At 39.5% G+C, this 72,089-nt stretch overlaps 2 pseudogenes; both read right to left on the bottom strand.

Moving 5' to 3' along the window:
• Positions 1-27,393: 27,393 nt before the first annotated feature.
• Positions 27,394-41,868, bottom strand: LOC118586932 (annotated as a pseudogene).
• A 1,169-nt stretch (positions 41,869-43,037) lies between these two features.
• On the bottom strand, positions 43,038-43,479 carry LOC118586735 (annotated as a pseudogene).
• Positions 43,480-72,089: the final 28,610 nt, after the last annotated feature.

Below are 72,089 nucleotides of genomic sequence, written 5' to 3' on the forward strand. Positions count from 1 at the left end.
CACACACAAGGAACATACAGGAAATGTGGGACAACATGAAAAAAAAAAAACATCTTCAATTGCAAGTATAGATGAGAAAGAGGGGGTCCAAATCAATAATACATACCAGTTATTCAACAATATCGTAGAAGAAAACTTGTGCAAACTATAGAAAGAAACACCCATATAGATCCAAAAAGCACACCGAACACCAAACAGACAAGACCAGAAAAGAAATCCTCCCAGTGTGTGGTGGTTTGAAAGAAAATGACCCCCAAAGGGAGTAGCACTGTTAGGAGGTATGGCTTTGTTGGAGTACGTGTGGCCTTGTTGGAGGAAGTGTGTCACTGAGGGGGTGGGCTTTAAGGTCTCCTATGCTCAAGCTACTCCCAGTGAGACATTGCTTTCTGATCAAGATGTAGCCAGCACTGTATCTGACTGCATGCCACCATACTCTCCACCATGATGATAATGGACTGAACCTCTGAACTGTAAGCTGCCACCTCAATTAAATGGTTTCCTTTATAAGAGTTGCTGTGGCCATGGTGTCTCTTCACAGCAATGGAAACTCTAACTATGGTACAGCATATCATAGTGAAAACACTAAGTGTATTAAAAGATATAAGAGAAAGAGAGAGAAAAGGAATACAAGTCATATATAAAAGAAAACCCATCAGAATAACAGGTAGTTTCTCAGAGAAAAGTAAGAAAGGTAGTAGAGCCTAGAACACTGCATGCCAAGTTCTAAAAGACTATGACAAGCCAGCCTAGACTAACATAAACAGTAAAACTATCCATCAAAATTTAAGAAGAAAAAGAAAAGCAAACAAACAAACCAACTGTCCAATAATGTAAATTGAGACAAATTATTTAACATACCAAACAGGAAGAGAATACGGGAATTGATATGTGAGACAAGAGAGAAATTACCATAGCAGAAAGCCTTTGGAAATAAATGAGAAGCCGTAATTATTAACACAAAGGCCCTTGCTCCCTTTGTGTTCCAGCCCTGACTTCCCTCAGTGATGGACTGTTACCTGGAAGTGTAAGCAGAAATACATTCTTTCCTTTCCAAGTTGCTTTGGTCATGATGTTCCACCACAACAATAGAAGCCCTAACTAAGACATGGATTGAGTGTGCAATAGAGAGGGGAATAGCAGGGTACAGGTAATCTGATCAAGGAAATAAGAAAAGGAGGAAGGGTTCTAATAATACAGTAAGGATATCTGAAAAAGTCATAAGGCGTCATACAATTAACTATCTACCAAAAAATAAACCCTATAATATATGTGGAACTATATATAAATATATATCTATAGGTTAAATGAGTTTTTTAATTAGAATAACAATGCTCCCTCCAAGAGCCAAAGACAACTAATAAAAATCCCAGCACCTGGCACGAGAAGTCTTCTTTTGAGTGGTTGCTCAAAGTTGTTCAAGAAACTCTCCAAACACTATTACCATTGCCCTTGGTTGGACCCCGGAGTTCATGGAAGCTAAATTCCTATTGCAGGGACACTGTGCACTAAAGATACACTTTCCAAAGGTCCCTGAGCCGGAGTTAACCTAAATACTTGCTCCTTGAAGACTAGCTTCCATATTACCAGAAGGCATCATGAAAGCTTCCAAAGGAGGAAAGCAACTACTTGTTGCATTCATATATAATATTACTTATATATATGATTTTAAGACTAATTATCTAGTATTAGATAGTAGTTGTATGTCCTTCCCTGGGAGACACAATTCTCTTGCTTTCACCATTCCATAATTGCTCATAGCTCTTTGTGTAATTTTGAGACCTCATGTTCTTTTCTCCATCCACTTTGGCATGTTGATTGGTATTGTCCTTGTTTAGGTTTGTTTTGGCCAGTCATGATGGTAAGACTTTACAGGTGTAGCCTCTGACATTCCTAAGAGACCCAATGAGCTCACTGATCCTTTGGCTCTTAAAGTCCTACCTACTGTATAAAATACCAGAAATGATTTATTTATTCTAGTGATAGATGCTTGTATTATTTCAAGATTTAGACTATTATAGTCAATTACGCTATGAATATTATTACCTACATTTCTTGGTGCATGTGATTTTTTAGGTGTTATACATTCAAATAACATTTTTCAATGACCATGAATTTCTAAGAGAGCAAGGAGAAGTCTATGGGAGGGTTTGCTAGAAGGAGAGAATTGGGAAATGATATAACTATAATCTTTAAAACAAAAGAAATGATTTTTTTAAAGTGATAAAGATTTGTACTTTAAGCCATAGATGAGTTATCAGTAAGTTTAAGCTTAGAAAACATGGAAGTGTGAATGAGAATTCCTGGAAAGATGGTGTGTCTGCAAAGATTAGACTGATTAGAATTTCAATGATTGTGGGAAAGTGGGAATATTGCAGGTCCAGAGCTTTAGTCAATTTATTTTGGACTATCTTTGATCCCCTAGCCATTTTTTCCACTCCTGTTAGTAACAATCTGTGGTTTACAGATAATAATCAAATGGACCACATTAACTTAACAAAAGCTTAGTTGCCACCAAAGGTCTAAGAGTACACAGTTCTCCTTGTTTTGATATTTCTTGCCTACCTGATATACCCATTAGTATCTATGAAAACTGTCTTGATTTATGGCTTTCCTTGTTCTATTACAATAAAAATGTTCATGATATTGCTACTTCATTGAAACGTGTTATTTGGAGAAACCTAAATCCATGATCCTGGACCAGGGTTACTCATAGTTAAGTCCAGAATAAGCCATCTCTTTTATTCCATTGAGGTGAGAGCTGTTGAGGTGAAAGTTGTCAACGAGATTCTAAGATTACAAATATTCTATTAAAGAACAGTCCCTTCCTGAAACAATGTGGTGTCTTGTGGAAACACAGGCAAAGTGAAGAGAACAGTAGGTGTAAAGTGTAATCAGACAACTCTTCAGCTCAGGATATGTGATTGGTCATTGCTGGTTTTCCTGTTCTTTCATGACTGCTGCCATGCGCCATCACAAACATTCTAGAGAAATTCCAAAAGACTTTACTGAGAGAACTGTATTCTAACACCCAATCAAAACATCTTAAACTTGTAAGAGAACACAAGTCTGTAACTAGAATATAGGAATACAGATATCCTAATTAAATGGCACATCCTTCTTTGGGACAAATAAGGCTTCTATCCAACAAAAGTTCGAGGCAATGCACTTTTAGAGAGTGGGCTGCAAGACAATCAGTATTTTTTTCTTTAAGGCCATCAGCTTCCTGTCCTCATGGACACTTCTGCAAGAATGAGGAGAAACAGTTCATAGCAAAGAAGGGACATCAGGACACCCAAACCGTCTGGCATGATAAGGTTTTTCATGAGACAGCTAAGAAGGTAACTGGCCTAATTAACTGGAAAAATGCTGTGACTTTAGAAGTATACTTGAAACATGAGAAAATGATCAGTCTACCAGAGGAAGACAGCTGAAGGAAGACATACAGCTAACGTACATCTTCTGCACCTAAGGCTCACGGATTATTGTGTGGAATAGGGAGCAGAGAGATTATAAGAGCCAAAGGAAAAGGAAGTTTGCTATTAGAGTGTGGTTCCTAGAAATGTCAGAGAAGCTATAACCATGAAGGCTCATTAACATGGCTGCCTGAACAATGATGATCCTAGTGTATCTGCTAACATGGGGAAAGGATAGCTCACGGGGTCTCAACCCTACACAAATAACTATGGGTAACTGTGGAATTCTTAGAGTGAAAAAAAAATGGCTTTCCCCAGGGAAGAGACCTCCTAATTCATTATCCAATATCAGGTGGTAAGCTCTGAAATCATACATGTATAAGCAACATATTAAATGTATATTGTTACATATACATATATGTGAAACAATTAAAGAAAAAGAGGCCATGAATTTGAGAAAATGCATGAGATGGGTTGGAGGATAAAAGGGAAGGGGGAAAATAAAAGAATTATAATTTTAAAAACTAAAAACCATATATTTTAAAAGAGAGTGGCTTGTTCACTATGAAACTGCTCAGCAAGAACATGCCCTAATTTCCAATGGCTTCATACATGCCACATAAAAATAATTGATTTCTAGATCTGTGTCACTGATATCTCAGAAAGGTACAATCAAATTAAAATACTCTTGTCCATTCCTGATTCCTAATTCTTGCTTACTTGAGAAGGAAAGAAGCACAAGAGTAAAAACTAGCCTGGCAGGTAGTGGTACACACCTTTAATCCCAGCACTTAGGAGGCAGAGGCAGACAGGTCTCCATGAGTTCAAGGCCAGTCTGGTCTACACAGTGTGTTGCAGGACAGCCAGGGATGTCTAAAAAAAAATAAAACAAAACAAAAAGATAAAAATATTTTTAAAAGGCAGAAGTAAGTGAAAGCTCTGGTAATGCCTTCTTCATACATACAAACCCTGAGGTAGAGTTACAACCACTATTGTGCAGATGGAAGAATACAAACCAAGTTGTTCAAATGATCTTGGTCAAACTGTACCAGTCTGGACTCAGGATTTCAAAGGAAGTTGTGGTATTCCCAGGGGAGCAATAAAAGAAAAGTGACCTCTCATAGTTTTTATTAATATTGGTTTTATTTAATGTGTTATCTAGATTTTTCTTATGTATTGATATTGCCATTGTAATTATGAATGTTTTTATATTTACATATAAAAATTTCTAATACTAACCAGAATGATTCATTTGTTAAATAAAAATTCCCCACAGCAAAGCAACAAGCTGTCATGAGAGAGGCAATTCCTCAATGGAGGTTCATTCTTCAGTTGACTCTGGCTTGTGCCAAATTGATCAGGATACCATGAGACCGAGGAATGATCAGGAAATGCTGTCTCTCTGGACTGATCATTGTCTAGCCACTAGACCCTAGTACCGAATGGCTATTTAATATTTAAGAATATATAAAAAGTAACTGAATGGAAACAAAAATTAATAGAATGTATGCATGTGTCCTAACCAAAACAAACAAAAACCCAACAACTATATAATAAAAAGACAGATACATAGTGCTAGAACAGAACATAGGACATAACCAAAGTTTATTTTAATGATTATGTAAAAAAGTTCCACAACTGGATTGAGAAGAAACCTATCCTACAGAAGAAACCAAGATGCAGCAGCTATCCAACATAGGTTTCCAAGCTTTCTGAAATGTTCAGATTTGGAAACAGCATGGATGCACACACAGAATAATGTAGGCTTGTCAAGCCTCTCATCTGAAAATAAAAGACAACCTTGAAGTAAAATATCATACTCTACAGAACATTGTATTATATCCATAGTCAATGCATTTTTTTAAATTGGGTTGATGTTTCTTCAAATATATAGCTATTTAGAAAGAAAAAATTCAAAGTTTAATGATGTTCCTCAAATGTTCTTACTTTATCCTTCATTAACTTGACTGAAATCTTGAACTAATTCATGTTTAAGCCTATGACATTAGTTAGCATTTACTTAAGTACTTTTATCTCAACAGAAGCTTTTTAAGTTTGAAAGAATTACTCCAGGCAAATAAGTCAAAGTTAGTATTATGCATGGTTTCATGTATTGAAAGCGGGGCCTTGCTAAATTACTCTGGCTGGGTTCACATCACAAACCTTCCAACATGGTCTCCCAAACAGCTGTGATCAGATCATTGTAACAAACTTGTTTCACGGTGAGTATTATTTTTAGGTGAGTAGTAACTAAGAGTTAGATTTTATATTTTCTAAATGAAAATCCTACATTTTAAATTGTTGGGAAACATGTAAAGACTCCAAATTTCAAGTGGTATTTGAATTATATTTGTTGAATACAGTTTGTTAAAATGTATTTGTCTTATAACTCACATGCTATTAATTACATCATTATGGAGTTTATAGAGAAATAAGTCAATTTTCTTAAAGGTAAATGATTTATTCTCCAAGTGAATTCAATTTTTTACAAACACAAATACATATGTGTGTGTGTGTGTGTGTGTAGTAGTAGTAGTAGTAGTAGTAGTAGTAGTAGTAGTAGTAGTTGAATGTGAGTTGTTCTTCATAGCCCCATGTTACTGAACACATGGTTTGCAGATGGTGGTACTGTTTTAGAAGATTATGGAGCTTTTAGGAAGTTAATCCAGCCTTGCTGGAAGAAGTGAGCCACTATGCCAGGCCACAGCAATTTGTAGGCCAGCCCTACTTCCTGCTTATGCCTGCTTCCTGACTGGAGATACAATAGGCCTTCTGTTCCTGTTGTGATGCCTTCCCTGCCTGGTGACATGTCTTTTCTACCATCATGGAAAGGTGCCCTCAACTCATAGACCAAAGTAAGTTTTTTGTCCCTTAAACTGCTTCTTGTTCCAGAAACAAGAAAAAAATGCCTAATAAAATAGAAGAACAAATAACAGTAAGCTGTAGTAAACATAATTTATAAGATTCATAAGTCATAGCCAGAGGGTGCACAATTTTTAATCACAGCACTCAGGAGGCAAAGATAGGCAGATATCTGAGTTTGAGGCCAGCCTGATCTACAACACAAGTTGCAGGACAACTAGGGCTACACAAAGAAACTGTCCCTCTGTCTCAAAAAAAAAAAAAAAAAAAAATCATTGGAAAATCACATACAAATATTCCATGCAGATTTCATGAATTTTAATTTAAATTTGATTTTGAATAATTTTTATTTTAATTAGAAAACACATTTATAATAAAGAATTTTAGTGTCACTTCAGCAATGTTAAGTATATTCAATTTGATTTTTTTCTTTTGAGTTTTATTGATTCTTTGTGGATTTCACTGCATGCATCCTGATTCCACTTGTCTCCCCATCCCCTCACATCTGCCCTCTGCCCATGCAAACTCCCCACTAAAACAAAACAATATTTAAAAGGAAAGGCAAAAAACAAACAAACCAAACAGCAACAAAGAGAGAGAGGAAAGGGGGAGAGAGAGAGAGAGAGGCGGGGGAGGGGGTTGTGGAAGATGTAGTAAGGTTTGTTGAGTTAAGGCTGGAGAGATGGCGCAGTCGTTAAAGAAAGGCTAGGCTCACAAAATTGTTTTTGTAGCAGTCTCCAAACCTTTTTCATTTTGTAAAATTGAAACTCTATATTCATTAAACAACTTATTTCTACTTCTTGCCCCTGGAAACCGTACTTTCTGGTTCTGAATTGGCTATTTTACCTACTTCACATATAAATATTCTATCACATGTGATATCACAGCTGACTTACTCATTCACCCAGTCTTGAGTATCTAATGTGTTTCCACTTTGGGCTATTATTAACTCTGAATACGTATTATAACTCAAAGTTTCTCCTGTTGCTGTTTTGCTTTTGTAAAAACCATGAAAATGGAGTTCATGGCTTATTACATCAGATTTTATTATAAATATGCAGTTGGATATAGAGCTTGTACTATGATGCCTGCTGTATGTTTCCATTCAGTACTGAGTGTTTCTACTTATGTGTAGAGGATGTTACTACAATGCTAAGGCATTATATCTAACTCCAAACAATTTATGACTAAATCTAAATTTGCTATGAACTATAAGATGATGGAATTTTGGAAAGTGATTTGATCTTGAGTGCTCTTATCTCACCATGGATTACTCCTCAATGTGTTCAAAACTGAATGGATTGTGAGGGGATGTTGGGAACTGTGGAAGGTAGGGCCTAGTTGGAAGAAGTGTGTCTCTGGCTACATGCCACTGAGAGACATATGTGCTCATTAGATTTAATCCTCAACTTGATAGAACTCAGGATCACTCAGCAAGAGAGTTCCTGTGGAGGAACTGTCTAGATCAAGATTGCCTATGGAAATGTCTGTGGGAGATTGATTTGGTTGTTAATTGACATAGGAAGACCCAACCCATTGTGGGAAGCACTGTTGCCAAGGCTAGGCTCTGAAATGTGAAAGAGTAAAGAAATCTAGGAGCAAGCAAGTAGGCAGCATGTTACTCTCTGCTCTTGGCTGTGACTATTGGTTGTCTCAAACTCTTTCTCTATGATTTCCCTGGAATGATGGAATGTAACCTAGAACTGAAAGCCAAATAAGCCTGTCCCTCCCCTAATTTTCTTCTAGTCAGGATGTGGGGTTTTGGTTGTTTGTTTGTTTGTTTGTTTTTCAAGACAGAGTTTCTCTGTGCAGCTTTGCACCTTTCCTGGAACTCACTCTGTAGCCCAGGCTGGCCTTGAACTCACAAAGATCTGCCTGCCTCTGCCTCCCAAGTGCTGGGATTAAAGGTGTGCACAACCACCATCTGGTTTAGGCAGGATGTTTTATCACAGCAACAGAGATAAAATGAGAGCACAGTTAGTATCCTGTCCCCAATATCGTCCCCGCCCTACCTGCTTGGGGTTTTGTTTGGTTTTGTCTGCTGGCCATCACTGAATAACCTACCTCTTCTCTCTCGTGTTCCTGTCACCATGGTGTTCTGCCTCATCTCAAAACCAAAGCAATGGAGACAGACAAATGAAGACTAAGACCTCTAGCACTGTGAGCCAAAATAACCTTTCATTCCTTAAGTCTTGTTCTCTATACTGTGTCTGAACACTGCAGCGCTTTCTAGCACATTAGTCAAGGCAAGTGAATAACAGAGCACATAGTGAAAATAACATTGTATGATTTTTACAGTTACTGCATAACAATTATAGGCTTATTAATTCTGTATTGTGACAGCAACTGACACATAATGGTGAGATATATTTACAATCACGTACACAAAACATTTATTATCAAACATTAGCATTTGTCCCAACTTTGTGAACTTGGTAAACATCTTCACGACAGCGCATGTTATCTCTTCCATCTTCCATGATGTTGTGTATAAATCTCTTCTATGATCTAACAAACAAAAATGGTCTTTCCTTTTGCTTCCCTACTTGAGCCTATATATTGCTACACACTACCATCCATCCACATTTTGTGTCTTACTGCTTTTATTTCTAGGAATTTAAAATTCTCTTTTCCTTTATGTTTTTCAAGAGCAGAGTTTGTACCTTCGATTATCTTTCTGTTACTCACTAAAAGACTTAAAGGAAGCATTTGCTAAGTTAAATTTATACTTCAAATTATTTCATGCTTTGTAATATGTGTAGCAGATTCTTTACAACTGTCTTAATTATTATTCATGCATACATAGGTAAATATAGCTGGGCAGCAGTGGCGCATACCTTTAATCCCAGCACTTGGAAGAGGCAGAGCCAGGCAGATCTCTATGAGTTCAAGGCCAGCCTGGTCTAGAAAGTGAGAGAGATCCAGGACAGGCACCAAAACTACATGAAGAAACCCTGTCTCACAAAACCAAATAGATAGATAGATAGATAGATAGATAGATAGATAGATAGATAGATAGATACATAGATACATAGATACATAGATACATAGATAGATAAATAGATAGATGGATGGATGGATGGATGGATGGATGGATGGATAGATAGATAGATAGATAGATAGATAGATAGATAGATAGATAGATAGATAGATGATAGATATAAGAGGCTTTACAATATTGATAGTTTATTTGATGAGTCTTAAGATTTAAAACTTACCTCTTTTTAAAACATGCCTGCTATTTGTTAAAGATAAAAATGTGTATGAATCTAAGATTTTCTGGAGAGGACAACCAAAGCAGTATTCAGAAATAAATTGGATGCCAATGTTAACGTAAGTGCAACTGATATCTCTAACAGCCACAGGGAGCTATTATCTCACACAGTGAGAGTTGGAAGAGTATCAGAGTTTATCTGGCCACATGGTTTTACAATTTTATTTTTGTTTCCTCAATAGTCAGATATAAATTTTGCGCTATCCACATGAATTACTTCAGTTTCCAAATAAACCATACTACATACCACCTTTGGTAATTTTCACCTCTGTCTTTCTATGTATAATCTTCCTGGCAGCTGGCATAGTGAATCTCTACATACTTTTCAGAGTAGTTCCAATGTGCTTCAATAAAGCCTGCATCATTTCTTCTTCTAACAGCAGTAGAAAGGAAGACTCCCAGCATGCTGACTTCTCTGTAGACATGTGGTCCTACACTTACAGTAATGCTCTGTTTTCCTTATTTTCACTTGGATATTTTAGTATTTTACGTTTCTTAAGTGCTGAAGCTATACTTCACTCATAATTTATTTTCAGCCTCTCCTATACCAAGCAAACAATAAAATGTTAATATAAATAGCATATAAATGGTTGCATAAAGAATGTGAAAGCCGTCTTAACCTAAACTGTCTCGAGAAACATCAAAAAGTTTTAAAAGAAATCAGACACACAGTTGTAATCTCAGCATTTTGGAGGTGAAGGTAGGAAGAACACCATTTTTTTTATTCATTTTACATTAACAATCACAGATCCCCCTCTTCCCTCCTCTTGCCCCTCCAGCCTCCCCCTCCCCAAACCATCCCCCATTCCCTCCTATAAGAAAGTTAGGCCTCCCATGAGGAATCAACAGAGCCTGGTACATTCAGTAGAGACAAGTCCAAGCCCCTCCCCCTGTCTCCAGGCTGTGCGAGGCATCCCACCATAGGTAATGAGCTCCAAAAACCCAGCTCAGGAACCAGGGATGGATCCTGATCCTACCGCCAGGGGGCCCCTTAAGCAATTCAAGCTACACAATTGTCTCACTTATGCAGAGGGCCTAGTTCAGTCCCATGGAGGTTCCACAGCTGTTGGTCTAAAGTTCATGAGTTCCCATTAGTTGGTTTGATTGTCTCTGTAGGTTTCCCCATCATGAAAGATCACCATTTTGCAGCCAATTTTGTCTACGAGGGAGACGCTGTCTATAAATATAAATAAATAAATAAATAAATAAATAAATAAATAAATAAATAAAGTTGATGTGTGTGTATTTAAGGATACTCATAGTAAATATGAAATATCTTTCTGTGTCTTGCTATTATTTATATCATCTCTGCATTATCTGTTTCTAAGTAATTATATATTTTGTTTTCTTAACAACCCCAAATATTAATATCCAAAAATAAAAGGCTGGATACAATAGACAGTTAGTTAATCTGGCTATATGGCATGTGATGATTCATCTTGCTTGTCAACATGACAGGGCATTGAATCCTAAGGAAACAGATCTCCAGGTGTGTCTATGAGGATGCTTACAGAAGGGCTTGACTTAGGTGGGTGACAATATTCTATGGGTGATGTCCCAGATGGACTAAAAAGGAGGAAGCAAGTAAAGCAGCAGCATTTTTCTGTTTCTACTTCCGAACCACAGATGCCAATGGAACCATGCAGCCACCTCATGCTGCTTGTGCGTGGCTTCCTGTCCCTGATGGACTGCACCCTCGAGCCATTGTTTAAGGTGATTTTGTCAAGTGTTTGTTCACAGTAACAAGAAAAGCCACGAATACATAGCAGTTAATTTTTCTGAGAAATATATTTCCATGAGAAATATCTGCAAAGCTATTATTGCATAAACCACAAACACTTTTATCATTATTAGTACCACTTAGTTAACAATCATAGTACATTAGAACATTAAAGACACCTGTTCTTTTAGATATGATGAACTTTCAACAGACAATAAGAAGACACCAAAAATTGTATTGGAAACTGGATCCAATATTTGAAAGACTGAATCATTTCCTGGGCTGTAGTCACTTTCGCCCACTACAGTGGGGTCAATATGAAGGGTGCGGAGTGAATGGAGGAATGGTAAATGCAATGAGAGGTCAGGTTGAAGGAATTATTCTGGAACACATTATTTTGGTTTCAAACAAAGATACTCTCCAAAGGAAAGAAAGTTGGTGGTCTCAGTTTGCTCCCTAGCAATTCCTAGAGTCAACTCCTGTAGTGAAGATGCAATTTGAATACATCAATGTGTTTCCCACTTTGAAATCTCTCTGGAGATGTAGCGTGAGCTCCTGTTGGGGAGGTGTTTGTATTATGCTTTCACTGCCAGTAAATGCATTTATTATTTGGATATCTGCAGCATGCTGAGATGCTCAACAAAATTTAAATATTTTAGACATAAAAATAATTTGCAGTTTTCTATAAGTAGTCTCTAAGGCATCAGACTAGGAACAAAATAGGCCCCAACCTTAAAATCTGAATGTTCCCTCGCCTGAGTACACAGCTTAACAACTGAGGCTAACATGCACAGGGGAAATTGAACATGCCATGTAGCCATTAATAAGCTTATTTTCAAAATAGAATATAGTGTCATTTACTCAAAATATAACTCATTGGTATGGAACATGATCAGGTGACACAAAGTCAATGGTATTTGATGGCTTGTTTCCAATTAAGATAGGTTTAGTTTTCCCTACTACTTAAGAGTTCATATTTAAAATCCATTTACACAATTTAAATAAATATAATGTAATAAACTAAAAATCTATCTTTACCTCCTTCCATTTTCATCTTTTTCAATCTCTTTCTTCTATACTTGTTTTAAAGGAAAACAGTTAAGTGATGAGGGCCTGCCATCTACTGGTATACTGGAAGCATTCCTAAACACAACCAGGTGTTAAAATGGCTCTGATTAATATAATAATTTGTTTATTCTCTCATTTGTTTCAATAAATCGAATTTTGAACCAGCCAGTACCATGGTACAAGAACTAAGTTAACCCTGCTGGAAAGCAGAGTTCACTAAATCTATAATACTTAATAAAAAAAAATCATTTCCTTTTTCTTGCCTGTAGTCAATAATATACAAATATGTTTTTGTAGTAAGAACTTGGGTAAATGGATTGAGACTTTGAAGATAATTTCTAGAAAAGATTAAATCTTTACAGGCTATGCCACTGGCAAAACTTCTAAGGGAGCATGCGAAAAGCACACAAATCTCATAAATACATCTTTCTCTGCTCTTTTAAATCTCAGACTAGCTAGCGGGCTGGTGGTGGTGGCGGCGCACACATTTAATCCCAGCACTCAGAAGGCAGAGGCAGGTAGATCTCTGTGAGTTCGAGGCCAGCCTGGGGCTACAGAATGAGTTACAGGAAACACATAAAAGCTACACAGAGAAACCCTGTCTCGAAAGAAAAAAAAAAAAAAAAAACCTCAGACTACCCATTTCAATATACTTAATGACCCCTTTAAATATCATTATTTACCAAGGAATGAAGTAAAGACAGAAGTGTAGTTCTGTTGAGTTGGCTCCTTAATGGGAATAGGAGACACAGAATAGGAATATTGGATGTGGTTTCCAAATCACAAATACCGGTTTCACCACTCTGGTACTGATACACATCAGGAATACTTAGCATACTCTAGGACTTCAGTAAGCCTCCTGTAATACCTATGCTACTGACCCTGTTAAGTTAGAAACTTCTCAGACAGTGAGATAAAATATAAAATCTTTATTAAACATGGATCATCAAATTGGTCAATCAAAGATGGGGAGAACAGAAAGTGTGACATTGATAATCAATAGGTTTGAGAAGTTAAGCAATGCTGTAAGATGCTGCTCCTAGGCCAATCTACATTGTACAGTTAGCATTCTCTTTGGAGGGTAATGGGTTATCCAAGTTTTTTCAAGGGGAAATCTTATCCCCAGTGCATGATATGGCTACTTCATCACTCAAGTTTTAATTTAAGTATCATTTAAATCATTTTTCTTCTTAAACTAATTTTAAGTTAATACACAAAGTAATATGTTTTTCATCATGGTATTTTCATGAATATGTGACTATACTTTGTTCAAAGTATATGCATCCGCTGTCCAGGGTGCATTTTTTGAATACCCATTTTAAACTTGGCTTGAACCTTGTATTGTACTTTTTTACACAATTGCATTTGTTTCTTATTTTTTGTTCAAATTATGTTATAAATTTTATTGTTTAATTGATACATGAACCAAAGCCATAGAAATTAATGAGATATCATTACTATTTAAGTATAATATTGTATTTTAAAGTTAAAATGTGATATTTAGATTATATATTAGATTATATTGGATATATTAGATTACATATTAGAATATATATGAAAAACTAAATCTCAACACAGGAGAAAAAACTCTGGAATTTTATCATAAAACCATACCTATGAAATGTAGTCTTTTATTTATTTATTTATTTATTTGTTTTTATTTATTTTACAGCCTGACCAGTTTTCCTCCCCTCCTCTCCTCTCATTTCCTCCTACCCCCACCTTCTCCTGCCCTCCCAATCCACTCCTACTCTGTTTCTGTTCAGAGGAGGCAGGCATCCCAAAGATAGCAACAAAGCGTGGCATATCAAGTTGCAGTAAGACTAAAAAACTCCCCTTGTATTAAGGCTAGGCAAGGCAATTCAGTATGAGGAATAAATTCCTAAAGAGCCAGCCAAAGCATTAGGGACAGCTCCTGTTCCCATTGTTTAGAGTTGCTTAAGTAAACCAAGCTACACACTGTCACATAGATGTAGAGGGCCTAAGTCCATCTCATGGAGGTTCCCTGGTTGTAGGTTCAGATTCTGTGAGTTCCGATGAGCTAGGTTAGTTGTTTCTGGGGATTTTTTTGTGATGTCCTTGGCCTCTCTTGCTCATACAATCCTACCTCCCTCTCTTCAGCGGGATTCCCCAAGCTCAGCCTAATGTTTGTCTGTGGGTCTCTGCATCTGTTTCCATCAGTTGCTGGATGAAGGCTCTCTGATGACAACTGGTGACAATAAGCACCAATCTGATCATAGGAGATGGCGAATTTGGGCTATGTATTCACTATTGCTAGGAGTCTTAGCTGGGGTCATTCTTGTACATTTGTGGGAGTTTCCCTTGTATCAGGTTTCTACCTGACCCTAAAATGTACTCCCTTTACAGTCATCTCTTCCAGTACTCTCCCAGCAACCCAATCCCCCAAGTTCCCATACCCATCTGCTCCCAGTCCACCCAAGATAATCTTTCTATTTCCCACTTTCAGGGAAATCCATGAGTCTTCTGTTGGACCCTCCTTGTTATTTAGCCTCTCTGGGTCTATGGATTGTAGTGCAGTTTACTGGATGTCAGCATGTAAAAGAATGCAAATGGATCCATATCTATCACCCTGCACAAAACTCAAGTCCAAATGGATCAAACACCACAACATAAATCTAATTACAATGAACCTGATAAAAGAGAAAGTGGAACATAGCCTTGAATGCATTGGCACAGGAGACAACTTCCTGAATAGAACACCTGTAGCACAGGTGCCAAGATCAACAATTAATAAATGGGACCTCATGAAACTGAAAAGCTTCTGTAAGGCAAAGTCATTATCAACAGGACAAAATGACACCCTACAGAATGGGAAAAGATCTTCACCAACCCCACATCCAACAGAGGGCTGATCTCCAATATATATAAAGAACACAAGAAATTAGATATCAACAAACCAAATAATCTAATTTTAAAAATTGGTACAAATCTAAACAAAGAATTCTCAACAGAAGAATCTCAAATGGCAGAGAAATGCTTAAAGAAATGTTCAACTTCCTTAGCCATCAGGGAAATTCTTCTTAGACTTAAAATGCTAGTTATCTACTTGTTTCTTTATGCATTTACCATGTGAGTCTTGACAAAATAAAAACAGAAGAGTCTTGTGTCTTTTGCTGCTGTATCTATAAAGTTTGACAGGGTTTGATGCCTACTAGATGTTACATACATTTCTTGAGTGATGATAATATGAAGACATTTTTCACAGATTTTTTATAGCAATGAAACAACCAAGATCTGAGAGTCTGATTCGGAAAGTGTTAATCTAAGCACTAGAACAGAAAACAACAGACTGCTGGCCAAATACAGCTGTCACTTTTATTAGTAAAATGATGTTGGAAGACAATGTATCCATGTGAGCCTTTATGATCTATGACTGTGGTGGTAGTTGACTAGTTGCCATAGAGACAATCTCAGAAGCATACAAATTTTCTCCCATGTCCCCTTATGGAAACTGTTCAGCATTTCCATTTGTTGTTGTTGAATAGTGCTGAGATCAAACTCCAGGCCTCATATGGGATGCCAGGCAATGGCTTTCCATTGAGTATTGCCTGACCAGCTGCCATCTCCTTAAACATACACACATGTAGAGAACATGAAGTCTGAAACAGCATTAATAGAGTACCTGCAGCATTTGTCTTAAACCACAGATGGGTAGTCAGTGATGGTACATATGCAATTCAATTGCCTCCCACACCACAGCCCACCCCTTGTATCTGCCCTAGAGCTAACATCTCAGGATTTATATGACATTTTAATAATAGTTTACCTTTTATATTTCTGTCATGAACATAAACTCTTTCCATCATTAATATAAAGGTAAGGACATCTCACAAATGCATTTTATAGACTGTCAAAATATTCGAGAACTTTCAAGTTACACTGATTGAAATACTATCTCTCATTACTTCATCTGAATTTTGAAAATGTACTGCACGAAACTTATTAAAATGTGTATTGTTTTGTTGAAATTCTATTAAAATGTAATGTACAACAGAAATAGTGGTCTAGCTGTCTATGACAACTGGTTGTTTTTAAATGGGTATTTAATACATTCAGCCTTTCAGGCCACAGCAATAGTCGCTAGGCCACTAGAAAGGTAATGTGCACATTAACTGTTCTTGAATTTTTTAAATTCAAATAAAAACATCACTTAGGTATTCAACTGGCAATGCATATCTGTGACAAAATGTGAGATCATATACTTTCCACCTTCTGGGACCCTTTGAGGCAGTGGGAAAACTGAAAGTCTGACAGTAAAGTCCCAGAGCTGTGGACATCGCTCTGTGTAAACAAAGTTCTGATTGGCCAGTGGCCAGGCAGGAAGTATAGGCGGGACAAGAGAGAAGAGAATTCTGGGAAAGTGGTAAAGACACTGGTAAGCCACAAGCCATGTGGCAAAGTATAGACTAACAGAAATGGGTTAATTTAAGATAGAAGAAGCAGATAACAAGAAGCCTGCCACGGCCATACAGTTTCTAAACAATGTAAGTTTCTGTGTGCTTTCTTGGTTGGGTCTGAGCGACTGTGGGACTGGCGGGTAAGAGAGATTTGTCCTGACTGGGCCAGGCAGGAAAACTCTAACTACATCTTAGATTATCCCAAGAACTCCTGTCTGTGTCAACATCCTAGCTTTTAGGAGGTGGCAATTTACCAATTCTATAAAATAGCTATAGCTTACAAAATGTCAGTGACAAATGACATATGTTGTTATAGCAACACCTTTCCCTGCTTTAAGATGAAAAGTCATCCAGACATCTGATTATAAGGAATGAAACAATGAATTTGAGGATAGGATCACTGAGAATCCATGTTCTTTCATTTCCTGACTTTGTCTACTCAGTTATATCCTTGAGTATCACCTTAACATTGTGAGACTAAAATGAGCCATCTTAGAAATAAGACCAAAATGCTTTCACCCTAAAACTAAGGCGTAAGATTTCTCCCTTTAGGTACAGGCCATGAGTTACTAAAACCAGTCAGTCCAGATTCCAGAAACCAGGAAGTATAGAAGTACAGAGACACAAGGCAGTCATGAGGTAATGACTGCCAGACTATGGAATGTCCTCTCCCTAGGTAATTGACCATAAAAAATGTCCCCACCTGAGGGCAGCCAATGAGAAATGGTGGCGGGAAACCACCCCCTTAGAAGTAAGATTAAGTCATGATTTCTAGAAAGCCCCTAGAAGTGAGCCAATCAGAATTGTACCCATAATAGCACCCCTAAATGATGTAACCTTGTGGTTTTTTCCTTTAAAAACTGAGCTTGCAGAGAGGTGGGAACTTCCTCCAGCTTCTACTGTGTTGGATGTATTGGACAAAGTCCCTGCCTAGGTTTGTATTGCTTTTGGATATCCCAAATTAAACCTTGCTTTTGCATTCTGGCATGCTCGTCTTTGGTGGTCTTTCTGGGGGTCGCGATCTGGGCACAACAACATGAAAAACTAAAGAAGCTAGTGATACAAAACCAAAATGATAAACTCATTGGTAGCCATAGGTGAATGTAGAAACTGCACAGTACATAAAATAGAAATTTTCACAAGCAATTAAAACATTTGGAAAGTAGGAAAAATAATCCTATTACAATAGACTAGAGCTACTTCTTTCAATGGATAGTAAAGAAGTCATGGTTTTTTAATGACTAAAAGGCAGATATATTGATATATTTATTCAATGAACTCAATCCACCAAATTTTTCTATAGCTGCTAATACCTCAAAAAAATCAGAATATTTTCCAGAGATTATGAGTGGTCACTCCTCACATTTCACTAGCACCCACAATAAAACATTTCTTCTGAAAATGTAATGCTTACTCTTTAATTGGATTTCTGAAAGACAGAAATAACTCTTAAGGATTCAATGACTTATAGCAAAATGACCTGGAGATTATGGTAGGATCTGGTCATGGAGAAAACACAAATGTAATTCTTTATTTGTGAACTGTGTCTTCTATTTTGAAGAAAAAGAATTAACTAATGCTCAGATCTTATGAAAAGAATAAGCCAGAAAAAAAATCAATGCTGTATACAAAGTTATGAGTGTAGAAGCAGGCAGAGAATGCCTCTCAAACAGGAGACTGAGCTAAAAACTAAATGGTAAGAAAGAAAGGCAGAAGGTGTCCAGTAGTGACTACAGAAAACACACGCATCCTAATATAGGAAAGAACCTTTCATGAAAATGATTGACAGAGCTGGAGATATAACTCCATTGGTAGAGTGTTCACCTAGCAAGCTCAGTGCCCTGAATTTAATCCACAGCATCACATGTCTGTCTTCTCATCTCAGTGCTAGGAGGATGGAGACAATCAAGAGTTGAAGTCATTTGAACACAAGTGCAGCACATGCATGTATCCACATTTCCTTCATTTCATCAAAAAATGTGGTATGTGTGTTAGTTATTTGGTGTTCTTACCCTGCGAGGAAACATCCTGAAACATGACAAATCCACAGAAGAGTTTTTATCAAGATAGGAAAGAAAGAGAAAGAGAGAAAGGGACAGAGAGAGAGAGAGAAAGGGATAGAGAGAGAGAGAGACAGAGAGACCGCGTGGAGGGGAGAGGGGAGAAAGAAGGGGGAAGGGATGAAGGGGCACAGAGAGGGCCCGCCCACTTTTTAGGCTGGCCCATGTCCCAGGATTATGATTCAATTAAGGACAAAAGTCTTACATCCCAGACTTTCACTTATTATTTTAAAAAAGCAGGTAAATGGGGATGATATGAATTCACAACATGCCCCCATGGTTGGGCATGCTTGGCGGACCTAGACACTTCTGCCTAGTTATTTCCGGTTCAAAATAGCCGTTTCCAGGTCAAAACATCCTGCGTGACTAGGACTCTGTGGCTTTGCATGGTTGTACACATGCATGGAGTAGCCACATGAGTTCCTGTATGCACACGTGTCCCACCCTTTATAACTGGCTCCATTTTGCACCGGCCTCACTTTCCTCTTGACCACATGTGTTTCCCACAGGCCTGTTCACATCTGTCTCTCTCTCTCTGTTTTTCTTTGTCTCTGTCTCCTTCTCTCTCTCTCAATAAAGCTCTAGAAAGGTAACCATGGCTCGTGATTCTTCCACCAACCAGCAGTGCTCCTCCAGCCTGCCAGCCACGAGCCGAGGCCGCTTTAGCCAAACCAGCAATGTGTGAAAGAAAATGGCATGAAGTGACAGGTGGACAGGTTTCAGATTACATATAACCTTGTAGCAAACAAAATGTGTTTAAAATATATTATAAATACAAAAAAAAAAAAAGAACACAAAAAACCTAGTATGTGATTTTCAGTAGTAATGGTATTACTTGAATTTTAAAAATAGGCATACTGTCTGAGTTGTGCAGGCTCTATTGTAGGATGTGACTTTATCTGCATAGATTTCTATAACAAATCATCATAGATAAAGTAACTTAAGCAATAGGCATTTATCTTTCTTTTTTTTTTAATTTAGAAGTCTGAGATGATGATACCATCTGGATGATAAAGGTCCCCACAAGGGTCAGTGTTCTCCTTTATTGTCACCTTTTTCTGTATAGTCATGAAATGGGAGAAGCCTACTCTTATAAGGGGACTAACTCCATCATGAGGGCTCCTCTCCCTTCATATTCTTATCTAAGTCCCTATCTCCAAATGCTACACCATACTGGGGGGCTGGGTTTTAACATAAATCAGGTACACAATTTGGTCCATAATAAAGGACAACAATAAATTGTAGTCTCTTGTGGGCCACAAGAATTTATCATAGTGATTCAGCTGTGTATTAAAGCTGAACTTTGACCGGCCAAGGGTCTATCAAAAGGCAAAGCCATTTATTATGAATATTTGCTGTTACCCAGCCTTTAATATTTCAGCCTTTAATATTTCAGCCGTCTACTGCTATGAAATCCTTGCATGCACAGATCAATTGGTAAACAGTTCAGCTCCCCAGACCTGGGGAACCTACTGAGTTACTAATTGCCCTGCTGAGTTTAGGAGACAAGCTGGTGGGAGATGCCTAGCTTTGTTTCCTGTGCTAAAGAAGGTCATCCCATTCCCTGGCCTTGAGGAGGCCTAGTGGTTCTCCAGAGCACTTTGAGAACAAAAGAGGTTTTTACATATCAAGGTGAGAGATAAAACAACATTCCTGAGGAGGCAGGGAACCTTGGGCCGAAGGAAAGAAAAGGCAGGTATTTTTGGTAGACAGGGAGAGAACAGCACTGAGAAGAGAAAAGAGAATGGAGGAACTAGATGGGTAAGAACTTGAGAGGAACAAACTGAGATGGGGAAGACCTAGATTGAAGGACTAGAAGAGAGTACTAGAGGAATGAGATGGAAGATGAGGAAGAGCCAGATGGGGAAGTACTAGCTGGGTAAGAACAAGGAGAAAAGGACCTAGATGAGGCAGAATTAAGACAAGAGAATTTTTTTTTCTTATAAAGGAAAAACATTTAATTGAGGTGGCTGCTTACAGTTCAGAGGTTTGGTCCATTATCATCATGGCAGGGAGCATGGTGGCATGCAGGCAGACATGGTGCTGGCTACTCCTTAATCAGAAAGCAACAGGAAGTAGATCGAGTGTCACACTGAGCAATGCTTGAGCAAAAGAGACCTCAAAGTCCACCTCTACAGTGACACACTTCCACTAAGAAGGTCACACCTACTTCAACAAGGCCACACCTCCTCATAATGACACTCACTTTGGGGGCTATTTTCTTTCAAGCCACCACAGGTTCCTAGCTCCAAATCTTCAGACTTGACTATACAACCTGGAGTAACTGCCCAAACCAGGAAAGAAAAATGTGACTGTGGAGGTGGAGGAGCACCAGAGGGGGGCATTGAAGAATGTAAGTAATATGAAGGAGGAAATGGGAAAAATGGGAAAGTCTTCCTTGCGAAGCGCTGGAGGTACATCAGTATAGAAGAAGAGTTGGGGAGAAGGAGAAGATGAGAGAATTAAGATAAACTTAAGAGGGAGCAGTAGATAAGTATATAGAGAAATCAGGCAAGAAAGGAGCTAGGCACAAGAACAGAACTGAAGCTGTGTATATAGGATGTTATGCCAGAGGAATTAAAGCAAGTGGACTATAGAGCTCAGTGTGCTGAGATTCTATTTCCCGAAAATAGTAGTTCTCTCTCCTGAGCCCCTGGGATGTATAATATTAAGGCTGGTCCCACTAATACTATACATGAGTAGTCATTGTTTTGGCTTTCCCAACCCTTTCCCTCTTTGTGTCACTATGGTTTGGGTGATATAACTTGAATTCCACATAACTCCTCTTGACTAAAGAAAGCAATGGGAGCCAGGTGCAGTGGCACATGCCTTTAAACCCAGTGCTTGAGAAGCAGACACAGGAGAAATAGGGTGATTTCAAGACCAGCCTGGTCAACATAATGAGTTCCAGAACAGCCAAGATGACATAGAGAGATCCTGTCTTGAAAGAAAAAGAAAGATAGAAAGATACAGAGAAAGAAAGAAAGAAAGAAAGAAAAGAAAGAAAGAAAGGAAGGAAGGAAGGAAGGAAGGAAGGAAGGAAGGAAGGAAGGAAGGAAGGAAGGAAGAATGTTGGGAGCACAAAGGTCCTTGCATTCACAGATAAACACTAGGGGAAGTAGGAATGTTAAATAAGCAATCTTGTTTCTTCAAAGGAAGAGATACATAACCTGTTTTCCACCCAGAAGGATGGGAATGGAGATGGTTAATAGTCTGAGTAACCTCTATGCTATCTGTAGGGCCAAGCCACATCTGGTTTTTCCAGGCTCCCACAAGCAGATCCATGGGTTAATAGCCTAAATCACTTCTGCACTACCTGTATGGCCAGAATCTCCCCTAGGCTCCCCCAAACAGAACTAGAGAGGATAACAGCTCAGGTGACCCCTGTACAATCTGTATGACTGAGACCACACCAGATTGTCCCCTAGGCCCTTAAGATAACACTTGTAGCTGAACAGTGGTGACACATGCTACCATATCTCCAGAGCTAGTTCCAGAACAACCATGGCTATACAAAAAAGCCCTGTCTTGAAAAGCAAACAAACAAAAACAAGACAGCACATGTAGCTATCTATAGAAGATATCCTCATGAAGAAGTGGCACATACTTTGAAAAGAGTTTCCATATAATTATGCCTCATTGTGCACACAGGATTTCATTACACCAGAAATTTTTTTCCCAAGTTCTACTGTACCTAAATATGCCTAAAATAAACTGCCTGGTGTCAGACTCTAGAAGTTTGAACCAACACTGGCTATTAAGTTATATTGAACCAAATTTCCTTCTTGCATCACATGGATTGTTATTCTGCCAGCCCTTGAAGGAAGGAAAGATGGAAGGAAGAGAGGGAGGGAGGGAGGGAAGGAGGGAGGAAGGAAAGCAGGGAGTGCTGTGGCTATTGCTCTGTATAAATAAAATGCTGTTAGGCCAGTGGCCAGGCAGGAAGTATAGGCAGGACAAGAGAGAAGAGAATCTTGGGAGGTGGAAGGCTGGGGTAGAGAAATACTACCAGCTGCCGCCATGACAAGAAAGAGATAAGGTACTGGTAAGCCACGAGCCATGTGGCAAAGTATAGATTAATAGAAATAGGCTAAATATAAGAGTAAGAGCTAGACAATGGTAGGCCTGAGCTAATGGCCAAGCAGTTTACATAATATGAATATCTGTGTGTTTATTTTGTAAGTGGGTTGTTGAACTAACGGGGCTTGGCGGGGGCTGGAGAGAAGCTCTCCAACTACAAATGGAGCCCTACGTGTTGGCTAGAGTTTCCACCTAAAACCCAGAAAAAAAAAAAAAAAGATTCTAAAACAGAGCTAAAAACAGCTTCCTAGTTGTCTCTCTCAAGTTAGCGGCAGCCTGCTGGTTTGAGCTACTATGGCAGGTTCCTGGCATGCACCTTTGACCAGCAGTATGGCGGGAATGAGGCATTAACAAGCAGCACATTATGCTTCATGGTGGATTTAGCCTTTGCTAGTTTAAAAAAAAAGATTTCTGGGCTAAGCGCTGCTTTGATGGAACTCCTTCTGATAGTTGATGGTACACATGGCTCCAGACCCAGACCTGGCAGTAAACTGTACCACCATCACTTTAGGAAGCTGAGGTGGATGGAGCCAGCAGCCACAGCAGCGTTTCAATCTTACAAAGATGGATATTACACAGAGAATCTGGTTTATGTTGTCTTTGGGATTTTTAACTACAGAAAAAGATTTGATCATAGAAGCTGTTGAGTTAAACAAATATGTAAATTTTAAAGGTACCTTGACTTCAAAATTTGGATATAAGGATATGTTGCTTTGGAAAAGAGTCTCTGCTTTTGTTTCCACAGAAAGCCAGAGGCTGTGGATTTGTTCCAGATTAAGATACATCAGGTTTGATCAGCCAAGACCACCTGAAAGGTCTCCGATGACACCATGGCCCAGATGATGCAACATCCAGAATGCTTTCAAGGCAACTGGCTCAGAGGTTCACCCTCACGGACTACTCCATAATCCTAAAATTTTCTTTGTGTCCCCATAAGATACAGTGCCCCGCTCCAGCAGGAAGTAGTAAGAGAAACTATGCCCACATTACCAAAATTATCAAGCTGGCTTTGGAGATGGAATTGGGTCATTCATTCTCTAAACCCAGACATATTACTAAAAAAAAAAGGTTAAGAGATTCTTGTGTCCCAAATCAGAAGAGCCCTCTGGTGTGGGACAGAGAAAAACCAATATTTTTATTTAAAGCAGGTTGATAATAAATGTGATCTCTTTCTAAAGAAGAAAAGGAGATATGATATAGATATAATAGGATGAAAGGGCAGATTAAGGAACTTACTTCTAAAGCAACAACTTGTTTAAAATGTTTTACATTGGTATAGATTTTAGTCTATTGATACAAACTTAAAGTTAATTTTGTTATACTGTGTGTATATTTCTACTCTTGTTTAAGGTATTATGTTTGTATAGCTCATTTAAAATTGTAATGGATAATTAAAATAGATTAATAATTAATCATCTATGGTAATCATACTCGTAACCATGTTAGTTAAGTCTTCTAGGTATACACAGAGATATTTCAGATAGATAGGTAATCTTCAAATACTTTAAAGACTTTCAGAATATGGCATTTAAAATATTTTTAAAATTTAGACTTTTGGGACAGTGAGACATGTCTGCTCCTGGCAACACCTATTTACTTCAGAGAGGAGGATGGGCATTGAAGACACTTCATATGGAGTTTATCTTCACCTTGGCAAAAATAGCCATTTGGGCAAGAAACTGTTCTTGCCTGGACTGCTTGATCAACTGGACATGCAGGACCCATAGAAAGATGACCACTGAACTTTGCTTGACAAAATGGTCCTTCAGGTTCCTGCTTCACAGAGGAAACTGCCAGACATTCTACAGGACACTGAGAGAAGTGACCAAGAGACTCTAGCCCTGTGGGCTGAAGACAAATGCCCAACTTTACAAAGGAACATTAGGTGACTGTCCAGGCTGCTAGCTGTCTCTGTATACCCTGCAAGACTCCCAAAAGTTGCTTGTATCCTTCTCCTGGTTCTCAGGTAATATTATATCCTTCTGAGGTCTTTGATGTGGTTGAAGACTAGATAGTTATAATTTCCTCAATTATGATAAAAAGTAAGTTAGATATAAAACCTTAGACTCACAAATATAAGATAGATAGGATATCTTCTTTAATATTATAACTGTAATTCTTGCTTGATAATTGTTTTGTTATAAGTAATTTTACTATGTAAGTTAAAACCTTCCTTTAAAAAAAAAAGAAAGAAAGAAAGAAAGAAAGAAAGAAAAGGGAAAGTACTGTGGATATCGCTCTGTATAAATAAAATGCTGTTTGGCCCATGGCCAGGCAGGAAGTATAGGTGGGTCAAGAGAGAAGAGAATTCTGGGAGGTGGAAGGCTGGGGTAGAGAGATACTGCAAGCCGCCACCATGACAAAAAAGAGATAAGGTACTGGTAAGCCACAATCTACATGGCAAAGTATAGATTAATAGAAATGGGCTAAATATAAGAGTAAGAGCTAGACAACGGTAGGCCTGAGCTAATGGCCAAGCAGTTTAAATAATATGAATGTCTGTGTGTTTATTTTATAAGTGGGTTGTTGGACTAACGGGGCTTGGTGGGGGCTGGAGAGAAGCTCTCCAACTACAAGGGAGGGAGGAAGGAAGGAATGATGGAAGGAAGGAAGCAAGCAAGCAAGCAAGGAAGCAAGGAAGCAAGCAATGGCCCAAGACTTAGTTCTGGATTGTTCATAACATTGAAATCTGGTTCAAGAGAGCTTTACTTGACTGTCAGTGGGACAAATAACTAGGAAGTAGAAGGAATTAAAAAGTCATTATGTCACTATATCAAAACTGGGAAGGAAATTATAACAAAATTGAAGTCAATAAAATTTGAAGAGACTTGAATAATCTCGAAAAGGACAATGGTGAATTCATTTCAAAAGAAGGACATAGAAGAGTCTGCCATTGCAAAAACATCACTACAATCTATTAGTTGACCTTTAATGGGATAGACAAAATGATGAGTAGGACGGCTTCAAATTGTCTTTATGTGGTTGGATAAATGGATGTCAACATGTATAACAGGAATAAATACACAACTAGCCAATGAGGAAGTCAATAAACCTGTTCTTTCATTTGTTAATTTGATACCATTAGCATTTTTCAATCTTTTGGGTAATTATGTGTGAATCTGAATCTTAAGAGATAGGTATACTGTGTACATTGTGTTGTGATATGGTGTACAGGAGGCCTGGGCAGGTTGGGCCAAGGTGCTTCGGTGGGTGAGGGAGACATGCCATGCAGACATAGTGGCAGCCTGCAGCGTGGACCAGTGGAAGTTACTCACATCATGCAGACACATGTCCACATGGAAAGTTTATTATTAAAGGGAGGGGGGGGGGAGGTGCACTACATCTGGCGAGAGTGGGGTGAAGGGAGGAGTTTTTCTTAAAGGGCACTTTCTATAAGGTGATGTCAGGACATAAAGGAGACCTCAAAAAATACTCAGATCTAGTCATCTTTTTTCATTTTCATATTAATGTATTTTACTGGCACAAAATAAAGGGTGTCACTATGTTATTTCTGGTTCATTCTTGAGAAAGCCCTATAAATAGACTGCAAATCAGCAGAATGGATCAGAAGACAAAGGGTGGTGGTTTTCATTGTTCACTATACCTTTTTACTTGCTGTGAGTATAAAATGCTGATTTTAGCAGATGCTCAATTAAAATATTAAATATGGTCTTTATACTAAAAATAGCCATCTAGAATTCCTTAGAACTACCAATATAGATGTCTGGAAAGATGCTATTTTATACTTATCCAGAAAATAAATGTTTTTTGGGTGTTTTTGTGGTTTGTTTTTGTTGTTATTGTTGTTGGAATTTTACTTTTTCTAAAAAAAAAAAAAAAAAAAAAAAATCCAGAATGGATGAAAAGAACAATCATCAAGGATATAGGTGCCAGATACAGGCAAGCCAAGAGGATATGTCTAGAAACTTATGCTTTAGGATCACAAGAGACTTCACAGTTATGAAGTTATGGCTAACACAGCTGTTATCCATTGACCTAGCTTCTGCACCTACAAACCATGGCACAGGTAGATTAGTCTTGCAAGGCCTCAGTTGAAGGACCACCCACATACACAGAGGCCATTATTTATAGTAGTACTCTTGGCCAACAAGGATCTACATATAGTCTCAATTCAAGGTCCATGGCAGACTCCCTCCACTGGATATGAAATGTGTTTTATACCTTGAAAACATGGCCACTTCAGCACAAGCCAGATAGACCTTAATGATGATTGGTACACAGCCCCATCCCACCTCTTTACATGCGGCTGAAAATAACAGGCTAATGACAGAACAGTATGAACCTGCTACTGCTGAATTCATCACCCATCAAATGAGTTAGCTAATTGTCACTAAACTTATATAGTAAGGAAATTGTATATAGAATACTGCAAAAACACAGTAAAAAGACTGAAGTTGCCCCTTTGTGCTCGGGAAGTCCCTTTACTCTCAAGCGTCATGGCATGTTGTACTTCGGGCTCCACAGTGCGCTGCCACTATTACTGTTTCTCCTCCTTCTGATCTTCCTTCTGCTCCCTGGTACCGGAACTTCCAGAACCTTCCTGCTCAGATGCCATCTTTTTATATGCTATCTCAAAGAGTTTCAATGATGCCTGCTGAAGTGAAGAGGCTGCCTGTGGAGTGTTTCCTCCTGTTTCACTGTCCTTTCAAGCAAGGAGTTCTCTCATTTTGGAAATCTCTTCATTTAGCTTGTTGCACTCATGAGCACATAACTGGTCCTTGAATTCTTCCTTCTTGGTTTCTGTGTCATGAATAATTCCTTCAGCCATATTAACTGCTTCAACACATTCCTTCTTTCTCCAGTCTTCCTCAGCGTATTTCTCGGCATTTTTAACCATGTTTTCAATATCATCTTTGCTTAGTCTGCCGGAAGACTGGATCACAATCTGTTGCTCACATCCTGTTCCTTTATCTTTGACAGAAACATGTACAATCCCATTGGCATCGATGTCAAATGTAACTTCAATTTGAGGGACTCCACAAGGGGTGGGGGGAATTACAATCAAAGTAAATTGTCCTAGAAGTTTGTTGTGTCCAGCCATCTCTTGCTCTCCCTGACAGACTTTAATCTCTACTTGAGTTTGTCCATCAGCAGTGGTAGAAAATACCTGGCTCTTTTTGGTTGGAATGGTGGTGTTCCTATTAACAAGTTTGGTAAAGACACCTCCTAGAGTCTCAATACCCTGAGAGAGGGGAGTGACATCTAGGAGTAGCACATCTGTGACATCACCAGCCAATACACCTCCCCGAATGGCAGCTCTGATAGCTAGAGCCTCATCAGGATTAATAGCTTTACTTGGGGCTCTGCCAAAAAGATCTTGCACAGTCTGCTGAACCTTGGGCATCCTCATCATGCCACCAACCAGAATCACTTCTCCTATGTCACTCTTGCTGACTTCTGCATCTTGCATAGCTTTCTGGCATGGAACAATAGTCCTCTTGATTAGTTCTGTGACAATGCCTTCAAAGTGAGCTCAAGTCAGCTTCATATTCAAATGCTTGGGTCCAGAAGCATCCATTGTAAGATATGGCAAGTTGATATCAGTCTGCACAGATGAGGAGAGTTCACACTTAGCCTTCTCAGCAGCTTCCCAAACCCTCTGAAGTGCCATGTTGTCTTTGGTCAAATCAACCGGTCTCTCTCTTGAACTCCTTGACAATATGCCATAACAACACTTGGTCAAAGTCTTCACCACCTAAGAATGTGTCCCCATTGGTGGATTTCACCTCAAATATTCCTTTCTGAATTTCCAGGATAGAAATGTCAAAGGTCCCACAACCTAAATCTTATGCAGCAATGACTTTACCTTGAGACTTGTCCAGACCATAGGCCAGAGCAGCAGCTGTAGGTTCATTAATCACTCGAAGCACATTTTGCCCCGATATCTGGCCAGCATCCATAGTGGCCTGTCACTGTGAATCACTGAAATAAGCAGGGACAGTGATCACAGCATTTTTTGCTGTGTGACCCATGTAATTTTCTGCAGGCTCTTTCATCTTCATCAACACAAACGCTCCAATCTGACTTGGAGAATAGAGTTTTCCATGAGCCTCAACCCAGGCATCGCCATTAGAGGCACAGACAATTTTAAAGGGAACATTCTTACTGTTCTTCAATGCCCAGGACCCACATGGTGGAAGGAAAATAAATGTTTTATTAAAATATTTTTCACCTGCACTGAAGAAAGTTGACCATTTGATTATGCTCCCAGAAAAAGTAATGGTGGAGATTCTGAATACTTGGTTAAGCTACTGTTACTTCCCAACCTTGAAATTCATTTCAGTTTTAATTTCCAGAGAGATTAAAGTCAAGAAGCTGTCATGGAGCAGAAGCACCTTAGTGAGGAAAACATTGATAACATCACACTCCTTTTGCCTACTTTCATGTGCAGCATCTTGGATGAACCATATGTTCTCTGTCACTGAGTACTTAGTAAAGTGAATACAGTGTATAAAGCATCACAGAAGTAATTCTAAATTTGGGCAAATGGGATTCTGTATACTATTGTGGAAAAATTATTAGTTTTTGCTTAGTGACTCACAATGGCATCATATACAATATGTAAGAACAGTATATTCAAAATGATGACTAACCAAAAGTAGGTACTTAATATCAACATATTTGTATAAAACAAAATAGCTCCACATATAGCATAGGGTAATTCATTTTAAGGTAATATAAATCTCTTCAATTGAAAGGAATGGAGCATCTTTATTTAAGAGCCAGTTGCTGACTGGACAGGAGAAATGGTATGCTAAATGAAAGAGGCAATCTATTCTTATGGACTTCACATTCAAGTAAATGAAACAGTGAAGAAATAAGAACAACAATAGTAAGAATCCTGATAAAAAGTACATTATCAGGGTTAGAGTGCAGGTATACTGATTAGATTTCTGGGAGTCTCCTTAAAAGTCAATAATTCAATAGAGCTCTACCAGTTTCTGAAAATGTTGCTTTACTAAAAATAACTAATAAGGAATCTTTTCCAGCTATCTTAAGAGAAGGTGATTTATTCCTTAATTTGTGAGAAGATAGCTGTGGTTGTTTGAATAAGAACCCCCTTGGGCTCATATATCTGAATGCTTAATCACAGGGAGTGAGTGGAACAGTTTGAAAGGATTAAAAGGATTAGGAGGTGTGGCCTTGTTGGGGGAAGTGTGTCACTTGTAGGGAAGGCTCTGAGGTTTCAAAAGCCCAAGCCAGGTCTAGTTGCTTCCTTCCTGCCACCTGTGGATCTGGATGCAGAACTCTCAGCTACTTCTCCAGCGTCTTATCTGTCTTTATGCTACCATGCTCCCACTATGGTTCTTGCCATGAAAATAATGAAAAAAACCTCTGAAAATACAAGCCAGCCCCCAATTAAATAGTTCCTTTTATAAGAGTTGCTGTGGTCATTGTGTCTCCTCACAGCAAAGAACACTAAGACAATAGCCATCATTTATGGTGCACTCTCAATGTACAAGAACTCTAATGAGCTACATATAATTTTATTTTATCAATTTCATGAATTTATTTCATTTAATCATCATAGCAGTCCCTCAAAGAATATAAATTTATCTACATTGTACATATATGAAACTGAATTGTAGTGATATTAAGCACTTCTCAAACTTACAGACATGTAAAGGTATTGAATCAGTAATGGAATCTTGGCAATTTGAACCCAGGGCTGGTATTCCTAAGTAATGTCCTTGTACTAGGTGGCTCATGGATTAAATTGGGGTTAAGAATTCTCATGTCTTGCTCCACAAAAGGCTTTCTAGTTTTTTGTTTATTTTGTTTTGTTTGTTTGTTGTAGGGCTATTAAACCCAGGGCCATGAGCATCCAAGAGAAACATGCTACTACAGAGTTACATCTCTGGCTCTCTTTAATTTTCTTAAAATTCTCGTGGGGGAGGGGGCTAGGGAGATGACTCAGTGGTTAAGAGCACTGGTTGTTCTTCCAGAGGTCCTGAGTTCAATTCCCAGCAACAACATGGTGGATCACAACCATCCATAATGAGATCTGGCTCCCTCTTCTGGCCTGCAAGCATGCATATAGGCAGAACACTGTATACATAATAAATAAACAAATCTTTTTTAAAAAACCTACATTAAAAAAATTATTGTCTTGGGTTTACCAAAATCCTGAGAAACCCATCTCATTCACTAAGAATTTTAATAGCTAGGACATCTGTTATTTTCACAGTCCCTGGAAATTGAGTGTCCACATGGAAAACCTTTCCTGCATCATATTTGATAATTCTCAGTATCCCTCAAGATTTATCACATATATCATACTGAAAACCTTTCTGTTCTAAAACCATAAGCATTCCATTTTCATGAAAATTCCTACTTACTAGCTCAAGCAGTCTCTTTGAGGCTACAGGCACATCACTCTCTCCATTTTCTGCAAAGCTACAGAGTTTAGATTGTTCTTATACAATCTTTTGTTTCAATCACTGTTATAATTAGCCTGAGTCTTCCTTGTCAGTTTGCTCAACACCTCCAATTAGAATCCAAAAGTTCATTTATACTGTTTCTGTGTCTGAACTCAGACAAATGAACATGCCTAAACAATATGCCATCTTATAATTCTATCAATAGCCTGACTTCCCCAAAATTTCAGTATTATTCTATGATTATCTTGATTTAACTTACAAAGTGTTCCAAAACATCTTCCATTATTAGATGCATTTATATCTTCTCTGTTACTCTCCATTCTTTATAGATAATTTAATGTTGCTTAAGTAATACAATGGGGTAGTTATCAAATAGAAATTCTTTAAACACTCTTCTATCAAATCTGTCAGTGATTTGTTTGGTTTTCAGTTCTTCCCTCATATGTTTCTGATTTTAAAAAATAGTATATGCTTCCCTTCATTTTCAAGTGCAGTTTCTTTACATGTTTCCTTGTATTTAGAGTTTTCCTACCTAGCCGAGTCAGGACAAATCTCTCTCACCCGCCAGTCCCATGGTCGCTCAGACCCAACCAAGTAAACACACAGAAACTTACATTGTTTACAAACTGTATGGCTGTGGCAGGCTTCTTGTTATCTACTTCTTCTATCTTAAATTAACCCACTTCTATTTATCTATACTTTGCCACATGGCTTGTGGCTTACCAGTGTCGTTACATGTTGTTTTTCATGGCGGCGGCTGGCAGTGTCTCTCTCCAACCTTCTACTTCCCAGAATTCTCTTCTCTCTTGTCCCGCCTTTACTTCCTGCCTGGCCACTGGCCAATCAGAACTTTATTTACACAGAGCGATATCCATAGCACTTCCCCTTTTCTTTTTTTTTAAGGAAGGTTTTAACTTTTACATAGTACAATTACATATAACAAAACAATTATCAAGCAAGAATTACAGTTACAATATTAAAGAAGATATCCTATCTATCTTATATTTGTGAGTCTAAGGTTTTATATCTAACTTATCTTTTATCATAACTGAGGAAATTATAACTATCTAGCCTTCAACCACATCAAAGACCTCAGAAAGATATAATATTACCTGAGAACTGGGAGAAGGATGCAAGCATTTTTCAGGAGTCTTGCAGGGTAGACAGAGACAGCTGGCAGCTTGGACAATTACCTAATGTTCCTTTGTAAAGTTGGGGCATTTGTCTTCAGCCCACAGGGCTAGAGTCTCTTGGTCACTTCTCTCAGTGTCCTGTAGAATGTCTGGCAGTTTCCTCTGTTAAGCAGGAACCTGAAGGACCATTTTGTCAAGCAAAGTTTAATGGTCACCTTTCTATGGGTCCTGCATGTCCAGTTGATCAAGCAGTCCAGGCAAGAACAGTTTCTTGCCCAAATGGCTATTTTTGCCAAGATGAAGATAAGATATTAAGTGTCTTCAATGCCCATCCTCCTCTCTGAAGTAAAGAGGTGCTGGAGCAGACATGTCTCACTGTCCAGAAAGTCTGAATTTTAAAAGTATTTTAAATGCCATATTCTGTAGACCTTTTTTGAAGGTTACCTTTCTATCTGAAATATCTCTGTGTATACCTAGAAGACTTAACTAACATGGCTACAAGTATGATTATCATAGATGACTAATTATTAATCTATTTTTAATTATCTATTACAATTTTAAATGAGCTGTACAACCATAATACCTTAAACAAGAGTAGAAATATACACACAGTATAAAAAAATTAACTTTAAGTTTGTATCAATAGACTAAAATCTATACCAATGTAAAACATTTTAAACGAGTTGTTGCTCTTTAGAAGTTCCTTAATCTACCCTTTCATCCTATTATATCTATATCATATCCCCTTTTTATCTTTAGAAAGAGATTGCATTTATAACCAACCTGTTTTAAATAAAATACTGTTTTTTCTCTGTCCCACACCAGAGGGCTCTTCTGATTTGGGACACAAGAATCTCTTAATCTTTTCTTTTAACAATGTGCTTGGGTTTAGAGAAGGAGTGAGCCAATTCCATCTCCAAAGCCAGCTTGATAATTTTGGGAAATTGGGCGTAGTTTTTCTTACTACTTCCTGCTGGAGGGGGGTGCTGTATCTTATGGGAACACAAAGAAAATTTTAGGATTATGGAGTAGTCTGTAAGGGTGAACCTCTGAGCCAGTTGCCTTGAAACCATTCTAGATGTTGCATCATCTGGGCCATGGTGTCATCGGAGACCTTTCAGGTGGTCTTGGCTGATCAAACCTGATGTATCTTAATCTGGAACAAATCCACAGCTTCTGGCTTTCTGTGGAAACAAAAGCAGAGACTCTTTTCCAAAGCAACATATCCTTATATCCAAATTTTGAAGTCAAGGTACCTTTAAAATTTACATATTTGTTTAACTCAACAGCTTCTATGATCAAATCTTTTTCTGTAGTTAAAAATTCCAAAGACAACATAAACCAGATTTTCTGGGTAATATTCATCTTTGTAAGACTGAAATGCCACTGTGGCTGTCAGCTCCGCCCACCTCAGCTTCCTAAAGTGATGGTGGTACAGTTTACTGCCAGCTCTGGGTCTGGAGCCATGTGTACCATCAACTATCAGAAGCAGTTCTATCAAAGCAGCGCTTAGCCCAGAAACCTTTTTTTTTAAATTAGCAAAGGCTAAATCCACCATGCAGCAGAGTAAAGTGTCGCTTGTAGACTCCTCATTCCTGCCACACTGCAGGTCAAACACACAGGCCAGGAACCCGCCATAGTAGCTCAAACCAGCAGGCTGACGCTAACTTGAGAGAGACAGCTAGGAAGCTGTTTTTAGCTCCGTTTTAGAATCTTTTTTGTCAGGTTTTAGGTAGAAACTCTTGCCAACACGTTGGGCACCATTTGTAGTTAGAGTTTTCCTACCTAGCCAAGTCAGGACAAATCTCTCTTACCCGCCAGTCCCATGGTCGCTCAGACCCAACCAAGTAAACACACAGAAACTTACATTGTTTACAAACTGTATGGCTGTGGCAGGCTTCTTGTTATCTACTTCTTCTATCTTAAATTAACCCATTTCTATTTATCTATACTTTGCCACATGGCTTGTGGCTTACCAGTGTCGTTACATGTTGTTTTTCATGGCGGCGGCTGGCAGTGTCTCTCTCCAACCTTCTACTTCCCAGAATTCTCTTCTCTCTTGTCCCGCCTTTACTTCCTGCCTGGCCACTGGCCAATCAGAACTTTATTTACACAGAGCGATATCCACAGCATTTCCTAACATCCCTTTTTTCTGGAGACTTTTAAAATACTGGAGAGCACTTGTGCTTTTCTCTCTCAGCATCTCATTCCCATCCTCAGTTTAGCCCTTGTTCTAGCTCACTTGTTCATTCTTAACATCAAACAGTTTTAGGGAAAATGTAAGATCTATAAACGAGAGGTTTTGGACATTGGCTCTTGTTAACAACATACACACTCACCAGAAGAATACAGTTATGGTCTCAATAATGTAGAACTCAAAAGTTTCTTCTGAACCACTTCCAGGTATTCATGGTTCTACAGCAAAAATGCTTTTCACGCACTCTGCTTGTATGCTTCTGAGTCTGACCATTCTTACTTCATTTGGGGTTAATGATATAGCTTTTGGTATCAAATATACCTATTTTGATACCAAACTGCACCAAGGCTTTATGTAAATTTCTATTATCTAAATTCAAATTTTATTTTCTCTTTATACAGTTTTTACAAGTGCCTACAAATTAACAGTTTCACTTAGAAGTCAGCAGAAAGTCGTTGAAGGGGACACACTTAGCATCAGAAGGGTATATTTTTATGAGCTATGAGTCATCATATCAATCTTTCTTAGCTTTGCAATGCTATGATCTATTCCAAAGACTTTGGCAACTTCTCTCATCTTTAATTGTATTGCCTAAAATACAATGAGCAATCCTTTTTCAAATATCTAAATAACAAAATGGAATTCAGCCTTTTCATCTTGTGTATTTTTCCAAAGGTACTATAAATCTCTTAGTTACTACTTTAAACAGGTGTCATTGCAGGCAGGGTTCTGCAAGAGATGAGCATGAAAACTCGGTACAGACTGACTTTGTCAACCTGGATCAGATTTCGGGAAGTCTAATGCCAAGTGGTTTGTTGTAAGCATATTTAAACCTCAGTACAATTTGGGAGAAGGTTTACAGACAAAAATCAGTCCAATCACATGGATTCTCGGTGCACAATAAAGCTCAAGGTATGACTACGTAGAGACTCTATCACAGAGTACATGTGACCATGAGGGTGGGTTCTATAACTAAAAGACCAAGGATCTGATGTACTCTCTCACTGATAACATAGAGGTCAGCAGGCCACAAAGTACATGTGCTATCTCCCCTAAGGATGGGTAACAATCTAAGGAGGGAAGAGTCTGGAATAATCATTCTGGGGAATTTGGGTGAGGTTTGCCTATATAGCAAAAGGTGGGTATGGTCTGACTCCCCAGAGAGCAAAAAGGTCACATTAACACAATCTCAGTTTTCTGTATGGAATGCAGTTATTGGATTTATATCTCCTCAGTTGAAGAGACACCACAGGATGATTAATAGTCTTAGTTCTCTTAATGCTTCTCTGTAAGTACAGGGACTTCTATGCACCAAACATACATACATAGTGTGCCAATGAGAACTGCTTCTTCCATTTATAATAACATTCCACTTTGCAAATCTATTTTGTGTTCATTTGCACCCAATAATTTTCATTTTAAATTTGTATCTACAATTAACAATTTTATGAATTTTTAATTGAAGTTAAGATTCTAAATTAAATTAAAATGAAATCTTCTCTTTAGTTATCCATTTGTGAATTATCTGTGTCAGTTGACTAGATAACTATACAGGTTCACAGTGAAGTCTGCATACAATGAGAGCCACACACACCTATTCATTGCTTTACCAAAGTATCAACAATGAGACTGGAAATTTAAGTTTAATTAAACAGTGTACTTTAAAAAGTTAAAAAAAATAGAGACTATACATTTCAGAATCAAGAGAAAATATTAATAGGACTTCATGAAATTCTTTGATAAAATTAAAATTGTAAAAAACTAGTAAGCATTTTAGCAACTACTTTTCTTTTGTATGCATTCCATATGGCATAAATTCACTTACTGTGCACATATGTAATGAAAATTTAACATGTAAAAATGAAAGTTAATAATGTTCATGTGTAATTGAAAGTCACTCCATGTCTTTCTAAAATTTTATCACTCTAATTATTCCTGCTGTTCCCAGATAACTTTGGTTTGGGTTTTAAGATTATTAACACACATTATTCTGGGGTTGGAGAGATTAATCCACAGTTTAGAGCACTGTCTACTCCTCCAGAAGACCCTTCTCCAATCTCAGCACTCACATGGTGGCTCATAACCATTTGTAACTCCAGTTCCAGGGACTCTGATACCCTCTTCTGGCCTTTGCAGACATTGTTTGCATGCAAATACTTACACATGTAAGGAAAATAAATAAAATCATAGAACAATAAATTATTCCTTTAATGGTGATACTCTATCATTTTGTCCTTGAGAATTATTAAAAATGAAACATATTTGTATTATTTCACCACTACATTAACAGTGAAAAAGACATAAAAAATAAAAAAGACCATAAATTTTTATTGGGGTAAGATATTAAACCATAAGCATTTGAACTCAGTAACCTTATTTTTTATATAATATACAATTATTGAAAAATGGCATGTTGTCCATTAACTGGCCAAGGTTTGGAAGAAGAAACAGCCTAAATTACCAAGCCACAACTGAGAAAAAAAATTTACTTAAGAAATTTATATTCAACAAGTAAACACATTTTTATTGAAAACACTGACATACAATTTAAGTCCTATTAATATTGAAGTTACTAAAAAAATAAACCTCATCCTTATAGTGGGATATTTTGATCACTCCAGACTGTCAATAAAGTTTATTTTGAATTAGGGGGCAGAGCTAGCAACTGGTAAACTGGAATTAGCCATAGCAAAGCAATTTGGATAGGGAAGATGCACAGGAAGGAAAAGGATAGGACTAGAGTTTGAGTTTTCTTTTGGTTCTGGAACAAGGAAAGAGATGCATCTCTTGCTGTATTTCTTGGGGGAAAAGGTCAGCCAGTTGCCACTCAATCTCTCTGAGCTACTTTTGATTCCTGAGTCTTATCGATAAATAGAACAATAGAGACTTAATTTAAACCTATATAATGAAGTTACAGCAGAGCCAGGGCTATGGGACCAGAAGCCCCACCAGGCAACTGCCTAAGTGGCCAGTGGGCTGTTGACCTATAGGGCCATAGGGCTGCTGACAATAATTAAAATATCAGTAGATCATGTACAGCTACTGAGCCAACCAAAAACATCATCCTTAAGTGGGTTAATTCTTGAATGTTCAGAGTATCAATAACCAGTTTTTTTTCTCATGTAGCCTTATTTAATAATAGTATATTGCCTTCTTGATTCTTCTTATGTGTCTATACAGCCTATAAGGAAATATAATCTCCATATTAAATACTATTCCCTCACTAACTCAACCCTGTGCGTTAAAAAAAAAAAGAGCCTGCCATGCTGACACACACACACACACACACACACACACACACACACACACAAAACATCCCTAAATAAAGTTGAAGTTGTTTAAGTAGTAGAACCATTTCCTAAATATACCATCACATTTTGGTAGTATAATAATCCAATATTTGTCCTAGTTAAATAGTGTATCAAAAATTGCATGTCAATGCACTAACTGTATTATAAGACATTCAAATGTAACTCATAGATCAAGTGACTGAAAGTTTGACCCTTAAGGACCCAAACTAATAATGTTTTTACTTCCCTTCTATATTCAGCAATATTGAGTAAAGAGTAAAGGCAGACAATGCCTGCTGGGCCAGGAGGCTGGGTTTGAATGATGCCACTTATTAACACCATATGGGATCTTGGGCAACTTTTTAAAACCCCGTGAATTAGTTACTCTTTCTATTTAAAAAATGGAAAATAATAGTAATTACTTTATAAATTTGTTGGCATGATTAACATGTAATATCCATAAGGAACATAGAATAGAGCCTGGGAGAATAAGAATTTGATGAAGGTTAACATAATTTTTATCATTTGTTAACATAAACCTTTTATAAGTATGCATTTATTGTACATAGTGATGGGCAGCATCATGGAGATTTTTCATATAAATATGAAGTAAAGTTGACATTTATGTACATATGTAAAATGATGTTTATTAAAGTGATAGTATCTGCAAAGATGTTTAAATCACATGTGTTAGAGAAAGTTAAAATCACAATAAGGTATTGCTGTATACCTACTATAAAGTAACTAAAGTTAAATTTTAATTAAAGTACAAAATGCTGTCAAGTGAAGAAAAAATGGATGACTCATATCTTTCTGGTGGTAAGGAAAGCAGAGCAGCTGTCACGGGTGATTTGGTAGTTATATTGTTACCATAGAGCATGGAGATGCATTTTTCGGGCAATGGTTACCGAGAAATCATATATATGTTTGCCTGCATAGTCAGTTAGAAATCACATAGAAAAATATTCCTAGCAGCTTTACTTGTATTAGTTACAAACTGAAGGAGAAAAAGCCAAAAACTAAAAAAACGAACAAATGAAGAAAAAAATCCTCCAATGCTTAAAAGATTGGAGAAATTGTGATGGATACCAAAGAATGGTACTAAGCTATGAAAAGAAATGAAGTGTTGATATATACAACAAATTTAAACATAACTTCCAGGGAATTATTCTGCATAAAAAATGTTAATTTTCACAGGTTACACACTGTAGGGTTCTAGTTATGTAACATTTAAAGTGAATGTCACAGGCCTGGAGAACAGATTAGTGGTCATTAGGAGTTAAGAAAGTGGAAGTGGGGTGTTGGAGAAATGCATGTGGTTCCATATGGTGGATTTGTTTTCTATATTTCCTACAGTAGTCATTACATGTACCTCCATAGCTGATAAAATTTCATGATACTAAATATACATGCAGATGACACCTAGTGATACCTGTCAGTGAAATGTGGCATTCCAGATGGTGGTTATATGTTGTGTGATATTTTGATTGCATTCTGACAATAAAGTTTGCTTTGAGTCAGAAGGCAGAGCTATCCACTAGCTGACTAAAATGAACCATAGGGGTGTTGGATTGAAGACAGTTGCGAGACAGGAAGTAGTAATGCAGAGCTAAGAAAGGATCTCAAGATTTTTGGATTATGGAATAGAAGAGAGAGGAGGAGCTTCTCAGCTTCTATGATCATTCAGGTCCTTACCCATATATCTGACTCCCAAATTTTTATTTATGAAAACATGCATCACCTGGCATCCAACATGGGGCATGAAAGCATGAGATAGCCACTTACCCCTGGCTTTATAGCCGCCACAGCCACCACCCCTAGCTGCAGCCACAATGGCTGCAGCCACCAGAGTCGGCTGGCTTTTCTTCCCTTGCTCCAAGCCCTCTGAGTGAATCTGAGATTTTCCTATTGCAGCCTCTCTACAACAATCTCCAGCTGCCACCCAAATTCGACAGATGCCTTAGGCTTCAAATGCCAGGGTTACTTGCCCACTATAGGCTGGCTCTGCCTTCAGGCAGCACTTACCACACCTTTCTTCTGTACATTCCTCTGTGCCTACTTTTCAGACTGCTAGCTTCCTGGCTCCTCCCTGTGAGTGGTGACCTTCCCCTGCACTGCCCCAGGCTGCTGCCACATTTGGACACCCACTTGGGCTTTGGTTGTTGTTGCAACTGCCACACACTCTAAGCTCACAGATACATGAAAGGAGCTGCAGGTGCCCTCAGCAGGGCTGTGCACTGTCTGTGTTCCCTGCCCAACTGTGCTATGCAATGACAGCCAGCCTCACATTTCACTGTCATCAGCAGATTTGGTGAGAAAACTGTGAATTCTTAAAAGGGGGGAATTAGGTTTTTTATAAAAAGAAGAGGTTTTCCTCCCACTTTAAAAGTGGGAAATATTATGATGCATGGAGTTAGGTATCTGTATAGTTCCACAATGGATGGTTTGAAAGTGGAACAAATAAATGAAGGGGTAATCAACTTAGTTGGGATTGATATAATGTCAAGTATCATTTTGGTAATTGTTTTATCTCTAAAAAAAAAGTTGTTTGATATCAGTGCCAACTACAAAAAATTGACTGATAAGGTAAAATCCTTAGAAAGACATACTAATGGAACTAAGAAAAATATTCACACACAGACATATGAGTTTAGAGCAGAAACTACCACACCATTGCATCATGAAACTGAAGAGAAGAGACCCAAGGTTATTAGAAAACCAACCTTAATTTATCCAGGTACCATTCAAGAATGACCACCAGATGATAGGCATCTCCAAGGCTATTCAGAAATTAACTGGGATCCTGTTTTTTAAAAAGTTTGATTTAAAGAGATTTGAGGAAGCAATAGTTTCATATGGTATACATTCACTATTTATGAAGCAGATGTTAAATTTATGGTCCACTCAGAACAGAATTATGCCACAAGACTGAAAAGATTTAGTTACAGCAGTATTAGAAGCTGGTCCTCAGTTACAGTGGAGAAACTGGTAGATGAAGCTAGGGCCATCAAGCAATGAGCTAGAATTAGAGGTTATGAGACTTCTCGAGATCAAATCCTTGGTGAGTGCCATTATGCTGATGTGGAAAAACAGGTTATATTTGATGATCACACCTTGGCCCTATGCCATACAGCAGTTTTGAATGCTTGTGACAAGATTGAAGAATCAGGAAAGAGGACTGAGCCATTTACTAAAATTACACAAGGCCCAATAAAGCCTTCAATGATTTTTTTTCACAAAGATTGACTTCAGCTATAAATAGAACGATATCAGGTCCACAAGTTAGACAAATGTTAATTGAATCTTTGGATTCTGAAACTGCTAATTCAGAATGTAAAAGGGTGATCAGACCTTTAAAGGCAAGATCAGCATCCATAGATGAATGGATTAGAAATGCAGCTGACATTGGATCTCACACTTATGATGATACTTGGATAGGAAAAGTGACTTCTAAAATTTTAAGAAAAATCAGAAGTTTAGATGTTTTAATTGTGGTAAACCAGGTTACGTGAAAAGTGATTCCTAGGAACAATGGGGTTTTTTTGTTTGTTTTGTTTTGTTCTTTTCTAGAAAGATTCCAAACAGAAGGCCTCAGCCTTCTGGAACATGGAAAAGGTGTGGCAAAGGCCAACATTGAACTAATGAATACAGATCAACATGGGATAAGCAAGGTAACCCATTGCCATTGGTGTAAGGATTCTGTCCTTAATTACATCATCAGCCTGTGACAGCATCCCATCCTAAAAAGCGGGTGGGCCTTCTGTGCACCCCTTTCCCTTTTCTGCACTCTCTCCTTCCATGCCTCCTCTCCATCTGTTCTCTCTCTCTCTCTCCATCTCTCCCTCTTTCCCTCTCTCTCTTTCCTCCTCTGTCCCCCTATCTCCCAATAGAGCTCTAAAAGGTAACTATGGTGCACTGACTCTTCCGTCCAGCACTCTCCTCGGTCGGCATGGCTGCCACAAGTGCCAGCCAGCCACCACTGCTACCACCTTAACCAACATTGGTGCTGTTCAGACTTGGATACACCACCAAGACCTACTGTGACCATTGCTGATTGCCACCTCCTCCCCCATCCAGCAAGACCCCAAGACCAAGAGCACGCACACGTCCCTCACCTCCACTGGACCCCTATACAGCGACCACTACTGATACAGCCATGCTTCTTCACAGTGAGTCTGCCATTCTCACGGCTGTAATCTAAGCTATATTCTTTGTGACAGACACCCAGGGGTTGTCCTTGGGCTGTGCTGGCAACAGCAGGCACATTTGCAGTCCTGACGAGGGATCAATGCTGTCTAGGGTCCAACAGTGGACCAACTGTGGTGCATCTGCAGCCCTTCCCATCCCTTGACAAAGAGGATGGTGAACTTGAGCTGATTCATAGATCCCTCTTCACTCTTGGGGACACCTGAGATTGGAGTCTGATCCCAGCTTGTTATTTTACTTTTTTATTTTTCTCTTGGCTACAGCCATGGGACAAAGGGACGGATACATTTACCACCTACATTGACAGACAGGGGTAGGCACCAATAAACCTGGCCACATAACAGTGTAAACCTGGCCACATAACAGCGTCACAGAAACTTCTGCCAGCAAACGGGTAAATAAAAAGTTACTTTATCCCCAAGTTTTCTGCTAAAGCTCTAAACCCTTCTCCTTCCCCACTTCTGAGTCTGCCACATGTAACCTTTTCTATCTGACTTCCGCCGGCAATGGGCAGGCTCAAATGGAGGGGGTGGGGGGCTTGGACGGCTTCTACTGACTCTAGCCATAACTCACCTTAATTCCACCCACTCATTCTCAAACTGCCTTGGGAGACACAGATAGGTCTAATAGCAGCTAAAATCCATACAAATAAGTTTACAGTAGTCAGGATGGCTCCTAGGCCAAAAAAATCAGCTTATAGCCTTAGACAAGTCTTCCAAAAGGATCGGTTTCCAGTCTGCCTCCTGGCAGATCTTCCAAAAGCTGTCCTTAAGCCATCAATCATCAGAAAAAAAATTTTTTTAACAGATCCTGCCTCAAGTTTATTTGTAAAAACAGCATGGGATCCTGATCATCTGCAAATAGTGTGTAGGTGTGTCACACCAGTCCTTCTGTCTGGCAGACAGAAACCTTTTCTATGGGGCCTTCATAGGGGCCTGAGCACCTTTGGGAGCCTGAGCTGGAGCTGAGGCCTCTGCCTTGGTTTGAGCCATGGGCTTTGGTTGGCAGAGCCTATGACCCTTGGCCATGTAGCTTCTAATCTGCTTCCCGAGCTTGGGATGAGCGATGAAAGCAAGGCGGCTGAGCTTGTGGCTGGGGCCCTTCGGCATATTGGGCTTAACCACCTTGGGCTTCATGAGGGCCTTGAAGGCCTCTGCACACACACTCACTGCCTTTGTGTTGTTGGCCTGCATCTTCTTCAGGCCTTTCTTGTGCTTCTTGGCAAAGCACATGTTCCTCAGGAACTTGGGGTCCACCCCCTTAAGAGATTCATATCTTTGCAACCGGGGTTTCTTGACACCATTTCTGTGCCATTTTCGAGATTGGCTGTGCAGTGTGGTTCTTGGACTTGGCCATGTCGGAACGGTAACCAGCGGCTCCTGAAGCACATGGGACCAGAAGAGAAAGAGAGAAAAAAATTTTAAGACGCGGAATAAAATCCGTCTTTTGTTCCCCACACCCTCCCAACTAAAACTTCAGCATCTGGAGGTCAAGGCTCCTGACGCCACAGGCAAAAGAGTCATCTGTGGCATTTAAGGTGTACCAGGGAAGAGACAAAAGCCCAAGATCAAAATTGCCAAGTGCTGGTACTCACTGACTTCCGAAAGCTGTTGGGTCCCTGTTTTAAGTGAGAAAATGGCCACGGGCTAGTGAATGCCCTGTCAGGCCATCAACAGCCTTGTTAAAAGTGCCGTCTAGAAAGACAACCAGTCAGCTGACTGCCCCCAGGCACCAAGATGTGTGGGTACATCAAGCTAAGACCTCCAGCAGACGTAGGCTTGGCTACAGACATGGCAGGGAACCAAGAACACAGCAGGGAAGTGATCCGTTTCTTTCCTTCTGGACACCAGAGCTACTGACTCAGTCCTGGGAGTTTTGGGATGTCACTTCTCCTTTCTATTGTTGGGTACAGAGGACCCACCTTACCCACCTTACCAGATTTAATTGCACCTTTATAGTTACTGCCTGTGTTTCTCACGTGCATACAGACAGGGCCCTGATCTTTGCCTTGTCCCTAATTCCAAAAAATAAGTTCTCATGCACCATAAGCTTTTCTCTTCCCAGTTCTCTGTTCTAACCACTGTTCAGCCAATGATATAGGACCACCACAGGACTGGAGTCCAGAGATCATAAAGTAAGAAACTGTAACAGCTAAAAGGTATTTATATTCCCAGACCCAAAAGCATCTGGGCACTATAAAAAAGACTTTAATGTAAACATCTATTACTGTGAGATGCTTTTAACAATTGATCACCTGTCTCCTGGATGTGAAACCAGTAAAGGAAATAGGTGCTTTAAAATAATCTGTCTCTGATAAAGCTTAACATGTTTCAAAACCCATCTGGGCAGGCCAGATCTACCAACATATAATAATAATGATTGTTTTCTCTCTGAGCTTTTTTCTGTGTCACCAGCATCTTGTCAAACAGAAAGTTCCCAGCCACAGCCAAGAGGGATACATGTCTCCATAGCAAATGGAAGACAGACAGCATCCCACAATGCCTGTCTACCTCGGAAGACTCTCCTCCATTCCCCCAAGAGCCAACATCCAAAAACAGCTGGAAGCAGTTTTTGAGAGGAATGATGCCCCTATTCCCATCTACCTGCTTTTTTTATAATAAGCAAAAGTCTGGGATGTAAGGATTCTGTCCTTAATTATGTCATCAGCCTGCAACAGTGTCCCAGCCTAAAAAGCGGGCATGCCCTCTATGTGTCTCCTTTCCCTTTTCCACTCTCTCTCCTTCCATCTCTCTCTCTCTCTCTCTCTCTCTCTCTCTCTCTCTCTCTCTCTCTCTCTCTTTCTCTCTCTCCCCCTCTGTCTCCCAATAAAGCTCTAGAAAGGAAACCATGGCTCATGATTCTTCCACCAACCAGCACTCTCTTCCATTGGCATGGCCGCCACGGGCAGCGGCCAGCCAAAAGCACCACTTAACCAACAATTGGGAAACACCATTGGGGGCCTCTCTCAGGCCCCATATCAAATTTGGTTGAATCATTTTCTGTCAGCACTGGGTAAACTCTTTCAGGAGCAATTAAAAGATTTAAAACCTGTTAAGGGAAACCATACTGCTCTAGATAGCAGAACAGCTTTAGAATATAAACAAAATTTTCAGGAGAAACCATAAAGCAAATATTTTGGGAAACCTCTATAAGTGATCAAAGACCAAATTTTAAAATGTGAATAAATTGCACTATAATTGAGGATTGGGTAGACACAGGGACAGAAGCAACAATAATTACACCAAAATCTTGGCATCCAAACTGGCCTCTTCAGGAGTAAATGTTCAGCTTTTAGGGATTGGAATGTTATTTCAGGTAAAACAAAACAGAAGATGAGTTAAATGTGTAGGTGCAGATGGACAGAGAAGAAAACTAAAGCCATATATGGCTGACATACCAATGAATTTATGGGGACATGATTTGTTCCAGCAATGAAATACCCAGATAAACAATCCTCCAATCTCAGAAAGAAACAATAAACTAATGTATGTTTCTGAAAAGTAAAAATAAAAAGGTATTACAAACAACAGTTACAGACCATTCAGGTTGTACATAAACAGGGCACAACAGCTACTGATCTTTCAAAGTTACCAACAGTCTTTCCTTAAAATGGTTAACTGACAAACCTGCCTGAGTGGAACAATGGCTTTTGACATAAGAAAAATTATAGGCATTAGAGCAGCTGGTACAGGAGCAGCTAAAAGTTCAACATAATAAACAGTCCTTGGGATTATCCTATATTTGTTATTAAAAGGAAATCTGGAAAATATAAATGGTAACAGATCTGAAATGTTAAGGTGATTCAGTCAATGGGTTCTTTATAGCCTGGAATTCCTTTGCCTTCTACATTACCTAAAAAATGGTTATCTAAATTATGGTGATTGATTTAAAAGATTGCTTTTTTACTATCCCTTTGCAAGACCAGGATAAAGAAAAAATTGCCTTTACAGTGCCTACTTACAATAATTCCTAGCCTGTTAAAAGATATCAGAGGAAGGTTCTTCCACAAGGAATGTTAGCATCCCTATCTTGTGTCAATATCTTGTGCAGCAGCCATTGGAAATAATTTGTAATCAGTTTTTTTTTTTTTTGCTCAATCTATAATTTATCATTACATGTATGATATCCTACTAGGTGATTCAAATGCAGATACCTTAGATAAAATGTTTGAAGAAAGAAAATTTTGCCTTTTTGGGGATTACAAATTGCTCCTGAAAAAATACAAAGAGGAGATTCTATTAATTACCTAGGATATAAGGTAGATTGACAAAAAATTCAACCACAAAAAGTACATATCAGGAGAAATCTATTATGGTCTCAAAATTTTCAAAAATTGCTAGGAGGTAACAACTGGCCATAGCCTACAATTGGATTAACAACTCAAGAACTAAGAAATTTATTTCAGAACTTACAAGGTGATAAGGACTTAAATAGTCCAAGAAAATTACCAGCTGAGGCTGAGAGAGAATTGGCTTTGGTGGAAAGAAAATTACAGGATACACATGTGGATCATTTAGATCCACAGAATGATTGAATTCTGGTTATTTTTACCTTTTATGCATTCTCCTACTGGAATTATAATGGAGAAAGAAGATATTTTAGAGTGGATATTTTTGCCACACAAACAGTGTAATAAATTAAAGACATATGTAGAAAAGGTTTCTGAATTGATCCTGAAAGTAAAATTAAGACTTTGTCAATTAGCAGGAATAGACTGAGTGGAAATTATGGTACCTTTTATTAATGCTGAAGTTTCCTCATTACTGACAGAAAATTAACATTGACAAAGAGCTTGCAGTAATTTTGGAGAGATTAGCAACAAATATCCTAAAAGCAAGAGACTTCAGTTTATAAAGAGAACTAATAAGAATCTTCCTCACCGGGTGGTGGTGGCACATGCCTTTAATCCCAGCACTGAGGAGGCAGAAGCAGGCAGATCTCTGTGAGTGCGAGGCCAGCCTGGTCTACAGAGCGAGATCCAGGAAAGGCACAAAGCTACACAGAGAAACCCTGTCTCAAAAAAAAAAAAAAAAAAGAATCTTCCTCACAGGGATGGAGAGATGGCTCAGAGGTTAAAAGCACTGACTGCTCCTCCAGAGGTCCTGAGTTCAATTCCCAGCAAACACATGGTGGCTCACAACAATCTGTAATGACACCTGGATCCCTCTTCTGGCCTGCAGTCATACATAATAAATAAATCTTTTTTAAAAAGACAGACTGAAAGTGACTTAAAGGTCAAGGACTGGTCAGCCATTAAATTAAGCCTTACATGATAGAAGTGTACAAGTCAGAAAAAGGAGCCATTGCAGCATATTTATCTTCAATGTTTACAAAAGGGGGGTAGGGATTTAGCTCAGTAGTAGAGCGCTTGCCTAGCAAACATAAGGACCTGCGTTCAGTCTTCAGCTCTGGCAAAAAAAAAAAAAAAAAAAATCTGTAGATGTATCCGGCTTGTTAAATAAGAAACACAGAAGCAATTGCAGAGTTAAAAACCACAAGGTCAGAGCAAGAGTGGAAAACCTTACCCTTCACTGCTTCTGCTGTTCTTCCTCCCCACCCGAGACCTACTTCTGTGCGTCCTGTCTATTTAAAGACTTTCTGTTCTGTTTTCTCATTGGTTGTAAACCCAGCCACATGACCTCCTCGTCACTGCCTGTTTGTACAGACCTCCAGGTCTTCTATGGTTGGTATTGAGATTAAAGGCGTGTGTCTGCCATGCTGGCTGTGTCCTTGAACACACAGAGATCCTCCTAGCTCTGCCTCCCAAGTGCTGGGATTAAAGGCGTGCCCCACTACTGCTCAGCTTCTGCTCTGGCTTGCTCTGACCTCAAGGCAACTTTATTGACATACAAATAAAATCATATTTCAATACAAATAAAATATCACTATAAAAATCTTCCTCACATTGTATGGGGAACACCAATTTCTGAAGCCCCTACATTCTATACTGATGCAAACAAATCAGGAAAGGCAGATTATAAGACAGAAAATTTAAGTAAAGTGGCTAAAAGTCCTTATGATTCTGTTCCAAAGTCAGAATTGTATGCTATTCCCATAGTATTATTAGATTTTTCCAGAACATCATAATATAGTTACTGACTATCAATATGCAGAAAGTTATTTTACATATTGAATCTGCTGAACATATTCCAGATGATTCAGAATTAACTTTGTTATTTATTCAGTTATAACAAGTAATCAGAAATAGAAATCATCCCTTTTATAAAAGACATATCAGATCCTATATGGGTCTGCCAGACCTTCTAGCACAAGGTGATAATGAAATTTATCAGCTATTGGTAGGAAATGTGCTAGAAGCCTCGGAATTTCATAAGAAACACCACATTAATAAAAAGGGTTTGAAAAAGATTTTTTTGCATCACTTGGCAACAAACCAAGAAAATCCTAAGGAAATATCCTACTTGTTCTTTGTATAACCAAATTCTACTAACCTGCAGGAACTAACTCAAAGGGTATTCAAAGAAATGAAGTTTAGTAAATAGATGTGTTTCATTTTGCACAGTTTGGGAAATTAAAATATGTATACTATGAATACTTAGGATTTCAATGGATAACTGCTTTAAGATCTGAAAAGGCTGATTCTGATTCTGTAATTACACACCTATTAGAAGTTTTGACCATCATGGGGATACCTGTACAAATTAAGACTGACAGTGCTTCAGCATATGTCTCTAGTAAAATGAAACAGTTTTTTGCATATTACAATGTAAAGTATATTATAGCTGTACACAATCATACAGGACAAATAGTTATAGGAAGATCTAATTGTGCTCTAAAGGATATGCTTAACAAAGACAAAGGAGTAATAAAAACCCCCAGAGATAGATTGCACAATGCTTTATTAATTTTAAATACTCTAAACGCTGATGAGAAAGGAACAACAGCTGCAGAGAGACATTGGATAATAGAAAGAAAAAAAAAAAAAAACTACTGAATTGAACCAGCCTATATACTTTAAAGATGTGTTGACCTCAGAATGAAAACCAGGATATACGTTACGGTGGGGAAAAGATTTTGCTTTTGTTTCCACAGAAGAAAAGCTATGTATACCATCAAAATTGATAAAGATTATATTTGAACAGGAGAGTGCTCTTCATTAGAAGAGGTGATAGATAGTTCATCAAACAATGTGATCGTTCCATCTAAACTAACTTATAACACTAACAAATGTTTTTCATTTGGTCAGATATAACCTGCCAAAAAGAAAACTCTACAAAGTTAGGTTGGGGCAGGGTTTTGTTTTTGTCTTTTCAAGAGAATGAAGGCATCCAGCTAAGGAATCTGAAGACCACTGGAAAAATGAGACATCTGAAGAAAAAGGATGAATCATTCAGAAAAAAATGTCCCAAGAAAAAGAGTTAAATTGGCCTAATGATGTATTTCATTTCCAACAGGATAAAATTTCACAAATCTAATGAAATATTTGCTTCTGCTGTTCTGTACAGGGATATAAGGCAAGTGGTCTTTTTGTCGTACCAGTTTCATTAAAAATTGAAGCTAGCTTTGGAGTTGGAGCATGGCTCTTTCTTTCTCTAAACCCAAGCATGCTTGTTAAAGGAAGACCCAAAATCTCTGTCTCATGTCAGAAGAGCCACCTGATATGGGACGGAAGAAAATATAAAAGTAAGGGACTGTTCTATTGCCACTAACCTTATAATATTTGGTTTTATTTTGATTCTTTAAAACTTTTCTTAAGATATAAATATTATCTCAAATTTTATAAGATTAGCATATATATTTAAACTTTCTGTTATAATATTAATGATTATATAGAGTACTAATTCTAGAAAAAGGCTTAATCTAGCCTCCTGTATGTAATTTTGTGTTTGAATCTCTATTAGGTAACTAGGAATTAAGTTTTTGTACTCTGGATGTACCTAATAAATTATGATCCTTTAACCTCTCTGAGATCTGCTGGGTATGACATTTAAAATGTTTAACTTTTCTTCAGTGAACCATGACCATTCTGAATAGTGACCTTTGAAGTCTCCAAAAGGATAATGGGGCCCTACAACAATGATCCCACCTGGATTGCAGTAACACTGCTATGCTGACAAACATCACCCAAAGATTAGCTCTGTACTACAAACTGCTCAGGACAGTTTCCAGGTGGCTAGCTGAGATGGTCCAGCTCCATGCACTACAGCATCCATGACTTCAGATAAGCCCTACACTTTCCATTACACAAAAACTGGCAACAGATTATACAGCTAGTTCTCCCAGGACTTGACTAACGATTATTTAAACTTTGTCAGGTTCCCCTAGAGAAGCCATCACCCCTCCAGACAACAGAAAGTGCTGTTTACTCAGGTAATATTATATCCTCCTCAGGTCTCTGATATAGTTGAATGCTAGATAGTTATAATTATAGTTTTCCTTTTTAAAAAATTCAGAAAAGACACTCACAAAAGAAGTATAAAGTATATAAGGTTGACAGACAGAAAAAGATAGTTTTGGGTTGGTAGTGCAAGTTAGGATATCAAGTGAATTAGGTGCAAAACTTTGGACTCACAAAAATGGGATAGATAATGGAGTATTTTCTCTGAATTTGCCAAATGCAAATGGACTGGACATTGTTAATGTATTTTTACCTGTATATACTTGTATATAGTTATTGTACTTATTAAATATAGTTTTACTATGCTAGTGAAAACCTTCCCTTTTTATTTAGACAAAAAGTGGGAAATGTAAGATACTTTGATCACATCCTGACAATAAAGTTTGCTTTGAGTCAGAGGATGGAGCTAGCATCTAGCTGACCAAAATTAACCATAGAGATCTTGGAATAAGGATAGATAGGAGACAGGAAGTAGTAAGTGGGGGTTGGGATAGGATCTCAAACGTTTTGGATTGAGGAACTGAAGAGGAGTAGCTTCTCTGCTTCTTTGATCATTCAGGTTCTTACCCCAACATCTGACTCCCAGTTTTTTATTTATAAAGATAATTAAATAAACACATCAGTTATATAAGATTATAATGGAGTTGAGAAATGTCTGCTTTGTGGTGACATTATAGCCTCAGCAATGAGACTCAACACTGTACATTTATAGAGAAACTGGTAGAACAAATCTACCACTGACAGAAAAGAATAGCACATCTATTTAAAGGTGATAATAAATATGCTTATGATCTGTGCATTTAAAGTACTGTAGCTTTTTAAAAATCATTATTTTAGAGTATGTATCTGTTTTTTAAATGTTAAGTATCTTATGCAAGTAGTAGTCTAATACATCTTATGTTCACTACACTTCTTGAATGCATAATTTTTCTTTTAGTCACTAGAGTAAAGTTTTCTGATACTGCTTTGCTCATTATGGCCTCAGGAGCATATATACTCCAGGAGTATGCATATGTCATGTGTGTGTTCATAATATAGCTAAGATGTGTAGTAGGCTAAATTATCTCTGTTATGTAAGAATATTCTATGGCACACAATGAAAAAATTATTGAATTCTTATCATCTCAACATTATTGACAAAATTATTAAAAACTTATCATCTTGACGTTATTAAGCAACATTTGACTGTATATGTAGAGTTGACATTTGATTGCAATGGGTGGTTTGTATAAATGTCATCTTCCTCATTATAATATTTGTACTACAGCATTACAAGATGTGGCATAGGAGAAATCAGGTAAAAAGTATACAGGATTGTTATTACTATTGGAGCAGTTATTTTATAACAGTTGTACATCTTCAATCATCCCCCAAATAAAGGTTTCTTTTAAAAGTTACCCCATAGAGGGATGGAGAGTTGCCTCCATGGTTAAGAACATGGATTTGTTTTGCAGAGGACTATGGTTCCGGTCCCAGCCACTATGTTGGACTGTTTACAACTCCCTCTGACTCCAGGTCCAGGAGATCCAATGCCTTCTTCTGGACTCTCAGGACACTGGAGTCTCAGGACTCTCATTCACATATATCTACCCCACATATACACTTAGGAAAAAAAATAAAATAAATCTTTTTTGAAAGTTAATCCATAGAATAAAAGCAGTTTTTAAATATTGCACCTTGTTCCTTGTGAATGTTTAAAACATAATTTATTCAGTGTACATGTTTTAGGCATCCATAGTATCACACAGTAACATTAAACTAGATACTTAAAAACATGAGAACATTAGCTACAGTTTCTGCCAGAAAAATGTCTTCTAATTACTTACACAGGTTACTACAACATATATTACAACTCTGTTGTATTCATTGTATAAACCCCAAATACTATATAAAAGGCAAATTTAAAGTGATTTGGTTACTAATAACTGAGTACATGACTTATGTATTCCAAGTGCCTGGGTTTGAACTACATCTTTGCAATCCACTCACTATGACAACTTAATTAAATTGAGTCAGTTATTTATACTTCATCTTTCTAACCTAAAATAATCTAGATGAGCAACTATACAGGTCACTTTTTGTGGAAATTAGAAGGAAAGCCTAGAATACAGTAAGTACTGAAATTTTATTGTCAAATATAATTTCATAAATAAATAGAATAATTTTGTCTTCTCAGCTATCATTAACAATAATATACAACAAAAGCAGGGGGTTTGTATTATTATTATGTTTAATGTATAGTGTTATGATATATAATAATATATTGTGGACAGCAGATGAAGTCATGAACCATGTCTAGGACCCTAGTGCCTCAGATTCATATGAATAGCAAAGCCTTCCCCAAGTCAGCTCATGGAAATAACAAAGGTTCCCTGGTCCATGTGTGGATATTGACAGTATGTGCATAAAATACCCACCACTGCTTTCTTCTCCCACAAGTTTACATCCTGAGACTACTCCCATATAGAGATTCCCTACCAAGATTAGCTAAGCCTGCCTCCTTGTTCAGTTGTATACAATAAACCCTAATCTTCAATTCAGATGTATAAAATAAACAGGCTGCTACTCACGCATCTCCATCTCAGAGCCCACCTGATCCAGCATCCCTGTGTGTCTGTCTGTCTTCATTCCAAGTCTCCCCTGTAACGCAAATTCTAATTGGTCTTAATAATAAAACTCTGGATTCAGATATCAGGGTAAGTGCTAAAATATCAGATAGACAAAGGAGCAAGCCACAGCCACCTCTTACCTCGCCAATTCCTCAGCCAAAAGGAGGGCCGTCCTCCTGTCTCCATCCACCTTATATTCCTCTCTCTGCCCAGTCATATTACGTCCTTTTTCCTCCTCCCTAGTGCTGGGATTAAGGGCATGTGCCTCCCAAGTACTAGGATCAAAGGCATGAGATCCCAAGTGCTGGAATTAAATGTGTGTGCCACCATTGTCTGGCCTCTATGGTTAACTTATGTCAAGCTCCACACTCTGGTCACCAGGCAAGATTTATTTGTTAGAACACAAACAAATTATCACCACACTCCCCAGTTATGTCAATCCCTAAACCATGCAAGCAATGGAAATATATGTGTTGAGAAATAATTGTTACACAAATGAATCAAGTGTATATATTTTGACTTGTTTTTGTTTGGAAAAAGTGCTATCTGCTTTTACCTTTTTGAAGAATGAAATACCATAATATTATAGACATAGACACTGGTTGAATTCAGTGTTTGCATTATAGTTTATATCACCAACTTTCTGAAATTTTGCTTATTTTCAATGATAAAAAGAAAAACAAAATAATGAATAATAAATGTTCAATTATCTGTTATGTGGGGTTTTGAAACCTGCAATGCTACAAAAACCCACCTTTAAAAGGGGGCACTAAATGTTTTCTTCTTTAACATATGTGGAACAGGAACATCTGGAATTCATTTGTGTTTTAATGTGAACAAATTCTACATGACCCACTCCTAATAAAAGCTGATGCCCTTTAAAGTGGTTAACAGATGTTTTCTGTCTTCCCTTTTATTTATATTTTCCTTTTCATTATACTGGCACTCTTCCTCTCCTACGTTTCATTTTATAGAATTATTTTTCCAGGAAAAATAATACTTGTGAATAAAAACATGTAATAAAGCCTGCCAATACTTCATAACACATTTTATTTTCAAAATTCTTTGAAGTTAATCAACACTCCTATAATTTGATAGGTTAGTAAAATGTTGATGTATTTTATTAAAAGACTCATGTTACCTGTACCTAGCCACGCTATTTTTAAATTTCTACTTTACAATGGCAAATACTATGTAAAAGCTGCCATTTTACTTCCACTATATAAAGAAGATGTGGTAATGCCTGTTAGACTCCTAGGCAACTTAGCCACTATATAATACCACTCCCAAGAGTTGAGTTTTTAATGATATTTCCAAGCTGGTCTTACATAACTGAATTTTCATACTTCCCATGGGACTAGATTTCATGGCCTAATTTTAGCCGTAGAACACTGTTCCTAAAACTAAACATTTATTGAAAACTTTCTTACAATACTGTATCTCTTCAATCCTTTAAATAGGCTCCACATTTGCCTGGATGAAATTTTTCATTCAGCTATCATGTGATCAACTAATAAGTATTTTGTTACTACTATTGTTTATAAATAATTTATAATAACAATGATTAAAGAAATGAAAAAAAATCTGCCGCACATAGTACTCAGAATCACAGACAACTGACCAAATATATGTTAATACTTAATTAAATATTTACAAAGGTGACATTTGCATTGTTTTAAAAGATGAATGCAATATAAATACAGCAAAATTTAAAAAATTGACTTGGAAAACTTACTAGGTCACAGAGTTATTCAATCTATAAGGAAGAATTAACAGTAGAAACTAAGGTTATAACTCAGTGATAGAGTATTTTCCTAGTATAAGGTTCAGTTCTTAGTACTGGGTTGAAGGGAAATCAACTATACATGAACCAGCCCTTGATATTTAGCATCATCTGAAGATTATTGCTTTATATCTATAAAGTATTAACACGTGACCTTGTTAAAACTCAGTGGGTCACAAAAGAAAACAAAAAAGATACATATTTGTAAGAAGAATGAGGATTACTGCCCCAGCCAACAGGGTCTTCAACGGGGACCTAAAGGGAGGGGCAGCGAATGAGAGGGACAAGAGACACAAAGAAAGAGAACAAGACAGGACGTCTGATCAAGCTCCAAAATTTTATTTTTCTCTCAAGGCATATATAGGTAGGCAAAGGGGGTTTGAGCAGGAAGGGACTTAGTAATGGGGGTTGCAAGCAGGAAGGGACTTAATTATGGGCTGTTTGGCCACAGGAAATGTTGCTCTGAAGGTTATCTATCCACCCTTGTATAACTGCCTAATTCCGTAACTGCAGCTCATTCACCTGATTGATATCTGAGAAGAGGTTCTGGTATCTGTGGGAAGAGGTTCTGGTGCTATAGAGACTTCAACAAGGCCTAGATCTAAGAAAAAAGGAGAGAAGCCCAAATATGGCAGCATGTGTCAAGGGTCGCTTAGGCTTATGGCTCCAGTCAGATTACCAGGGAAGTAAGGAGAGATAATTAGAGTGAATTTTATTCATGAGTGAAAATGTCAAACAACAAGCTCATTTAATAAAACAATAAGAAATTAGTACCCAAAATAGATTAAGAAACTCGTATGACTCAATACCCCAAATGCTCATAATAACATCTCAAAATGGACAAAGAGTCTAAATAGGCATAATTCAAGTGACTATATTCAGATCATCAGAGACAAGTATTCAATGTCTTTAAACAAGGAAATGCAATTCAAACTGTGGTGACATTTGGACCTCATGCCTGTTACAATGGCTATTATAAAAACAATGGGATGTAGGCACAGGCCTATAATCCCAACACTTGAAAGACTGAGGCAGGCATATTTCACTTTCAAGGCCAAGGTAAGCTCCAGAACAAACAAAGCTCTGTCTTAGTCTTTCTGCATCCAAAAAGAAAAGAAAAAAGAAAGAAAGGTGAGGCAGAGGAAAGGAGGAAGGAAGGAAGGAAGGAAGGAAGGAAGGAAGGAAGGAAGGAAGGGAGGGAGGGAGAGAGAGAGGGAGAGAGAGAGAGAGAGAGAGAGAGAAGGAAGGAAGGAAGGAAGGAAGGAAGGAAGGAAGGAAGGAAGGAAGGAAGAAGAGAGAGGGAGAGAGAGAGAGGGAGAGAGAGGGAGAGAAGAAAGTTAAAAGAAAGACAAAAATGTGACTGGTTTGGCAATGCTGTGGAGGAGGGTAGCGGTTGCACTGTCTTCTCAAAGTGCCTTTCCTCTAGAACAGTTCTTGACTCTGCTCATTGCTGACTCACAGCAATCGTGTTTCAACTTGTCAATGCAATAAGAACTGTTTGGCAGTGGTCACTATCTAGCATGTTAATTGCCAAATCTAAGTGATTGCCCTTTACTCTTTTACCAATTAATAACTCAGCAGCATTTATTATGGAATTATTCCTTCCTACAAGTCTTTCAGAGCTTGCCATCTACGGCTCTGGTTCTTACCCAGCCTTCTCGCCAGTCTTGATCAGTCCTATTTCTATCCCCTCCACTTCGTTTTTCTTCACTTATTGTGAAGTGAATTCAGTTACAAATAAAGGAGGGATATCTTGGTCCATTCTTTCTACGCACTGAGAAACAGAAGTTCAGAAACTGGTATAATGCTGTGTTTGTGTATATCTGAAAATGCTAGAGAGGAGATGATCTGGATAAATTTCATTTTCATCACTTTTACAACTATGACAGTTTTTGAAATTGGAGAGACAATAATAAATTCACCAATAGTTATTATATATGTTATAATTACATTTTAAACTCACAAATTTCTCTTACAAGCCATCATCCAAACAAATTCATCCTCCACTCCATCTGTCTTTCCATTCCCAAGCACAATTCCACCTAGGTAAGTACTACACTGCAGCTGTAACATCATCGTACGTGATTCACAAGTGGAAAGCTCCTGAACTAATCATGTTTTCTTAGTGCTTACATACAGTGTAAGCCCCTCAAACCACCATAGTGGCCAGGCCCCTCCCCCAAGAGCCTCCAACTGCTGGGTACCACTCACAGAACACTCTGACTGCCCTAACTGCTGGCCCGAGCCCCCACCCTACAGAGTAAAAAAATCCAATCTGTGGGTGTGAAATCCCACCAATCTCCACCTGGAAAGATTCACCCTGAAACGTTTCTCCACCACCCCTCCCCAACAAACTCTATATCAATCCTGTCTTCTGTTCAGTTCTCTGCTGTTTCTCATCAAGCACAGGTAGCCATCTCTCTGACTTTTCCCCTTCCAACAAATATCTTGTGTGAGGTTTATTGTGTGCGACTTTGTGGTATTCATTGGCTCCCGACTACCAGGATACCTTTCCATCTGAGCTGTTATGCTTACACTGAGTGCCTTGTAAACAGAACATACTTATGGGCATTAGTTAACTAGATGCTTTAACTTAAGGAATATGCTTTATGGTTTGGGGAACTGTTGATATTTTTAGGAGTACAGTATATTTAGATTTAGATTAATCTTAGATGTATAGTATTTTATTGCTTAACAATAGGGCACATCTTGAGAAATGTGACATTAGACAGCTGCATTGTTATGTGAAGATAATAATGTGCTTTTACAGAAGCCATGTGATAGATGACTTAGGCCAACTGATTTCCATGGCCTCTTGGAACAAACAAGAGACATAATAGGCAAAAGATGTCTGAAGCTGTTGCAAACATAAAATGGCATGTTGCTGTGAGTAAACTTTGATGATGAGTTAAAGTATGCTCTACAGTTAAAAGAGAGGAAATACATAAACTAGTAAAAGTCATTTACTGTCACTATCAAGTACCTTGTACTATAAAGACTTGCTTGTGCTACACTAATATAATTGGCAGCAACCTATGGACATTCACTAATCGTCAATGCTATCAGTAGGAAAATGTTTAGCTCTATTATAATGTCATAGGCTTACTGTTATATTGTTGCCTGTCATTGACGGAAATGTCATTATGTAGACTATATTTTTAAAATTAAATAGAAATGGAGAGTATGCAGTTAAAAATATTAAAGGACATCAAAACTGTAAGGACTGAGCACAGAAATTTTCTAATTGAATGTCCAGCAAGGAATAGCAAAAGGGAAAGCAAAACAACAAAGTCCTCCGTGCTCATTATGCATTAATTTTCATAGTTCAGCATCATTTGGAGTAATGGCAGGTTGTTAGTAGTGCCAAAATAAGTCTTTGCTGCCATCTTGTGGAACAAAACAATTCTTACATTTCATCTATGTACTTCAGCTTGACAAGATTTGCAATATATATAGTTATCTTTATATCCTTCATTTAAAGGGAAGCTTCAAATTAACTCTTGAATATCTACAAGTATGCATTCTGTTGCATTCATGAAAACCATATCATTTTTTATCTATATGTGTTTTCTGGTCTAATATTGTTGCATTAATTTTATTTCTAAACCAATTTATTTATTTCATTTTGGTTTTAATTTTGTTCCAAATTTGTTAAGAAAAATTTTCATGATGACTATAAATTTACTTATTGAGTTCTTTTCATAATGAGAGTGTGTGTATGTGTATACACATGTGTGTGTTTATGTACATATATATATATATGTATATATATATATATATACATGTATGTATATATATACACACACATACACACACACACACACGCACACGCACACGCACACACATGCACGCACACCATGACCACAACAACTCTTGCAAAGGAAAACATTCAATTAGGTGCCTTACAGTTCAGAGGCTGTCCATTACCATCATTGTGGGACATTTCAAGATGCAGGAAGCCATGATATTGGAGAAGGAGCTAACAGTTTTACATCTTGATATTCAGGCAACAGGAAGTGAACTGAGACAGAGCATGGCTTGAACATATATGAGACTTCAAAGCCCACCTCCACAATGATAGACTTCCTTCAACAAGACAATATCTGCTCTAACAAAGCCATGCCTCCTAATAGTGTCATTCCATTCCCTTGGGAGGCCATTTTCTTTCACATACATATTACACATATTGTGTGTGTGTGTGTGTGTGTGTATGTGTGTGTGTGTGCATGCGTGTGTGTGTGTGTGTGTGTGTGTGTGTGTGTGTGTGTGTACTCTCTTGCTAAACATATATTTATTAGGTGCCACATCAATCATTGTTGTAATAACTCAGGAAGTGGAGAAATATAAATTCTTGCTTTATACAAGTTACATTTTAGTGAGACATATAAAGTACACTTGAATGTCCTCATAGTCTCTTAAAATGTGTTTATTTCAAATAACAAATTGTACAATACGTTCCTAGTTTAGAAGGTAAGAAACCACAAGACACACCATCTTTTTCTTAAGAAAGTATAATTCAGAATACTTCAAAATTAGATCCAGGAATATCAAATGTAGAAAATGAAAGATTTAGTAGTTTCCTGAATAGGTGAGATTTCTGAAAATTTAATACAAATAAAAGAGGAGTAAATATCAAAATTTTGGTAATCTCAACAAGACAATTTGTCTAGCATTCATGTGCATCATCAGAGATAAATTTTGATAAAAATTGAAGTTTCTAAAAGCTAATGTAATAGATAATAAAATGTAATTTTTAGAAAATGCTTGCTGTTATTGCATAAGGAACTGAAAACAACATACATACTGTATGTAACATTGTCCCTTTTTCTGTAGAACTTTTAATTCATAAAAATGAGCTATGATAAATTTCATTTTTGAAGCTTTAATTAAAAAGAAGATGTTTGGTTAAAATGCATATTTTTTAACATTTTAATTTGTTTTAGTCTGGGTCCTCTCCAACAGCAGAGCTGAAAACAAAAGTTTTAAGCAAATAATTTATTTTAAGAAATTACCAAAAAAAGGTATAAAAAATTGGAAGAAAAAGAAAGTAAAAGTGAATCCTGTTGTATATCACTTTAACTGCTATGGTGTCTACTAGAGCTCAATCCTAAACCTTACAGAAGTCATTTTATGGCTTACTGAACTTATGGACATCTGCTTATGCCTACTGTCAACTTTAGGCACAGAACATGGAGTGTTTACCCACTAGTTCCAAATCCTAGGTTTGTCAAGGACTGTGAAAAGTTTCCATACCCTGATATTAAGCCTCTCTGCTGACACACTAATCAAATCAAATGAATCAAACTGAATTAAGAATCAAAAGTCTAGGTTTAATGAGAGGAAAGAGGAAGGAGAGACTGAAAATCCACATGGCCATTCTCTAGGGGACAGTTTAAATACCCTGTGCATGTGGTCTTGAGAACCACTGCAGGAGAAGCCACTTTTTGATGGGCTTTTGAGATGAGGCAAGGTTTAGAGAGAGAGAGAGAGAGATGGGAAAGGAGAGGCTGAGGTGGAGCTCCCACCTGAACATCCCAGACTCTTTGGGTATATAGATGCTGGTTCATGTCTGGCTACTGTCTGTGGGCATGGAACAACATGAGGAAGCGGAAGTTGAGAGTCAGTGGGCTCACACTCAGCAGGAGGTGTGGGTGAAGAAGCACCCAGTTAATTGCCATCCTGGAGACCTCTGGCATCTGTTTTTTGAGGAGGCAGAGGAGGCAAGTTGCTAGGAAAAACTAATTAACACCTGCCCTATGATTGCCAAGCAGAATGCTATATTGACAAAGATGAATGCATAAGGCAGAAGAGCAGATAAGGCCCTCACTGGAACATCTTGGAAAACTGGAGGGTGGAGCATCCCAGCTGCTGGGCAGACCAGGTATTCTGAATAGGTGCCTGCTTGAGCCTTCAGAGATGGTACCAGCATGGTATCCCAGGAGCTTTGCAGCTGAAAGGATGGTGAGGATCATTGTGTGTGGTCCTGTCCATTTGGGGCTCAAGAGACTTAGGAGCTAGCTGTTTGAGGAGTACTCAGTCCCCCAAGAAGAGTAGGGTAGGCTCAGGGGCAATTGAGTCCATTGGTGTGGGGGGCAGGGAGATAGCTGTCAGCATCTGAACAGAGAAAGGACCTCAGAAAAGAGAGCTTGGGGAGGTACTGGCCAGTGGAGGAGTTTGGGCCAGGAGGTGGTAGTTGAGGAGGAAGGGACTTCCATAAAGGAGCTCAAAAGGGCTAAGGCCTATAGCAGAGCATGGGGTAGCCTGGAGGCAGGTAAAGGCAGTGAGGAGAAAGAAGGACCAAGACAACCTGAGTTCAATGGAGACCTTAATGAATTGTTTAATGAGTCTGTTGGCCCTCTCAACCTTTCCCAAAGATTGTGGATGGTAGGGGATGGGGAGATTCCAGGAAATGTTGAGAACTTCCAACATGAGCTCCATAACCCTGGAAATGAAGGCTGGCCCATTGTCCATTTGTATGGCCTGTGGCAGGCCAAATCAAGGAATGATGTGGTCCAGGAGTACCTGATCCACCAAATCTGCTGTTTTCCTGGAAATGGGAAAGGCTTCTATCCTTCCTGTAAAAGATGTCAACAAGAGTTAGAAGATAACAGAGTTTTTTATGAGTGGGCATGTGAATGAAATCAACCTGCCAATCCTTGCCCAGCTGATGTCCTTGAATCAAGTGCAGAGGCTGATGTATCTGGGGGGCCCTATGTTTTGGCCTGAGCACATGTTTGGCAGGAGTGAACCTGTGAAATAAGTATGAGCCCAAAGATGGATGGGATCAAAGAGGGGCTCTAAGAAATGGAACAAAGATTTGGGGCCTATGTGTAAGGTCTGGTGGATGTCTGAAATGATGGACAGTGCCTGGTCCTGAGGAAGGATGAGGTGGTTATTTAAGTAGAACCATCTATCCCTTGTCCTGAGTGGCCCCTTTTTCAGGAGTTCATCCCTCTCCTCTGGTTGATAACAGGGCTGATAGGAGGGTGTCAAAAACAAAATATCTTCTGTTGATACAGAAGAGCTGGAAGCCAAACCTTGGGCTATTGAGTCAGCCTTGGCATTGTCTAAGGCCACTGAGTCCTTGGGAGACTGATGTCTCCTGCAGTGAGTTTTAGCTACTTCTGAAGGGAGCTGGAGGACCTCCAAGAGCTTGGCTATAAGGGGTCCATTAACTATGGGAGTGCCCTTGGTAGTGAGGAAGCCCCTTTCCCTCCAAAGGACAAAATGAGTATGGGCTATTAGAAAGGCGTATTTAAAGTCAATACAGATGTTAACCCATTGACCCTTAGCTATCTGGAGCACTCTAGTCAAGACGATTAATTTGGCCTTTTGTGAAAAGGTTCCTATTGGCAGGTGGGTCACTTCAATGAGGAAGTGACAACTGCATACACCGCCTGGTGGTTTCCAGAACTTCCGTCAACAAAGAGGGTGAGTTGGCCATTTGTGAGGGGTTGGTCTAGAAAACCAAGCCAGGATGGGCATAAGGTCTCTACAGTCTTTAAGCAGGAGTAAGAGGAAGTACCAGAGCAGGAAGGGACAGATAGGAGGGTTGCAGGGTTTTGGGAAGGGGTGGAGGTCAAGATAATTTGGGGGTTTTCTAGAAAGAGTAATGAAAGACTTGGACTTGTGAGAGCTCAAGGAGGGAAAGAGAGGAGTGATTCAGAAGGCCTGAGATCTTAAGAGCTTTCAGAGTGGGTTTGGCTGCTGCTGCTAGAGCTCTCAAACATGGCTGCCATCCACAGACAGTGAGGTCTAGTTGTTTGGACAGAAATGCAATGGCCTAGTTCAAAGGCCCAACTGGTTGGACTAGAACCCTGGTGGCCATTCCCAACCTTTCAGCTGTATAGAGGTGATAAGGTCGGGAGAGGTCTAGAAGATATAGAGCAGGGAGTCATTAGCAGGGCATCTCAAAGTAAAGAGAAGTGGCAGTGAATGGTGGCTGGATGGGTGAGGGGCCCTTTGGGAGTCCCTCTGGCTGCCTGGTATAGGGGCTTGGCCATAATAACAAAGTTAGGAATCCAGTGATGGAAGAATCTCATCAGGACCCAAAATGAAAGAAGCTGGTCTGCTGTGATTAGGGGCTGTAAATCCACCAGGGCTTGGACTTTGTCAGAGGTGAGGGTCTTAGACCCCAGGATGAGTTGGATGCCCAAATACAATACAATGGGAGAGCATAGCTGAGCCATAGATGGGGAAACACAGTCTCCCAGGGAGCTGAGGTAGCTCAGGAGAAGAGAAGTGACCTGTTGGGACAGAGGCAGGGTAGAGATGCACAGAAGGAGGTCATCTATGTTTTGGAGGAGTATGCTATGACTAGGGTCAAAGATGAAGATATCCTAAGCTAAAACTTGGCCAAAGAAATGGGAATTGTTCTGAAAGCCTTAAGGGAGAACAGTCCATGTAAGCTGTCTGGAGGACAAGTGTCAGGGTCCTCCCAGGTGAAGGCAGAGAGAAAGTATGAGTCAGGGTGTAAAGCAATAGTGAAAAGGAATCTTTCAGGTCCATAACAGTAAAGTGAGAGGTGTCAGAAGGAATGTTAGACAGGAAGTTGTATGCATTGTTAACCACTGAGTGTACTGGAATAACTGCCTCATTAATGAGGCAGAGATCTTGAACTAAACAATAAGTCCCATGGGAATAATAGGGGTGTTGCAGGGCGAGTCAATAGGAATTAAAAGTCCCTGAGAAAAAAGGTGGGTGATAATGGGCTAAGGCCTTGGCTATGGGTTTCAGAAACAGGAAACTGATCTGGAAGGGAAGGGGAAGGGCTTCTTAAGGCAAATTAGGACTGGCTGGTGGTGAGTAGCCACTACCTAAGTGGAGGAATCCCATACTCAGGAATCTACTGGATATGGGAGGATAGGGACAGGAGAGCCTGGGGTAGGAACCTGTGATGTGATTAAGGGGGGAAGGTGGGAATCAAAAGAGGGTGTGAGGGAACCGAGTAGAAGGTTAAAACAGAATAGGTAGCTCCTGTGTCCATTAGGAAGCCAATGGACTTACCTGCTAGCTGGAGCTGTACCCTAGGCTCAGAGGCAATGGGAGTCACCAAGTGCTGTGGGATAATGCTTTTGTTCACTGGTTTAATAAAATGCTGATTGACTAGTAGCCAGGCAGGAAGTATAGGTGGGGCAAGCAGACAAAGAGAATTCTGGGAAGAGGAAGGCTGAATCAGGAGTTACCATCAGACACAGAGGAAGCAAGATGACAAGGCACAACTGAGAAAAGGTACCAAGACACGTGGCTAAAAATAAGTAAGAATTATGGGTTGATTTAAGTGTAATAGCTAGTCAGTAATAAGCCTGAGCTAGTGGCTAAGCAGGTATAAATAATATTAAGGCTCTGAATGATTATTTATAAGCAGCTGCAGGACTGCAGATGAGAGAGATTTGTCCTGACCATGGGCCAAGTGGGATACAGGAGAACTTCTGGCTACAACCAAGTCTAGACCACATCAGTCATGCACCAGGCTGATGAGTTCGAAAGCTGGAAGAGTCTCCATCGGCTGGAAGATGCCGATGTCAGTGAGGCTGGATATCTATGGTGTGGCATAGAGGATAAGCCTGAGCAGGGGCATTCTGATTTCTATTGTCCAGGCTGTCGGCAGATGGGACATGGCCTTGTTGGCAGCCAAGGGTCAGAACAGTACCATGAACAAATTTGAAGCAGGCTCCTGGTGGAGTTGACTTCAGCTGAGCACCAGCAGGATGCAGCCTTGTGATTGACTATCCCTGTCCCCCTTGTGGGGCACCAGTAGCCTCTGTGCAGCTGCCAAGGCATGGGCTTGGAGTATACCTTTCTGTTTCATCCAGGCCTGTTGGGAAGACTCATTTGCCTCTTCTTGGGCATTAAAAACTTTAAAAGCCATTTTTACCAATTCCTGTATGGGGTTTGGGGAACCTCTTCGGTCCTTTTTAATTTCTTTCTAATATCTGGTGTTCATTGAGAAATGAAATGGATGGTCAGGACCATGGTTCCCACTAGGTAGGCTGGGTCAAGGTGAGTATACTGAACCCATGTACTCTTGTAATTGATTTTTTTTAAATGGCTGAATTTTTGTCATCTCACTTCATAATCTCTCAGAGTTTATCAAAATTAACAACTTTGTCCAAGACCATTTCCATACCATGGTGAAGGCATCGGACCATGAGGTCTCACATCTGGTGGCCATTCTGCCCCCATTGGTAGTCCCAGTAGGGCTCTGTAGCTGGCACAACCATGTTACCCACAGGGACTGTATTGTTCACTAGGTGGGTCTGGTCTACATTCTGTCTTGCTGCTGCCTGAACTCAACCTCACTCTTTAGGCATGAGAATGGAGGCCTGGATGATATAGAGGTCATTTCAATGCCAGGTCAGCTCATAGGATTGTGAAAGATAACAAAACTCCTTGATATAAATAGAAGGATTGGCAGATACAGAACCCAACTGCTTTTCTATCTGTGAGAGGTCCTGAAGGAGGAAGGGGGCATGGACTTGAAATTCCAGCCACATCTTGGAGAGGGCAGAGGGGGCACAGAAGTCTGCCAATACTGGGTGTGAGAAGACACCGGAGAAGGTGGGGGAGTTAGGTCAGTGTGTGGAAGGGGACCAGGATGTAGGCATTGAAGGACAGAGAGGGGCAGTGGGAGGGAGAGGAGGAGAAGAAGACAGGCAAAGAGGAGAAATTTGGTCTTAGACCTTTGTCCCAGAAGGGAAGAAGGCAAGACGGGTGGATAGAGGGAGGAAAGTGAGGAATGTTGGCCACTGAATGGAACATGCTTCAGCCTAGGAGGGGGATGGGTAGGCAGGTTGGGGGGGGAGGGGAGTTAGGAAGGGGCCGGTGTCTCCAGCAGCAAGGTCATGACAGAATATTCAGGGTCCCAGTTCCCAGAGAGACAGGAATCTGGAGGTGCTGCAACTCTGGACAACAAGACCTGAGCCATGGGACATTGGCTACTGAAGGTACAGTGATATGGTGTGGGGGAAGGCCTTGACAGGTTTTGGACCAAGGTGCCCTGAAGTGGGTGAGACACACCATGTAGGCACAGTGGCTGGTGGAAAGTTACATACCTGGTAGACTTGATGTCCACATGGCAAGTTTATGTGTGGGGAGGGTAGAGAGAATGAAAGGAAGGAGAAAAGAGAGAGAGAGACAGAAAGAAAGAGAGAGAGGGAGAAAGAGAGAGGTGTGCACTACTTATGGTGAGAGGGGAGAAAGAGAGGAAAAGAAAGGGAGGGGTTTTTCTTGAAAGTAGATTTACATCAGGATGCACAGCAGGTCCCCAAGAGGTGGGCCAGAATGCTAATATTTCTCCATTTTGATTATTATAAAAAGATGAGTGGGGGCAATGAGGGCACCAAGTTCTCAAGACTACTTCCTGCTGATTTGGGGGCAAAGTAGGGAGGGGGAGTTGGGACGCGTGAGTAAAGGAGCATTTCCGTTGGCTGTCATCATGGAAACCTCAGGCATGAAGATCTAAGGCATCTGTCTGTTCCTTGAGGAAGCTGAGAGGGCAGGTTGCTAGGAGAAAAAAAAAAGATTATTATCATTGGCCTCATGAGCAGGGTTGGGGAGGTTGGGGGGGTCAGGGGGCCGGGGGGTTGGGGAGACGGGGGGTCAGGGAGGTTGGGGGGTCGCCATGAGAAAAGTGACAACTGCCGGAAAGAATGGAACAGAGAAGTGCCCTGGTTGTACAGAAGAGGCAAGGGTAAATCAGTGAGACACAAGAGCAGATATGCCCTTTATTGCAACTTCTTGGAAAGTTGGGCTTTGGTTGTTGGAGAGGTGCCTGATTAAGCCTGAAAAGGTGGTACCAGCAGTGAATTGAGGGGTGATATGTTCTTTGGGAGTACATGAGCCATATTTGTTGTTTCTCTGGAAGTAGGGGTGCATCCATCCCAGCTGGCATCCTCAGAGCTGGTGCAGGAGCTGGCAGGAGCTGGCGTATCTGGAGGATCCCCTATGGGCTGGCCTTGGCCCAGGCAGGAAGAGTGAAACTGTAAAATATGCTTAAAATGGGTGTGGTCAAAATGGGCTCTGGGTACTGGTAAGTTTTTGTGGACCAGATTTCTTGATACTGTAGTAGAACTTTTCCCAGGGGCCTGCAGGTATCTGTCAGACAGCTGGAATGGATTTACACCCCAGTGTCATGGCTTTGGGGTTAAAAGGCATGAAATTTTTCTGGCTTTAGCCCAATGAAACTTATCTTTAAATCTATAACCAGAGGAAATTCACTAAATGGAAGTGGTTGAGTAAATGAAGGAGGAGGGAGACTTTCCTAAACATCATCAGAGTGAACAGAGGTGAGACAGCTTTCCTATCTTCACATTAATAAACCTTACAGCTGTTTCTTTTTATCTAATTCACCAGAAGATACTGAGAGCAGTATTAGCCCTAAGAGAATGAGGCCTGTGAGTTTTACACAGAGAACTGAGAATGAGTTTTCTTTACCTTTCTATTCCTGAGGATGGTATTTTTCTCTCTCCTGGTTTCCCTTTCCCAATTACTAAGACAATGGACCTAAAGGTTCTAAATAAGTTCATAAACTTTAACTCTTATCTCTAGTCTATCTGATTCAGCAGGTTTCCACTTGGCTGGCAGACACATCCAAACATCAATTGCCGACTACACTTTGCTCCAAAGGTCCATGAGTTCTAGACTTGCTGAAGGCTGATATAATGTGGACAAGTCCAACCAAACATAATTGTTCTCTGTCTCTCCATTCAGGTCATATGACCACACACTTCTGATAAATACCCCATTGCCTGGGTTCCCTCCTTACCTTTGACTGGCCTCTCAGCCTCCTTGGGCTCTGTTCACCTGCACACCACTTCAGCCTGAAGCAGTTATGGAAGAGAATATGTCGTCCTGTGCTCCTCACTCCCAAAACAGGCTAAAGGCTAAGTTAAAGGTAAAACCCCTGGCATAGGGGACAAATTGGTTACATAATGAGCCTTGATATACCAGGAAACTACACTCAATATTGTCAATTGATAGATTTATTAACTAAAATAATTCTGCAATAGGATAAGACCCTTGACCTTCTTTATGCAGAACAAAAGGAGTATTATTTGAGCTTAAGAAATAATTATTTCTATATAAATCTTTCAGGATGGAGTTTCTGGTCCCACGAGAGGGTCCTTTTTCCAGAGAGTCCTTTTTCTTTTCTCAGAGTTGGGCCATTCCTCAACTCACCTCTTTTCTCTTGTTCCCATTTGGCCATGGGATCTTCCCCCCTCACTCTTCTTTGCCTTCTCAGGAGACAGTAAGCCCTAGCCTTATGAAAGCTGCTAAGACATTGGAGACTTAGGGAATAATAGTTGATAGTCAGTCATTCATACTTAATAGACAGATAGTCCTCAAATGTTCAGAGATCTGCAGAATATGGCATTTAAATGTTAATTAGAAAGCTTTTTGTGATAGAAAGACATGCTGGCTCCTGGCAGCACCTTTATTTCCTCCAAAGATGACTGGACACAAAAGAACCTCCACCCAGAAATTGCTTCAGATTGGCAGCACCAGCCACTGAAAAGGGCACAGAAGAACCTGGACTGCTGCCAGGGCCTTCTTCAGACTATGGATAACAGGACTCTGGGGGAACCCATTTCCTCACTTACCTCGACAAAGTAGGCTGGTCCTTCCCACAAGTTCCTACCCTACAACTGTCAGATCTTCTGAAGCCTGTCGAGCCTAGGCCTGGCAGCTGAAGACTAATGTTGTTGCTCTCAGTAACCATGGAGGACCCTGGGGTGGCTGTCACTTCCAATTGTTACCTACGGTAAAATTTATCCTTCTCAGATCTCTAATGCCATCTGAGAACCAGGATTTGCTCCAGCTGCCTTCTCAGTTCTCTATGTAAATAAACTGGCCTCATTCTCTTAGGGCTAATACTGCTCTCAGTATCTTCTGGTGAATTATATAAAAGACACAGTTTTAAGGTTTATTTATGTAAAGATGAGAAAGCTGTCTTGATATTTAGGGAAGCCTCCCTCCTCCATCACTCACTCAACCACTTTCATTTGTAAATTTCCTCTGGTTATAGATCTAAAGGCATGTTTCATTGGGCTGAAGCCAGGAAATGTTCACACCTTTTAACTCAAAGCCATAGTCTTTTGCTATGGCACCAGGAGGTAAATCTGTTCCAGCTGCCTGACAGACACCTTCAGGCCCCTGGGAAATTCTGCTACTAACAAGAAATCTGGTCCAATAAAAACTAACAATCTGAGAGCCCATTTTGACCACACCCATTTTAAGCATATTTTACAGTTTCACTCTTCCTGTCTGGGCCAAGGCCAGCCCATAGGGGATCCTCCAGATACGCCAGCTCCTGCACCAGCTCTGAGGATGCCAGCCACCAACTGAGGATGCCAACTGGGATGGATGCGCCCCAGAGAAACAGCAAACATGATGGCTCATGGACTCCTAAAGATCACATCATGCCCCAATTCACTGCTGGTGCCACCTCTCAGGCTCAAGCAGGCACCTGCCCAGCAACCAGAACCTGGTTTTCCAAGATGTGCTTAAAGAGACGTGTCCATTATCATGTCTCACTCATTCACTCCCATTGCCTCTTCTGTACAACTGGGGCACTTCTCTGTCTCATTCTTTCTGGCAGTGGTATGATGGAAGTTACTTACACCCAGGTACATGTCCATGTGGAGAAAAATTTATTCTAATAGAAAAATAGAAAGAGAGGAAGAAAGGAAAGGAGGGAGAGAAGAAGAAAGGGAAAGGGAAGGAAAGCAGAGGTGTGTACTGTTAGGATCCTGTACATGTGCAGCTCGGGTCTCTCATCTTACATCATCAGCAGGCACTGAAGATTACGTACCCACCATGTGGTCACACAATCCCTGCCTTAAAAAGCCTGACACAGACCCCTACTTTCTCTGTGTTCTCTCTATGCTCTCTGCTCTGCTCCTTCCCTCCTTCCCTCCCCCACTAGGCTTGGCTACCCCCTCTTTCTTCCACCCATCTTTTCCCCTAATAAAGCTCTATAAATACCACTGGGTTCTGTCATGACCGTGACCTTTCCACACAGTAACCAGTACCACCACCAGCGCTGTTTATCATAACCATCATCTAATGCCATAACTCAGATCTCAGATAGGAAGTTCTGCACATTCAGCATCCAGGGTTGAATGTTGTTGGAAGCCTATACTGAGGGCCTGCGACTGCCTTGCCCATTATGCATTTGCCTGCCACCACAGTACCACATCAGCACTGTGCTCGGGACCACTGCCACTGTGTCCCACCACCGCGGCCACCTCTGTGTCTCCCAAGATTGGTGAGTCCCTGCGGCTGCAGCCTGAGCTGTATTACTTGTCCCAGATCCCTGGGGGGTCCTTGGCTGTATACCATAACACGTTCTATTTTGACAAAGTATAGGACGGTGTACGCCCCACCACCACCACCACCACCCTTACCCCTATCCTGACGATGGTCTATGTAACCTGTGCTGTTAATGCAGATTCGCAGACTGCCTATTCTCAGGGACACTTGAGATAGGAGTCTGGGATCCCTGTTTGTTATTTTTTTTATTTTTCTCTCTTGGCTGCAGCCATGGGACATAGGGGCAGATACCAGTAAATTTGGCCGCATAACGGCTTCACAGGAACTTCTACCAGCGAAAGGGGAAAGGAAAAGAGTTACCTTATCCCAAGCTTTCTGCTAAAGTTCTACACCCTTCTCCCTCCCTCTACGGCCCCCTGCAACCATGTCTGTCTATCTGACTTCCGCTTTCTGCTCTCGGGCAGTGGGTGGGCTTTAACCCACCTCACCTTAACTCCTGAACAAGTGGGCGGGCTCTCCAGTGTGGGGTGGGCCACTTCTGCTGACTCTCACCCTAAGTCACTTTAACTCCTCCCACTCATTCTCAAGCTGCCATGAGAGGCACAGACTTGTCTGGAAGCTGGCTAGGATCCATGCAAATAAGTTTACGATCAGGACCCACATGGGGATCACGGTAATAAGAACGGCTCTTTAGCCAGAATCAGTTTATAGCCTTCCTCCTGGCAGGTCTTCCTAAAGCTGTCCTCAAGCCAGCAAACATCAAGGGAAAAAAATTTCAAGATATGGAGTAAAATCTGTCTCTTGTCCCCCAGAGCTCCCCAACATGGGACATAGGACTAAAACTTAAGCATCTGGAGAGCAAGGCTCCTGACCCCACAGGCGAAAGTTTCATCTGTGGCATTTAAGGTGTACCAGGGGAGGGATGAAGAAAGCACGAGAACAGAATTGCCAAGTGCTGGCACACACTGGCTCCCAAAAGCTGTTGGGTCCCTGTTTAAGTGTGTGTGTGGGGGGGGGGGGGCACATGGGCCAGTGTGTGCCCTGCCAGGCCAGGCCATCAATTAAGCCTTGTTGGTCTGCTGCCTAGAAAGACAACCAGTCAGCTGACTGCCCCCAGGCACCAAGATGACATGGAACATCAAGCTAGGACCTAGGCTTAGCCACAGGCTCAAGGAGAACCCAGAATGCAGCAGGGAAGCAATCTGTTTCTTTCCTTCAGGAAACCAGAGCCACTGACCTGGTCCTGGGAGTTTGGGGGTCTCACTTCTCTATTGTTGGGGTAGGGAGGACAGCCTTACACACACACCCAGATTTAATTGTACTGTCAGGGTTACTTAATGGGAAAAGATTTCCAGCTAAGGTAGGAGCCTTCATTCCATTCGCTCCCCCCATGTGCCTCACTCCAGACCTGTCAGCAGTGCTTCTCCTCCTCATGCACACAGACAGGGCCCTGACCTCTGCCCTGTCCCTAATTCCAAAAGAATGAGTTCTCACCCCACAAGCTTTTCTCTTCCCAGTTCCCTCTTCTAACTCACTGTTCAGCTAATGGTCCAGGACCACCACAGAACTGGAGTCCAGACATCATCAAGTAAAAAACTGTAACAGCTAAAAGGTATTTACACCCCCAGATTCAAAAGTGTCTGGGTTCTATAAAAACAGACTTTAATATAATAACCATTTATTACTGTTAAATGCTCTCAACAATTGATCACCTGTGTCTCCTGGATGCTAAACTAGTAAAGGAAACAGGTGCCTTAAATAATCTTGTCTCTGATAAAGCTTAACATATTCCAATCTCTCTGTCTCTCCCAATAACACTAACCAATACAAGCAGAGTACTAAATGCTACCATGGTCACTAATTTTCTCATGGCTGCTTCTTAACATGTTCAAATTTTTTCCCAAGCTCCAGAAACCAGCTTAAATCCATCTGGACAGGTTGG

The sequence above is a fragment of the Onychomys torridus genome, chromosome 7 (assembly GCF_903995425.1).
Source record: "Onychomys torridus chromosome 7, mOncTor1.1, whole genome shotgun sequence".
NCBI classification, from domain to species: Eukaryota; Metazoa; Chordata; class Mammalia; order Rodentia; family Cricetidae; genus Onychomys; species Onychomys torridus.